At 42.8% G+C, this 72089-nt stretch overlaps 1 protein-coding gene across 1 annotated transcript; it reads right to left on the minus strand.

The window, feature by feature from the left end:
* Positions 1 to 28679: 28679 nt before the first annotated feature.
* Positions 28680 to 40564, minus strand: LOC309958857 (metabotropic glutamate receptor 7-like; the record flags this gene model as incomplete). The annotated part of the gene is made up of 3 exons (XM_082835000.1): positions 28680 to 28722; positions 30684 to 30765; positions 40154 to 40564. 2 exons carry the CDS (start codon positions 40562 to 40564, stop codon positions 30730 to 30732), a joined length of 447 nt encoding a protein of 148 aa, XP_082691126.1. The 3' UTR covers positions 28680 to 28722; positions 30684 to 30729.
* Positions 40565 to 72089: the final 31525 nt, after the last annotated feature.

A 72089-nucleotide genomic window follows, 5' to 3' on the forward strand; every position in this document is an offset into this window, starting at 1 on the left:
GTGGTTGAGAATCCGCCTGCCAATGGAGGGAACATGGGTTCAATCCCTGGTCCAGGAAGATCCCACATGCCACGGAGCAACTAAGCTGGTGCACCACAACTGCTGAGCCTGCACTCTAGAGCCCACGAGCCACAACTGCTGAAGCCCACGAGCCTGGAACCTGTGCTCCTCAACAAGGGAAGACACTGCAATGACAAGCCTGTGCACCACAACAAAGAGTAGCCTCCTGCCCCACCCCTCGCTGCAACTAGACAAAGCTCACATGCAGCAATGAAGACCCAATGCAGCCAAAAAAAAAGAAAAAAAAAAGAGCAGATTGCTCTATCTTCTATAAAAAAATTAAAATAAAATAAAATAAAATGTATCTGGAAGAATAAAGTTCTCCATACAGCTAAGGTAGTTTTGAAAAATAAGCTCAAAATGGAGAATGTGCCCTATACGTTAAGATATATTGGGAAGTCATGATAGATAAGAACTGTGTGATGCCCTTGGAAGAAATGGCAAACAAGAAAACAAATCAAACAGGTGGCCTAGAAATAGAGCTACATACAGATAGGAAGTTGGCACATGAAAGAGATGGAATCATAGTCCAATGGAGGAAGTTGAATTACAGCTTTTGGGGAAACAGTCTCATTTTCAAAAGAGATATGAGACTGGATCTTAACCTAGTGATATCACTTATGTTGTACCCAGTCCTATATAGCTCACCTAATCTTCATTAAAAAATCCACAAGGCATAAACTATTATCCTCATTTTACAGGTGGAAAAACTGAAGTATGAGAGATAAAATGACTAGCCTAAAAAGTACATGGTGGAGCTGGAACTTAAACCCCACAGAAATCATTCTATTAACCATTATGTTATATAATTCCACCTAATGTACAAAACTAAAATACAATAGTTTTAATATCTAAATGTGAAATATAAAATCTAGAGAGAATAAAAGAAATTGCAAGGTAATATATTTGTGATTTCAGGGTAAGAGATGAAATAGATCTTTGAAAAATAAAGAAGCATACATTGTATGAAGCAAAAGTGATGAATTTAACTATATATTAAAATTATAAATTTATTAATACAAAAAATCTGATTTAAAAAAATGGGCAGAAGAGCTGAATAGACATTTTTCCAAAGAAAACATACAGATGGCCAACAGGCACATGAAAAGATGCTCAACATCACCAGCCATCAGGGAAATGAAAATCAAAACCACAATGAGAGATCACCTCACACATGTCAGAATGGCTATCATAAAAAAGAACAAAAATAACAAGCCTTGGCGAGGATGTGGAGAAAAGGGAACCCTGGTACACTGTTGGTGGGAATGTTAACTGATGTAGCCACTAGAGGGGTGGCATAGGGAGAGTGGGAGGGAGACACAAGAGGAAGAAGATATGGGGACATATGTATATGTATAGCTGACTCATTTTGTTATAAAGCAGAAACTAACACACCATTGTAAAGCAACTATACTCCAATAAAGATGTTAATAAAAACAAAAACAAAACAGAACTACCATATAATCCAGTAATTCCACTCCTGGGTATATATCTGAAGAAAACAGAAACACTGATTTGAAAAGATGCATGCACCCACATCCAGTGTTTATAACAGCATTGTTTACAATAGCCAAGATATGGAAGCAACCTAAGTGTCCATCAACAGATAAATGAATAAAGAATACGTGCCATATATACACAATGGAACACTGCTCAGCCATAAAAAATGATTAAATTGTGTCATTTGCAACAACATAGATGGACCTGGAGGGTATTATGCTTAGTGAAATAAGTCAGACAAAGACAAATACTGTAATGATATCACTTATAAGCAGAATCAAAAAATAAGACAAATGAATGGATACAACAAAACAGAAAGAGATTCACAGATATAGAAAACAATCTAGTGGTTACCAGTGGGGAGAGGGAAGCGAAAGGGGCAAGATACAGGCTGGGAATTAGGAAGTGCAGACAACTATGTATAAAATAAATGAGATACAAGGATATATTGTAGGGCATGAGGAATATAGCCAATATTTTATAGTAACTTTCAATGGAGCATAATCTATAAAAATATTGAATCACCATGTTGTACACCTGAAATTAACATAATATTGTAAATCAATTATACTTTAATAAAAAATTAGAATTTTATGTACAATAAAGGATACCAAAGTCAGACTGAAAAACAGTTGATGGGTAGAAGACATATACATTATCTAAAACCCAACAAAGGACTCAACATCTGAATACAAAAACTTCTACATCTCTAAAGACACAGAATACTCAATAGAAAGATGAGCAAAGGTCATGATAGGCAATTCATAGAATGGAAAACATGAATAGCAAGAAAGCATATGAAGACCTAACTTTTCTAGAATCAGAGCAATGCAGAATTAAAACACCTTACTTCATATGAATCCACACATGCCAAATTTCCAGAAGTTAAAGTGCAAATTATGCTGTGGAGCAACTCCGCCTGCGCGCCACAACTACTGAGCCTGCGCTCTAGAGCCTGGGAGCCACAACTACTGAGCCCGCGCGCCTAGAGCCTGTGCTCCGCAACAAGAAAAGCCACTGCAATGAGAAGCCTGCGCACCGCAATGAAGAGTAGACCCAGCTCACTGCAACTAGAGAGAGCCTGAGTGTAGCAACGAAGACCCAATGCAGCCAAAAATAAATAAATTGATTAATTTTTAAAAATGCAGATTAACAGCATGTGGTGACAAAGGATATGGTAAGAGAGAAATTCCAAGTATTGCTGGTGAGGGGAAAATGGTACAGCTATTCCGGGGAGGAATCTGTGAAATAAGGCATATATATGACTTCTACCTCAGCCATTCCACGGCTGCACTGTTACTCTGCACTGTTACTCAAGGGGACATGTGGAAAGAGTGTATTAATGCTTTATGGTGGACATAAAGTGTTGAAAATAGCCTAAGTATGTATCACCAGGGTAATGGATAAGCAAAACATGGTATCAACATATGGTGGAATATTAGACAGTGGCCAGAAGCAATAATTTCTATGGAGCAACACAGACAAATTTTAAAACAATAATTTTGTGTAGAAAAAATAAAAGAATAGGATGTGATTTTTAGTCGATACTACTTTTGCAAAAATTAGAAAATACAAAACAATTCGGTATTTCAAATATATACATATGTTTAAAATAACTATGAAAGGTGAGTTGGGAAATTACATATTAAATGGCCCAAATGGTGCTATATAGGGGAAAATAAAGGAAATAAATCTGGCAGAGGAACGTCGGGGCCAAAACCAATCTTAAAAGTATTAGAAAATAGAGTGACCATACACACTGATGATAGAGTGACATGAACTGAGGCATATGGTCCCTTTTGAGTAAATGCCTTAAATACAAACTAAAAAAAAATGTCATAAGATTTACAAGCACTATAAAAATATTTAGCAGTATTGCAGTAGATAGTAGAAATATATAACCTTTCAACTTAAATAAAAACAAGACTGATGAAATATCATCTTTGTTCCCACGTCGTCCATGCTAAGGAAGAAATAATAAATCAGCTTTTAAGATAGAATTTTTTACAATGAGAGATAAAAAACAAACAAAAAGAAACCCTGTTTATCCCATGAAGGGAGAAAAAAACAATTTGAAAAGTCAGAGTAGAACTCTCTGAGGACAATATTTAACATCAATTTTTGTAAAACAGAATTTTAAGAAGCTGGTTTCGAATTGTTTAAAACGAGTTTCTAATTAGCATGCTGAGGAAATACAGGGTCCATCTTAATCCAGAAGCAAATAAAAAGTTCTGACTCTTAAAATTCTAGGCTCTAGAGTAGGTGCGTGCTGGTGTGCTGGTGTGTATGTGTGTGTGTGTGCACATTTGCTGTGTGTTTTCAATAAACTCAAGAGTACATAAGGGTATATGTTATTACATTGTAATTCTTGAGCAAGTCTATTTGAAGGTCAGTAGCAAAAAAGTAGATGCCGCTTGGGTGGCCCCCCAAACTCTCAGGTAATGTGCAGATCTGGCTTGGCAATCATGTTCTGCTTTTAGACATAATGCATTTTTATGTTCTTGTTAGCATTGAAAGACTAACTTGAATATTCTGCAACTGATGAAATGGACAACAGAGCAGTAACCTAGAGTTTACAAGTATTTGGGGCAGTAAAACTTTAGTTCTAGATTTAACTTGGATTTTAATCCTAATTTAACTTGGATTTTCTGCAATGCATTTTTTTACTATAAACTGGAGGTATATACCACCATAATCCTAAAAAACCTGTGACTCTGGGCTTCAGGGGTCTAAGTCTTCTAAGTGACTGAAAGGTACAACTGCATATTAGACCTGTCTAAAAATTGTCCTTTTCTGTCCTCACATACAAGGGTTCAGCTTGATTTCTGGATAGCTGTCATTAAAAAAAAAATATGTGCAAAGAGCTAATGCCTTTTGCTACAAGACAAAACAACTTCTCCTGGACATGCAGTAATAGGAGGCAATGCCATGTGTTGGAAGCATGCACATATTTTATGATAGATATTAATCTGGAGGTTAAGAGCTAGGTGCTCTGGTTGAAGTAGTTTATTTCAAACACACATATAATGTTAATCCACTTTGTAACAAAGCCTTCAAAATTTCATATGCAAATTTGTTTTTCTTTCTAGTTTAAGCCCAAGGAAATCCCTATAAATCTTGTCTCCAAAGAGAAAATATAAAGAATTCATAAGATTAAAGACTTCTTATCAATTGTATAAAAAACTAGAAATGGACGAACTAAACAAAAATGTAGATGTCTAAGAGAACGTCCAACAAATAGAAAAGTAGAGGACTGCACTGAGATTGTAATCCTGAGAGAAATACATTATTTCTAAATGAAGAAGTAAAAGGAGATAGTATAAATTAAAGCCAGAAGAAAATTTAAAACCTACAAAAATACGAGTCAATACAAAGTTAAAAACCCATGAATTTTACTATATACCCAAAGGCTTCACAAAAGATCTCATGAATATCACAAATTAAAATAAAACAAACAAAAGCCAGAAATATTGTTTTCCCCAAATTGTACTACTACCTGCTTACTGCTTCAGTGGTAAGAAGAAAAATTATCTTCAAATAGTTAAATTGTATACCTACTTATATTTTAACTCTTAGGTGGATCTTGTTATATAATATATATGATCTTTAAAGAAAACTTGTTGATTGTTTATTTTGGCATCTCTTAGGAAATTCCTATTTAATTAGATAAATCTCCTTAGATAACTCTTAAATAAAAATAGATGCAAATATAGTATGTTTCATATCATTCATTTTAGACCTCTAAGAGTTGGAAAAGCTCAACCTGGAGAAGAAACTAGTTTTATTGAGGGAAGAAACTACTTTCCAGTTTAGAAGAGGAGGGATTATCCCATTTTTGTAGAGGAAGCAATCAGGAAGATACAAAAAGAATGATCCTTGCCTAGTGCTAAGGCCAGAACTACTGTGCATATTGTACCAGATCTTGTAAAAACAGTCACTGTGCTGGCACTCACAGGCCTGGGTCATGGTGTGTTCAACAATAAAACTTTGTTCCAAAGGATGGAACTCCTTCGGGCCAAAAAGCTTTCACCTGCATTATTCCATTAACCTCACTGTTTTGTTATGGGAAATGTGTTTATTTTTTGAAATGACATTGAAATATATCCTTAAAAGAACACTTTAGGTCTCAACAAGATTCTCTTCTCTTTCAGCCAACACATTACCTTTTAGAAATCAACAGTCTACTTCTTTCTTTAAATCATCACATTTCAAAGCTGTAGCAGCTAATAAATGTTAATATGATTTTTCCAAAACTGCAATCTCCCTAAATTTCTATGCTGTCTTCTTTATCCTGTCTTTTCAAGGTAAAGGTATCTTTCCAGTTTTCTTAGCATTATCAGGATTATGGATTTTGTTCATTGTTAAAGTTCATTATTTACGGACATAAGTTAATGTAAATGCAAAAATATCTCATATTATTCACAAGCTGGCTGACTTAAATCACTCGCTCTTAAAGCAACTTTACTGCTCTCCAATCTGTTCAAATGCACGGAAATATAAATTCAAGATGATGTGGCTTTTCTGCAATGCTTTCTTTTCAGGCTGCAGTCTACATGACAGCGTTATACCTTATCCTTGCTGCTGTTGTTGTTCAATCTATAAAATCTCTCTTGAAGACCCCCAAAGCAGCCTGTAATTTAAACTTTTACTTTTGGTGACTCACTGTTTTCAAACTGCCATCTCTGACCATATCCCCCTTCCAGGGGAATTTATGCAGACTCTTAACCCATAATTGCTTTACTCTTTACCTCTATTTCTGGGTTCTTAAATTAACTGTTACATCAGTGTTCTTCATTACTCAAATTATTTTTTCTTAGGAACTTTTCCTGGAAGTAAGTTCATGCTATTTTTGACAAGCAAACATCTGACCTCTGAAAGAATTCTTATGGAAATGGGTTTATATCCCAAATGCACCACCAAAAATCTTTGTGACCTTGCATAAACGTCCCTTACCATTTCAGGTGCTATCTTTGCTTGACTCCAAACTGAACTGATTAAAACTATGAGCATCTAGCTGTTATGCACTTTTGTCTCAGTTTGGTCAATGAAACTCTCAAAAATCCATCAGATTTTCATTATTTTTATCATTAGCCTGTTTGTGTAAAATAAGTTACCATTTATGGAGCCAGTGTTCTCCTTTATTCCGGCATCCAATCATTGTAAATATTTCTCATGGACACATTCTTAGAAGGCCTATGAATAACCTGGCCTCTTACTGATTCTCCCTTTTGGAGTCTTACTAGCCAGACTTCCCCAATAACTTTCAGAGACAGTTTTGCCCCTTTCCGGGTCTTCTTTTTGACTTCTATACGCCATAGAACTTTCAAAAGTCATCACACCAATACTAATATTACCACATACCCTCCAAAAAGCTCCAAGCTGTTTATGCCTATTCATTAAGTTAATACTTTATCAAAACTTGTCCAATTGAGTAGTTTTAGCACAGATATTTTACACAGTTTAGCACAGACATGCTCTGTTTAAGGCTGACAGATCCATTAGGAATTAACTTTCTGGTACATTTTCCCTCTGACATTTTCCTCACAACTGCGTTTCCTCATAACTGAGCCATCAGTTATCTCTTGCCTATAGAAAGGCAGATAAGAGAAAAGAAAGCTAAGTGAGAAAAGATATGTAAATAGACTAGCACAATATTGGACACATAATAAGTATTCAATAAATCATAGCAAGTATTCTTACCCTTATCCTCACATTAGTTTATATGTATTAAAAACTGATTACTGGACTCAACTCTTACTTCCATTGCTCATTAGATCCTCACAGAAACCTTGGAGGAAGCGAGGTTTTATCCCCATTTTACAGGTTGGGAGACTGCAGCCTAGAGGGCTTAAGTACCTTAACTGAAGTCATATAGTCAAGAAATAAGCCTATATTTGTCACAATCACTTGCCCATGCTTTGACGTGACACCACCACCCATCATTTACCCAGCTTCACCAAGGTACTACTAAATTTTTTACTCTTATTCTCCTCTCTTTGCTTCATACTGCCATTGTCACCAGCCCAGTCAAATTCACTTTTAATTTTCCAATGTTAATGAAGGGAGTAGAAGGTGGAAATTGAGGTTAAAGGAGGAAACTTTAATGTTATTCAAGGATGACTTCATCTTAACTTCCAGCCTTCGTCTGCCCATTCTCTGCTCCAGTCACACGCAGAGTATTTGCTATCTCTTCCGTAAGTCTTGACTTTTCTTGTCTTTATGCCACTTTTCTTTTCTCCATTTGCAATGAATCTCCCTTTCCCTTGGTTCTTCACCATTTCTTACTCCATACTCTCCATTAAAATTCAAATCTACCTTTAAAGCCCAACTCATATACCAGTTCTGTCCTGCAGTCTCCTGGATCTGCCAAGTCAGAACTAACCACTTGCTCCTCCGTGCTCCTGCAATGGCAATGATGTTAGAAGGGCGAGTGATTTTACAGCTCGCTCACCACCTGCGGGAAATATGTCCTATTTGCCCTTCCACATCCTTTCTCCACCCAACTCTATATGGATGGCTTGCATGGCCTATCTTAGTAAGTGTCCTTGCTCTGGCTTCTGTTTGGCTCACCAATGAAGAGTACCAATAGAAGATTGTAGGGAATGAAGGAGGGGAGTGAAGTTAGGTATTTATTAATTCTTGCCAAATTGCTGGGAGTTTGGCTGCATCCCCCAACTAACGTATAGTGCTTCTCTGTGGGGCATCACAGCATCTTTGGGGAGGACTCTCTCTCCAGCAAGGCTTCCTTTCTCTTTCATCTCCTATAAAGTAGCCACACTTTTACTGAACCCAGGGCACTACACTATCTCTTGATTCTCTACATTGGGCTCAATTTATCTTTATTGATGTACCCCTGATTTCCTGCTGAGACCCTGTCTGATGAACTTCGTAATATGCTCTTCTAAGCTGTTAATTTTACAAACCACATTATTACACTTATTAGAAGAATGTCTTCAGGATGTGTCAGTAAGCTCTGATTGATGATAATGGTAAACAGCTAGAATTTATGGAACATAAAGTATGCTTTGGTTACTCTCTTGAGTACACCGTGTGCATTCTTCTAATTAATTAAAATCACTATTAGCTAAGCAAGGCACACAGATGCTAAGAGGTTCCCAGAAGTAACTTGCTCATGGTCACCCCAGTGTCTCAGTAGTGTTTAGGACTCAGATCTGTCCAAAGCCTAAACCTTAAGTTCTAGGTCTAAGCAGTGGCTCTCAAACTTGAGTATGCATCAGCATCACCAAGAGAGCTTGCTGAAACAGGCAGTGGGCCCCACCCCCAGAGTGTCTGAGTCTGTAGGTCTGGAGCAGGGCCCAAGACTTTCATTTCTAAAAATTCCTACGTGCAGCTGATGTGCTGGTCTGGGTACCAGACTTTGAGAACCACTAGTCCAAGCATTTTAGGTCCAGAATTTCAGGTGTTAGAATAATTTTCTGGTGATAAATGTCGAAAAAAAAAGCACTGCATTTTCCTGTTTGTAAGGAGGTAATACATTCAATCTTAAAGAGTCAATAATGGGGCTAAGTATTTAAGAAAGAAGAGTTATTCTCCAGGAAGATGGGAGGAGATGGACATTCTAAGGACAGGAATGCCCTTTCAGGAAACTTGCAAAGGGAACAGAAAAATAACATAGTAAGATTCTGCTATCCAGTGTTCACAGAACATGAGTGGGATACCCTTGACTGGAAAATGGGAAGCCAACTTTTGCTCACCATATACATACCGTATTCAGTACAAATGTTTATTAAGAATCTCCAAAAGCTAGACACTAGGCATCAGGGCTACACTGATAGAGCAGATAAAGTGCCTGGCCTCAGGGAGCTTGTGCTTCAGATGATGTACCTCAGCTAGATAGACTGAATGATGGATACTATATTGGGTTCACACTTTGTCTCAAGAAAAACATATATCCATAGACGTGATCCAGGAGTCAAATGGCAAAAGACCTAGCCTCAAAGTGAGTGTTAATTTCATTAAATGGTAGGTAAAAATTATTTTATATGCCGAGATAGGCTCTGCTTAAAAGACATTATTCCTCCAAACGTATTATTCAAGCCAGCTTATAAACCTGTGACTTTTTCTAGGAGAAATGTTGCCTTCTTTTCCAAGAAGGGAGCAGTAGGGGTCGGGGTGGAAATAGTTTCATCATCAGAGGCACAGTCTCACTACTACTGCTCAGCTCCAATTCGCAACCTTCTGAATGGTTTCCAGACTAAGTAATTTAGCAAAGTGATGAAGAAAAAATGGCCCATTAATCTTATGATGCGTGTTATAACTTCACTCTGGGTTCAGCATAGGAGAAATATTATTTGCATTGATTAGAAATATGCTTTATGGCTGCATATATTATTCACTCTGAACATTCTAAAATTATTAGCTGGGTTGACATGATGAACTGCACAGGAGTACTTCTAGATGACATCTCAATGTCATCTGTTACTCACATCATATAGGTCTAGAAATCAATATGTATTTTACTCAATATGAGATCTTATTCCAAACACCAAAATATGCCTGTTTTTATTCGATGGTTATCATCATGAAACTACCAGCTAAATATCATTTAGAAAATTCAAAGCAAGTAAATTACTGTATTAACTGTCCAACTATGATTATGACTTTCCTCCACTTATAGCTGAACCTAATATAATGATCTGGTCAGTCTGACTAGGAGGATTTATTCATTAATTTACTCAAATGTTCTGAGGTATATTTTGAAGGACTTAAATTATGGTCTGGTTTGTAGGATCCAACAGTAAGCCTGCAGGTTTATCTCCTACAAGCTCTGTGACCTTGCCCAAGTGACTTAGCATCTCTGAGCCTCACTTTCCTAATCTGCAAAATGGAAACAATAATAGAACCCAAGTTGTAAAGCTGAAGGAAAAAAAGTAATATGGTAATGTATTTTGGCACAAAAGAGCAGTTACGCTGATGGTCATTATTTGTGAATACTGTTGCTAAGATTATTGAAAACCTGTTGTGTGTTAGGTGCTGTTCAAGGACTAGAATTTTAAGACCGTTCTTCACCTTTATCCCAGTTTTACCTGCAAAGTTCTGCCATGCACTGGAAAAACACACTGGTATTTCTAGGGAAGGGGACCACTCAGGTGACATTTTTGTTTCACCAGGTATATAAAGTATACAAAGGTTATAGTGTATCTTTTAAGTCCTTTGGACGTCTAGTTACCTTTCACTAGAATGATTCTAGTAGATCCTGATAGATACCTGAGACAAGGTCAGGTCAGTGATGTTGGTACCTTTTCTGGCTTAAGAGCATAAGGCAGGGCTTCCCTGGTGGCGCAGTGGTTGAGAGTCCGCCTGCCGATGCAGGGGACACGGGTTCGTGCCCTGGCCCGGGAAGATCCCACATGCTGCGGAGCGGCTGGGCCTCTGAGTCATGGCCGCTGGGCCTGCGCGTCCGGAGCCTGTGCTCGGCAGCGGGGGAGGCCACAGCAGTGAGAGGCCTGCGTACAGCAACAACAAAAAAAAAGAGCATAGGGCAGAAACACAGGAAGAGAGGTCTTCCTTTTCCACTCCTGTTACTAAGAACCCTCTCGAATAATGACAATCTGAAACAGATCGCTACATTGTTCATGTTGTAGAATCAAAGCAGTGTACAAAGCAAAGAGCACTGGCCTCCATTATACGTGCATTTCACTTGAGATTCACTTTTCTAGACCGTGGAGAAAGCAGATGTTCCAACACTTTCCAGGTACTGGAATATTACAAGCTGGCAATCTCCACCACTGCATGTTTGATCACACCATTCCCTGCAAATGGAATGCTGTTCCATCAAGGTCAGATTGACCAGTGCAAATACCTGATTTTATCGTACGGTCAGAACCAAATTAACTTACTGAAATTCTGCCCAGCTCAGGGTCTACCTTCTCTGTGAAACCTCCTGTGAGATCCCAAGTTACAAACAACTCTATCATCTTCAGAAGACACTGTATACTATATAAATAGTAATTTACATATAAATATATGTATATGTGTCTGTATTTCTTTGTTACATTAAGTTACAGCTTCTGTGGTTTCTCTTCTTAACTAAACTGGACGCCCTTATCATCACAGAGGCCATGTACATCATTGTATCCTCCAAAAAATCCAGATAATAATATCATGGATTCAGTATATAGTTGTTTAATAGAAAACAATTAACTAACCACTGCAGAATACTAGTGTCTCTCAAGGTGTGTTCAGTGGATCATAAATCCTATGAGACAGTCCATGAAGGAAAAGATTTCAAATAAATTTGGGATCTGTTGTCCACTACATCTCCTTATCAGAGACTCATAATTCACAAGACTCGTGAAAAGCTCTGTAGCAAAGAAACTGTTGACTTAGTTTGACCCAGTATTTCTCTTACAAGAGTATCAGTTCTGGAGGTCAAGGACATTTTCCACCTCTAATACAACATCTCTACTGCCTAGTAGAGTGCCTGGCACTTAGTAGACACCTAATAAATATTTCAATAAGTTTCAACATACATTTCCCTTTTAAGCTATAGAAGAAAAACACACTATATAGTAGATTTTGATTTACTTGGGGAGAATAATAATAAAAAGAATAGATAAATGTACACAAATCATTTTGAAGTATATATATTTGACAATACTTTTTTCCACAAATCTACACAATTGCACATTTAGTGGTGATAGTAAACAAACTACATTTGCTTCTGAAAACTTGCTAAGAAGGATGGCTACTAAAAACTACAACTTGAACCCAAAACAATTGATTTAGTTCATTGGTCCCCACTCCTTAGCAGTTTTAATATAGAAGAAAATAGACGCATATATTTCTTTTCTGCCATAATACGACATCATATAAGGAATGCTATGTTATTAGCTAGAAATAAGATTTGCTTTTGTTATTTTAGTACATTTGATCCCATAAGAATAATTCTAGATTTTTTCCCCTCCTGTGACTCTCATAGCATCCGCATCTAAAACAGACTTTGGAGATTTAGATCAAATGTCATATCAATTGTCCTAGACTGCTTACTATGTGCTTTCACTATCGATTTTAATGTCAATAGAGAAAGGAGAAGGAAAAGTCAGAGGGAAATGAAACAGGTGTATGCAACACCCCTCTCTACTACCGACATTTCTCAGAATTCTGGGGGAAGTTGCATCTATAAGCGGAAAGTTTTTCACCATGGAACTCACGGTGGTTGAACTTCTCATGAAGAATTTTTTTTCACTACTGAAGAAAAATATGTTTGATTTTACCATAACTGAAAAGTTCTCCTGTTTCTACTTCTGAGGTTTGCCCTCAAGACTACTGTTTACCTAATGGAAGGGACTCCTATGCATGGAGGAAAAAGTGCACCATTTGAAGGAAAAGCTAAAGGAGTGATATTCAGGTAGCTCCTCATTCCACCAATGAAAACGTACACATAGATTTTCCACTTTACACCTCATTTTCCACCTTATTTTCATGATTTTGAAATGAATATGTAGGGTCTGATGAGTTTGTCAATAGTCTATAATTATTAGTGTTATTAAAATAGAATACAAATGATAAGCCATATGTAAAAATGCTGTGTGAATAAACTGCTATACCCCAAATAATACAAATGAGTGAATGGCAGTAAATGCTAAGAGGGATTAACAACATAAAGGATATTAAAAAAAATGATCACCATATTTCATACTTATGTGTCTTTTTCTCTCTCACTTTTTTTTTTTATTGCGGTACGCGGGCCTCTCACTGTTGTGGCCTCTCCCGTTGCGGAGCACAGGCTCCGGACGCGCAAGCTCAGTGACCATGGCTCACGGGCCAGCCGCTCCGCGGCATGTGGGATCTTCCCGGACCGAGGCACGAACCCGCGTCCCCTGCATCGGCAGGCAGAACACTCAACCACTGCGCCACCAGGGAAGCCCTTCTCTCTCACTCTTACTCAACTCCTAAATAACTAAGAGAATATGCTCACAAATGGTAAGCATGTTTTGGATGTTCGATGTGTGTTTGTGGGAAAGAACAAAAAAAAACCTGCCTCAATTAGGTCAAATATCATACAAGAGATGAATGAGATTAGAGATGGGATTGGGATTTGTGTTAGTTACTCAATAGCTAGCCAATCACAGATATGACAGTGTAGTGCAATATGCAAATATACTTTTTAACAACTTCTCTTAAGTTATCTACTGTCTGTAAAGACAATCACACTCAACTGCTCTGCACTTAACCCCAGAGCTTCTGAGTTAGAATCTGTTAGAAATAGGTACACGTTTCATTGCTTTGGCAACATTTACATGGCTCTGCATCAGGCAATACAACTGCTAAGATCACACTCTGGGAATTCAGGAAAGGCTAGTGTCCAGTTCTGGTCGTTCTACCACCCAACTGTGATCTAGGGTAAATTCCTGATTAAAAAAAAAAAAAAGAAAGAAAAACCCTGAAGATGCTGAAACAGTATTTCCTACTTCACAGGGTCGTCATGGGGATAAAAGGTCATTAGGATAAAGTGCCTCTCACCCAGGAAACACTGATAAATGCTACTGATGCTACCATCATCATCATCATGACTGATCAAGAACATATTGCCACATGGAAATTCAACATTCCCTGGGCCATTCACAACTCTCCTTTAAAGGACTCATATTCTATGTGGGGTCTTAACACCTTCAAATAACAGAAAATACAAGTCTTTACGCCTTTTTTTCTGTAGCTAATTTTGGCATCTTTCACCTCTGTCCACTTAAGTGTTGGTTTAGCATATTCTTGTCACACAAAGAAGCTACTTCCCAAAGAGAGGAACAATGTGTCAAGTGACAAAGACATTGAGTGAAGTCTTTCACATCCTAGATTGCCCATGGTACAGCTCAGCTGGTCTCTGGGTTGGAAGGCCTGGGTCTACTTTGCTCGTCTGTTACAGGGGAAGGGACATGGTCCTTAGCATGTGCTCTGTGAAACAGAGGCAGCTGCGGGTAGAATTATAACACAAGCAGAACTGGCTTCAATTCTTCCTTCTTAGGTCTTTTTCTTCTTGTTCAGCTGTTCAAGGAACTTGCCTGCCCTCTGTCCCTGCCAGGACGATGTTACATCTGCCTGGATAAGTAGGTCACCATTGTATATCAGGAAAGGTCTTATTTGTAATCATCAGGAACCAGATACGGCTAATTTGAGCAGAAAAGGAAACTTTTGGAAGTTTATGGTTAGGTCTCAGTAACTAGACTAAACAACCGAAAGCCAAGCCTATGCTATTGCAATTACAGGATCAGGCCAAAGTGATGTTATAAGTCCTAGCTGGCCTTGCTACCAAGCAGGAACAGGAAACAGGAGGTTGACCCAGCACTGCTGGCTTTGCTTCTTTACATCATTTATTTGTCATTCAAAATCCAAGAGAGGGGTGCAGTTGGCCAACCCGAGGTCGCCCGACTGTTTTCCATCTGTAAGGGAGACTGAGCATGTGAGTAAACAGTGTATCTGACGTGTTCAGCTTGTATAAGGAGAGGAAGGCTCTGTTTCTCACCAAGACCCACAAAGTGGAAAATTCCCCAGAGAAAGGAATTTCAGATCAGATGCTTGGAAAGTTAAAAACAACAACAACAAACAAATGCAGATGTGGAATTAAAGACATGGAGTCATTAAGAACCTATATGTGGAGTGATTCAGACCTGAGTTCACATCTGAACCAAGCTACTCAATCTTGCTGAGCTTCAATTTTCTTTAAAGGAAACAACGTGGAAAATGATATCCACATGTAACTTGTGGTACACATGAAGGAGGGTAGTACAGTATATGATGCCTGGCACATCCTATGCATTTGCTAAAACTACTAGTAGTACTATTATTATTGTTACTTATTATACAGTTTATTGTAGAAATTAACAGGGAGAGTATTAATAAATGTTAATACAATGCTAAGTGTCACATTTATGATCTCAACTAATTATTTGTTGATTCAACAAACATTCCACATATCAGAAAATAACCTGTTTGTGTATATATATATATATTTTTTTTTACAGAAGAAAAGAAACCCTGAGGCTTAGAAAGTGTAAACAATGTACCAAAAGTCACTCATTTAAGAGGTAATGGAATATTATTCAGCCTTAAAAAAATGAAGGAGATCCTTTCATTTGTGACATTATAGATGAAACAGGAGTGCATTATGCTGATGAAATAAGCCAGACAGGATAAATACGAATTCTATCATTTATATATGGAATCTAAAAAGAAAAAAAGCCACACTCATAGAAACAGAGTAGAAAACTGGTTGCCAGGAGTTGGGGTGTGGGTGGGGAAAAGAGGGGAAGACTGGTAAAAGGGTACAAACTTTCAGCTGCAGGATGAATAAGGTCTGAGGATCTACTGTATAACACAGTTACTACAGTCAATAATACTGTATTGTATAACTAACATTTTCTGAGAGAATAGAACTTAAGTGTTCTCACCAAAAAAAGAAAAAAAGGAAAAAGGTGTCATGAGCTGTTAGATGTATTAATTAACGTGATGGGAAGGATCCTTTTACAACGCATATGTATATTAAATCATCATGATACACTCTTTGACTATCTTACAATTTTGTCAATTATGCCTCAATAAAACAGAAAAAAAAGAGGTAATAAACAAGAGACTCCAATCCAGGATTATCCAGCTCAAAAAACTACACTCTTAACCATTACAATATAGTATCCATCCATATGTTGTAACTGTAAAATGCTTAACACAAAGGAAACATTAAATAAATGGTATTTATTCTAACTCTAATGCTTACTACATATTAGTTATGTGGTATGCTTTACTTCTAACTACAAGGGTATAAGGTGCAAATTCTTGCTACAGAACATAAAAGCCCCTGTGGTACCCTGTAGGATCTCTCATCTCTCAACCCAGAGTCTCCTCAAGTTGGAGGTCTTTACCCCCTTTATAATGTGGGAATAATGCCTTTCCCACATTTGCACTGGGCATGAAAATCCATACTTCCAGGTGTATACTGAACCTCCACTTAGCTCCTCGTCACCTTGGAATCACCAGACCAAAGATCATTTATTCCATTTATATAAATGATGTAGGGATAGAAGTACAGAATATACAGAGAGTGTTGGAGGAATCCAAACAACAAGTCCTCCACTCTCAAAACAAATTTTAGAGTTCCAAAAGTAAAGAGCAATGTTTGGAAATAAAACTAAAAATGAAACTAACATCTACAATTAGCCAAGTATTTATTATGGGCCAGGCTACTTACTAGGCACTTGATAAACATTACAGCTCATCTTCCTGCAGTCCTTCAAAGCATATAATAATGTTTCTATTTCATAGAGAAGAAAATTGTATCTAAGCAATTAGTTAGTGATTAGCCCAAGACCACAGGGTTAGGCTGTAAGAAAAGAAGGCCAAAATGGTGATGGATGTTATAACTAGAAGATTATGGCTAATCAAATAAAAATATTCAAAACGGTCCTAATGTATTATTAGGATTTCTTTAGAATAACTTGGGTACCTTAGTGAATACAGCAGTGGTAGGCACTATAGTCTCTTTAATTTGCTAATCATACAAATCTACTTTAATATTCTTGGTGACAAGGAGCTAACTACTGATAAGACAGCTTCTTCAGTTTTGGGGCTACTCCAGGGTGAAATGCCGGAACGTCTTACTGCCTGCAATTTTACCTAGTTCTACCAGGGGGAATAAAGCAGAACAAGTAGCCACTGTTCTTGACAAATGGATACAGTTTCAGTTTTTCAAACTATGAGTGTCAGATTCATTCATTGTATCAGATAGATCTGTCAAATGGCTTTGCCCATTGACTAATGGATGGCACACTGCAGACACACATTGGGTCAAAGGACTCAATGTCACCTCATTGATACTGTCATCAATATAATTTGTATTGGCATTTTGTCTCACCCTGACTTTAAGGACTATGTGGGGAGATCCAAGTCTCCAGACCATGGACTGATCACCTCTGCTTGACACAGTATTCTCTGCTCATTTCCAGAGGGGACCAAGGATGAGCTCTTGTACTTCTGAGTCTATTCACCCTACCTGGCAACACATACTAGCTGGGCTGATTGGATCAAGCAGGAGCCCCAGAGTTTAAATTTCCAGCTGCATTGGAGGAAACAGAGGCTATGCCCCAATCCCATAACCCCTCACTTCTTACTGCTAGCCTATCCTAGGCTGTTCTTGCTGATAGGAGTACTTCATGCTAAAAATTAATTTTGCTTACCTGATGGCAGTCACACAACCTCAAATGCCATTTTTATAAATAAGGCAACCACCAATGGAGTGTGATTTAGGGTTTTTTCTTCTGTAGACCCTGCCTACCCTATAAAATCTCCCATTACTGCATCATGGAGACTATAATCCCTTTCCGAGGGAACAGATTCTTTCCAACCATAAGATGAAATAAGAACCTACATTTCCATACTGCCCAAAAGGAAATACATTGATTACAAAATGCAGGAGAATGACTGATTTTCCACATTTGTTGTGTTCATTAAAGGGTTTTTGAATAGACTTGACAGTATTAAAGAAGTTCAACACACACAAAATAAAAATTAATAAATGAAGAGAAAAAAATTGCATTTACAACAAACAACAAAATAAACACATTGATATATAAAAGGTTGTTATACATCAATGAAAAATGGATGCCATAAAGTCACAAACTAAAAAGTATTAACAGCCAATAAAGATATGAAAATATGTTCAACCTTGCTATTATTAATCAAAGAAATACAAATAAAATAATTCAGGTGTCATATTTTACTGACTAGAATGACAAAGTTTTAAAAAACTTGATAATACTGGTATTGCTATTGATAATACTGGTATTGATATTGATAATACTGGTACTGATGAGTGTGTGTAAGAAATCACATTGGATGTTAAACTCTTGGTAGAAATAAAAAGCACGGTAACCTTTCTGGAAGACAATATGTCAGTATGTACCAGAACTGACAACCAGCCATTCAAGTTCTAGAAGTCCATTCTAAGGAAATAAACAAATGCTCAAAGACATATGAACAAGGATGCTTGTCTCATTGTTTAGCAAAGCAAAACAGGAATAATCTAAATGTTGAACAGTAGGGACTGGTTAAATAAATAATAGAATGCTGTTCAACCATTAAAAATGCTGCTGCAGATTTTTATTAGGTGATGAGTAGTCATACTTATATTACTAAATAAAAATGTTATAGAACTGTTTTGTAGTTTGATATAATAATTAAAGGTATTTTATACTTGCATTGTATTTATATGCACCCCGTCACAAAAAAGTTTCAAAAGATACCCTCAAAAATGTTACAGAGATGATTTATCAGAAATGGGATTTTGAGTTATTTTTCTTTTTTTCTTTAAATCCTTTCAATTTTGGAGTTTCTGCAATGAGCCTGTATTATTTTTACAATTAAAAATATTTAAATTTACAACAAAAGGATCTAAATTCCTCCAGTTTTCCATTTATTTTCCATCCTGGCTCAGGGTATTTGTGTAAGAAAAAAAAAATCAGCTTATTTTCTCTTTTGTATCAATCTAAATTTACTTTTCGTAAGTTAACTATTTTAGTCTGGCAAAAGTTTCACACAGGAAAATTGTTAAGGTCTGAGTATTCTATTACCTTTAAAAGCACTGGAAACTTTGAAATTATTTCTTTCAGAATTTTCATATAATACTGACAGGCGGCAGGGGGGGAGGTAGCAAAATGAAGGGAAATAGATAGTAGTAGTCAACTTCAATTAAGAAAAAGCAACAAGAGGCAGTTTGTACTCTTTTGATACGGCAGAAGCCCCATGTGTCAACTCATGCTAAAGAATGTATATATACACACACATATATATGTTTGTGTGTATTATATGTATATGTGACACACACACATCCAGTCTTAGGCTAATCACTCACTGTGGCAGAAACGAGCTGTTGACTACACTTTAATTAGCTCCTCCAGCCTGTAGAGGCATCACTAGGACCAAGATAGGAACAACATTCTCCATCTCCGCTTGCATCTGGGTATGGTTCTATCCCAAAGAATGTGACCAGAGGTGACCTGAAGAGTTTATGTCTGAAGCATAACGAGTTGATAATTGTAGCTTGCAGCTTCCTCTCTCCTTTCCTTTTTAGGACAAACGTAGAGCCACTTGATGAAGGTGGTGGGTCCCTGAATAACTGAGCAGAAAACTGACCCACAGACCACCAAAGTCCATACTACACTCCTGAGTGAGTGAGAAATGAACTGTCCATGTGTTGCTCCACTGAGGTTTAAGGTTTATTATTTAGTGTTTAACTAATGCATTTTTTCTTTAAACCTCAGTTGCCTTCTCTGTAAAATAAAGTCTTTGAAAAGGATCCACTGTAAGTTTTTTCCCTTGCTTATGTTTTTACCTTAGTTTTTAATTCTCAGAAACATTGCGCGCATTTTACCTTTTAAGTTAGTAAGTCTACTTTTTTTCCCACAAAGACGGGTTCTTCAAGTTATGGAGAAGTCATAGCAGACTGTTGCTTCAGTTTAAGATACGCATTCACATATGAGATAAGAAGGGTGAGGACCCAGAGAAACGCCTTTGACAGAGGGGAGTGAGAGCATACTGAAGAATGTTTAGTAATAAAGAATTCAGATGGGAGAAACGGATGGGTTACATCTAACAGATTTGCTCAAAGGAATTCTGGAAAGGCAAACATGTGAAAATGTATAGCAAAGACATGAAATGCCTTTTGGTCCCTAAATGGATTTCATTTCAAAGACGTGCATATTGCAAATACATGTACCATAACACTTCTCTGTCCACTTCTAGAATTTTCTAAAGCCTGACAGAACATCTGCAGAGAGAGGATGTCATTCCAAGATAATCGACTGCAAGTGACTAAATTAAGATAAAAATGTCCTTAACCTTGAGCAGTTTTTAAAGAGATTTTAGAAGAAAGGAGCCCTCCAGGGGGTTGTATAACTATATAATTGTACCCTTTCTAAAAGGCTATTTACAGATACATAATGTTTCCCCTCCATTCTTTAAAGTAAAATATAGGATAAAAAAAAATAGTTTGGGGATAATATTTGTTTGGGACAGCAGGCACTGCTAATCAGTACCACTCTCTCCTTATTCCTTACTATCAGAGCCCTGGTTTAGAAGACCCCATTATCCTTAAGGCTAAGGCGGCCAGTTTAAAATCCGAGCTGATGAGATCTAAGTGCAAGTCTGCTGACCATCTGTGGTAAAAAATTTGCTCTCTGAGTTAGACACTGCCTTTTTTTTCTTACTTAATTTCTTTTTTTTTTTCCTTTTCTTTCTTCCTGCCCAAATTGTTGGAACACTATTGGAGATTCTGGGGTCATTTTGAAGCTATGTGGACGTGCTAGAGATGTGGAAGCTGGAAGAGCGAAGCAACCCAGTCCCCTGGTGATGCCCTTTAGCAGCTGGACTAACGCTAGAGGGACTATCTCCAAACTTCCTGCTACCCGTGGAAAGTAAGGTAAATCACTCATTCACTTTCTGTTACCTACTAACTGATCCAGAACTCTAACCTCAGGGTTCTAGAACCCTTCTCAGTATCCCATAGTCATACTCATGTTCCGGACTCCTGATCATCAGACTTGCTTACAGCAGATGTATGGGGAGGGCGGGCTCTTCTGGAAGCCCTCATACTTCCTCCCCTACCCCCACCACACACAAATAATGATCTTTATGTCCACTCATCCTTCTATCTACACTCAGAGGCCAGGGCCCCCAGGAAGGCTTCACTGACAACCCTTTACTCCTCTCTACATGCAGAAAGGGTAGAGGTGTGGGCTCTGGAATCAGACTTCCTAGACTTGAATTCTTAATGTTACTTACCAGTTTAGGACGTGGGCAAAGTAGTTGCCTTCTCTGGACACCCCTGTAAAAGAGGAACACTAAGTAGCACCTACGTACCTTACTGAAAGGATTAAATGAGCAAATGTAGGTAAAGTTCTTATAATTTTTTCTTGGGTCAATCAATTCTAGCTGCTATTGTTACCTTTGGCTAATTTAGGGCAGAGTCCCTTTGCCCTCCTTTGGTTCTCTGGGCCCGTCTCATTCACAACACACACAACCGCATACTGCAGAGTTTTGAAAGGTGGTTCTCAAAATGTGGTCCCTGGGCCAGCAATATCAGCCACACCTGGGAACTGGTTAGAACTCTGGCACTGGAGCCCAGCAATCTGTGTTTTAACAATATTCTCAGGCAAATCTGATGCACACTAAAGGTTGACGACAACTGAGAACATCTGGCTCACACTCTCCTGGAGGCATTCACCAAAAATAGAGTTACAGGACCTTACACCTGTCCAGCTGGAGAAGGGGTCTAGTAATTGCCCTGGTTATCATGCTTGTCATGATTTTTCAGCACATAAATGTTTGAGAATCACTGCCATTTTGAATGTGTGTTTCACTTGTCTGTTTTTCCAGTGGACTTTACTTCCTTGCAAGGAAGGTTTGTGAAGATTTGTTGCTGTTGTTTGCATTATTAGTTTTATTATGCTAATTCTAGAATCTCTGGTGCATAGTGCAATCTCAGGCAGGAAGTAGTGGCTCATTAAAACAGGTATTCCAGAAGTCTTAGTAGAACTTCAAGATTAATTCCTTCAGGAAGAGGTAAAATTGTCATTAGATGCAGATGATATGATACTATACAGAGAAAACCCTAAAGACTCTACATGAAAACTACTACAACTGATAAACGAATTCAGCAAGGTAGCAGAATACAAGATTAACATACAGAAATTGGTTGCATTTCTTTATACCAACAATGAAATATCGGAAAGGGAATGTAAAAAAACAATGCCTTTTAAAATCACAACCCTCAAAATAAAATACTTAGGAATAAACCTCACCAAGAAGGCAAAAGACTTATACGCGGAGAACTGTAAGACATTAATAAAGGAAAGTGAAGATGATTCAAAGAAATGGAAAGACATCTCATGTTCTTGGATTGGAGGAATTAACATTGTTAAAATGCTCATACTACCCAAAGCAATCTACAGATTTAATGCGATCCCTATCAAATTATCCATGACATTTTTCACGCAATTAGAACAAAATCCTAAAATTCATACAGAACCATAAAAGACCCAGAATTGCCAAAGCAATCCTGAAGAAAAAGAACAACGTTGGCAGCATAGCCACCCCAGACTCAGACAGTACTCCAAAGTCACAGTAATCAAAACAGCGTGGTATTGGCACAAAAACAGACATATGGATCAATGGAACAGAATACAGAGCCCAGAAATAAACCCACACACCTCAGTTAATCTTTGACAATTAATCTTTGACAAAGGAGGCAAGAATATATAATGGGAAAGAGATAGTCTCTTCCGCGAGTGGTGTTGGTAAAGTTGGACAGCCTTATATAAACCAGTGAAGTTAGAACACATCCTTTCACCATACACGAAAATAAACTCAAAATGTCTTAAAGACTTAAACATAAGACATGACACCATAAAACTTCTAGAAGAGAACACAGGCAAAATATTCTCTGACATAAATCATACCAATGTTTTCTTAGGTCAGTCTCCCAAGACAATAGAAATAAAAATGAAAATAAACAAAGGGGACCGAATCAAACTTACACGCTTTTGCACAGCAAAGGAAACCATAAACAAAATGAAAAGACAACCTACAGAATGGGAGAAAATATTTGCAAATGATGCGACCAGCAAGGGCTTAATTTCCAAAATATACAAACAGCTCATACAACTTGATGACAATAAAAGCAAACAACCCAATCAAAAAAATAGGCAGAAGACTTAAAGAGACATTTCTCCAAAGAAGAAATACAGATGGCCAATAGGCACATGAAAAGATGCTCAACACTGCCAATTATTAAAGAAATGCAAATCAAAACTACCATGAGGTACCACCTCACACCAGTCAGAATGGCCATCATTAAAAAGTCTACAAATAACATATGCTGGAGAGGGTGTGGAGAAAAGGGAACCCTCCTACAACACTGTTGGTGGGAATGTAAGTTGGTGCAGCCACTGTGGAAAACAGTATGGAGGTTCCTCAGAAAACTAAAAATAGACCTACTATATGATCCAGCAATCCCACTCCTGGGCGTATATCCAGACCAAACTATAATTCAAAAAGACACATTCACCCTGATCTTCACAGCAGCAATATTCACAATAGCCAAGACATGGAAACAGCCTAAATGTCCATCAACAGATGAATGGATAAAGACGATGTGGTACATATATACAATGAAATACTACTCAGCCATTAAAAAAAAGAATGAAATAATGCCATTTGCAGCAGCAACATGGATGCAACTAGAGATTATCATACTAAGCAAAGTAAGTCAGAAAGAGAAAGACAGATACCATGATACCTCTTATATGTGGGATCTAAAATATGACACAAATGAACCTATCTATGAAACAGAAACAGAATCAGAGACATAGAGAATAGACTGGTGGCTGCCAAGGGGGAAGCAGGTGGGAAAGGGATGAACTGGGAGTTTGGGATTAGCAGATGCAAACTGGTATATATAGATTGGCTAAACAACAAGGTCCTACTATATAGCACAGGGAACTATATTCAATATCCTGTGATAAACCATAATGGAAAAGAATATGAAAAAGAATGTATATACATATGTATAACAGAGTCACTTTGCTGTACAGCAGTAATTAACACAACACTGTAAACCAAGTATACTTCAATAAAAAATAAGTTAATTAAATTTTTAAAAAGATTAATTCCTTCAGAAGAACAAGTACTACACATTCACAGAAAAAGCACCCTTTGAAAGTTTAAATTTTTGAATTTCTTTGCCACTTCCTTAGTTTTGATCATCTTGGACAATATATATTTTTTTTTTTTTTTTTTGCGGTACGCAGGCCTCTCACCGTCGTGGCCTCTCCCGTTGCGGAGCCGCGCAGGCTCAGCGGCCATGGCTCACGGGCCCAGCCGCTCCGCGGCATGTGGGATCTTCCCGGACCGGGGCACGAACCCGTGTCCCCTGCATCGGCAGGTGGACTCTCAACCACTGCGCCACCAGGGAAGCCCGACAATATATTTTTAATATTGACTTTTAAAAAGAATTGTGTTTCAGTGTTTGCTATCCTTAGAGAGACAGAAACAGATAAGTACAACTAAAAACTTATTTTTCAAAAGTCTCAAAAGTATAAGGGAAATGAAAGTAATTATATCTTCAAATGATTTTGGGGTATGATTCTAATTTCATACTTCTGATGCGATTCAAGATTAAAACTATATTAAGACAGTTGAGACATGCCGCATTGGTATTAAATGAATTTAATTTTGTGTAAAGTGGCAGAAATATTTTCTTCAGCAAACATACCTGCAGATATAAAATCACAACCATAAATCTACAAAAAAGCAAGCTATTGAATGAAATCTGATTGGTTATTTCCCTGCAGTATGGATCTGCTAATAATTTAATTTACTACTTGCTAACAGAAGCCAAAATTTAAATATACATATGTGTGTGTGTATATATCTATCTCTTCAATTTTAAAACATTCATATACATGAACAAGTATACATACACATATATAACAATTGTTCATATATATAAACAATTTAAATTAAAGAAAGTACATCTGGTGGCCTATTTTTTCCCCCCGATTTCTAAAGAACACCATATTCTATTCTCGGCAGTGGAATGTCAATCCACCTTAAGCGTTGTCCAATGAGCATATCTGAGAAACCACTGGTTTAGCCAATGATGTACTTATTGAGGGAGGCCCTAGTGCCACTGTCAAGAGCTTATCCACAGGAGAGATAAGAAGGTACTTCTTTGATTTGTGAAAAGAAGTAGTGAGGAATGGCAGGTAGCTGCAGGCTGATGACACGTGATGTCCATATATATGTAGAACCAACACGCCCATAATTGCACCCATTTTCCATACCCAAATCCAAAGCCTTTATATCATTAATCCCAGGCAAAAATGGTAAGATTCATATGTGTTACTATCCCACGGCTTCAAGATGCCTCTAAACTCATATGAGTAAGTCTTAGTTTTATCAGTGGAGGACAAACCAGGCTTCTATCACCAAGCCCCATTCCATAACAGGCAAACCAGTCCAAGACTTCTCTGAGTGCTGCAGGAGAGTCTATGGAAGGGGCGCTCACTCCACTGTGATGCCTAAAATGCCTTTGCACAGAGCAAACATTCAATACATGCTGAGTGAATGAATCAGTGAACTGGCTCATTTCAGGGAAATTCCATTCAACAGGCTGGCATTCCTTCCTACCCATCTTAACTGTTAAGCTTGCCATCAGACAAAAATTTAATTATAAAACATTAGAGCTGAGGAAATTTTAGAAACTGTCTACTCTCCAGAGGTATACAACTTTAATTCAGTGGTAAAAATCACTAGGAGTGATTTAGGAGTCTATCAGACCTCAGTCCAAATTCCACATCTACCATATTTTGGTGAGCAAATAACTACTTCTGAGGCTCTGTTCCATGTATGCATTATGGGATATCATAATAATACATACATTAATTGTATGACTATCAGGGGATGAAATGACACAACCCATTTGCCATGGTCGGCTAAGTAATTTGCACCAAGTAAGCACTCAAGACATTAGCCAATATTAATAGCGGAGAGATGAAAACAAAACTCTGGGACTGATGCCTACCCTAGTGGCCTCAGTGGTCATAATGACTGTCTTCCATTCAGCCTGCTCTCTTCTCACTAAGACTAAGGAAGAGAAGATGAACAAATTAGGAATAACAATTTGAAAATGGTTTTATACTCCCTGAATGAATAGAATTATAATAAAATGATTCATGAGTTCTGCAGAAATATGATGAGACTTTAGATCTTTCTGTCAGTTCTCTACAAAACCAATTGATGGCCCTAAGATGTACCTTCCCACCCAGCCCCATCCTTACCACGATCAAACATCATTGTAAATGGAAAAGTCAACTACACATATCAACAAGCTAAGTTACAAGCCAGTGAAGTCTCAGAGCTTTGATAGAGAAAATTCAGATTTATCATTATATGTAAAAATAAGATGATATGAAGAACTCAATCTAAAAAATATTACCTGGAGATCTATAATCTCTACAATAGTGCTATAAAAAGTAAAGAGCTAGAAATCTATTTAGATGGTTTTCCTTATAAGAAAGCACTTTCTGTATAACTTTTAATGTACTGTTGATGAGAACAATTCAACAAAATTCAAGTAAATACCTGCAGATGTCCTACAAGAAGAGAAGAACAGAGTTACATGCGACAGGGATAACTGGACTTCAGGATGAGTAAGACCCTATACTTGACCTCAATAAAGTAACATGAAATACAGTGGATGAGTCATGTACAGAATGTCAGAATTCTAAAAGGCCAAGCTAAGTACCAAAAGGAACACGTGGGGACTCTTAAGAAGGAAATAAAATATTGGTTAGTTGATTACGACAAGGCAGAAGGGAGTAGGTTCCCTTTGGCTGCTCTTTGAAGAGATCACTTCCTTTCCCACCTAGTCCTGAGGCTAGGGTGGCATGGGCAATAGAGGAATGTGGGGACTGAGAATCATTTCTACTCTCACCAGAGTGGCTGGAAGCAGATTTTCTTACCAGGATGTACTAGTATGCTAATATTTAAGGGTTCTTGAGGTCAGAGAGAAGGGTTTGAATACTCCGGCTCCATCTCTTGCTGTGGGTCAAGTTTCTTACCTTTCCAACACCTCGGCGTCTTTATCGGAAAATTGGGGATGATGATAACGTCTCCCACCTGAGTGTGAGAACTATATGATACAGTGCATACGCAGGGCTAAATTTGGTGCCTGGCAAACAGAAAGTGCTCAGTACGGCAGGCGAGTGTAGTGACAATAAAGGCAAAGATGACGGGGGTAGTGCCGGTGTTGCTTCTGCCCCCAGAACAGGCTCTGACTGGGAGAGAGTTAAAGCACCTTTGGGTTCATGGGGGTTTATATATAAGCAACGGTTGATCAATGTGAGCTGGTTGTCCAAATGATTATGTGCAATCTAAGAAAAAAATGGGCCTCGGATCTGCTCAGCTACTTAATAATATTAGCAGCGGTAGTAGTCAAAGAAGCTAAATTTTATTACGTGTTTATATGCCAAACAATGTGCTGAACGTTTTAAAAGGATTTACTCACTTATTACAAGGAGGCTATACGCTAGGTCCTGATAATGTTATTTGTCTCTTTCAGATGTTGACTGAGCCTCAGACGGGTTACAAAAGCACCTAAGATCCCGTTGTCAGTACATGACGGAAATGAGTTCAAATCCAGCCTGTCTGACTTGTTCTTAATCACTAAGGTATGAAATTAAGCATGTTGCCCTTTGCCTGATTCTCCTTCTGAGGCCTGAATATTTCACTTAGCTCTCTGAGTGCAGAAGAGAGAAAATTCTCTCTCCTTGACCCAACTTGGCATCAATATCCAACTCCCCTTCTCAAAATGGGTTGCTTCAACGAGCAGCAATGAATGCCAGGTCATGGATCAGTCACCTTGATGACTAAGAGTCAGACACTAGGGAAAGAAAATGCTCTGTGACAAACCTACCCTTGTACAGAAACAAGACAGAATGGGGGGACAGGGCAGAAGATAATGGAATAAGGCATAGGAAAATTAGCACCTGGCGTCGTGACAGTAATAATAATAATAGTATTAGTAGCAGTAGTAGTAGTAATAATAGACTTTACTATGCTCTAGGCATTGTATTAAGTGCTTGGTGTAAGTGACTTCATTTTAACATTGAAAACAAGTCTATGGGGATGAAATATTATTAACATCATTTTATAGGCAAGAGTATTAAGGTTCAGGTAATCAGGTAAATTGCCCAAGCTCATATGGTTAGCAAGTGGAAAGCAGAGATTTGAACCAGCACCTACACTCCTAACCATTATGCTATAACCATTATGCTGAAGACATAAGAATTCCAATGGTCTTTCCCCGTAACCCACTCCTGCACTCCAGACTTAAATAGTCCAAGATCAAGAGAGAGCAAGCTTGGAGTTGCCACTCTTCAGTGAGTGTCAATCATTTCAAAACAGTGTGTTTGCTAACAAGATGCAGTTCCTGTGATAATCTTCTCAACCAGCTATCAAGAAACAGGAAGCAAAGATTCAAGTAACAGTATGTTCCTACTTACGAGGAAGGTGGGACAGCACAGTGGACACTGGGCTTAACTGGTCTGGAAAACGTGGTCCCAGTAGGCATACACGCTGGTACATTTTCCCCACCTACCAAATACAAAAGAAGTATTTCATTTCCATGTTGCTCTTCAAAGTTCCACCTCATTCATGCCTGTCATTCATCCTCTGGCCTCTTCCTGTCTCCATTTCTGTACAGAAAGGTGCTGAGTCTCTGCTCTCGGATATGAAAAGGGTGTGTTAGGAGAGGGAGCCATGGTACCTCGATGTCTTTTTCTTTCATCTTGATTCTATTATGCCAACTCCACTGAACTTAATTAGAGTGAATACAGAATTACACAATTACCCTCTGTTCTATTCTTCAGATGTTATATTTTGATAAAATTTACGACATGCTGCTCTCCCCCTGAACACCAGATGAACACTAGAAATGGATGTGTGTTGACATAAAATCTGTTTTAATTACAATTAAAGTATAGCTTACATAATGATAGTGTTAACATAAAATTATAGATGTGTAGAGACAACGTGGTCATGCAGTTTTTAGTATAAGTATATGCTTAGACCAATATCTGTTAGCGGAATGAAGATGGAAGAGAATTTTGGTTAAGCCACAAAGGCTGTTTAAGGACTTGCAGATAGCTAAGGGGAACTCAAAGACCAGTAAGATAATATTTCCCCTGCCATGTTTGCAATTGCAAAGTGAAGGGAAGATGTGAAAGCAAGTACCCCTATGGAAATTACAAGACAAGTACATTTTTTTCCTTGAGTACCTGGGTAAATGCTTAAATTCTAATGTATATCAGTGATGCAAATTTTCAACTGAGTTTGATAAATCATAAAATAATAATTATACATATATGTATATAAAACTGCATGGAACTAGGCAGTTCAGAATTACTTCTAATTAAAGAGGTACCCTATGACAACTAACTTAAACCTTACAAAATATGGTTCCAAGTACCCTATCAGAGTGAAAAGCCGGAGACTGAAAGGTTTATTGTAAATGTTTGTAGTCATGGTGTCTTAACTAAAACTACTATGTCACAAATACTATTAAAATAATTGTGACATTTTATTCACTTTTACTGCAAACAACAAAAGAAACTATAGGTATTTTTTCATTTCAGGTAATTATTTTAGCTAACAGTTATTAAATGTTTTGAGAAGACAGAGTGCTAATTGCATTACTTCATTTTATCTTTAAAATAGCGCTTCCATGTAATTATTCTTAATATCTCCATTGTATTAAAGTGTATCTCTAGTTTAGACCTTTCTTCAGAACTGCAGACTTGTGTATCCAACTGTGTACTCAGCATCTCTACTTGGATGTCACGAAAACATCTCAAATCTTATACCTCCAAAACTGGTCTTTAATCCCCCAAACATGCTCTACCCCAAACTTTTTCCATCTTAGGTGACAGTAACCACACCTTTCCAGTTCCCCAGGCCCTAAATCTCGAATTCACCCTTGACCCCCTCTTCCTTTCCATTCTTGCATTCAATCTACCACGAAATGCTGTCACAACCTTTCCAATGTGCCACTTCTGAGAATTACCAGCCGCTAGCAGCCTGGTGCAGGCCAACAACATAGACCTCGAGGATCCTGTAGTCGCCTCCCGAGATTCTCCCTGACTCCACTCTCTCCCCACATCCTCAAGACCACAGATACAGCTATGCTTTTCAAAAAAGAGACAGTTCATGCCACACCTCGGCTAAAATCCTGCCCCTGGCTGCCTACATTTAGAGTAAAAGACACAATGCATGTGATGGCCTCCCAGGACTTACCCAATCCATCCCATCACATATCCGACCTCCAGCCCTCCTGCTGTCTCTTCCTCCCCACTGACTAAGTCAGTCAGGGTGGCCTCCTTGATATTCCTCCAAGCTGCCGGGCATATTTCTGCCTTAGAGTGTTGGGACTGGTTATTCTTGCTCCCAGGGAGTGGTCTCCCCCTCATACATTCTGACAACTCCCTCACTTCAAGTCTTTGCTCAAATGTCAACTTATAAAATCCACCCTGACTACCCTATTTAAAATCAGAACCTACCTGTACACTCCTCCAGCACTCCCAACCCAAGCCTCTTCAGTGAGCTTCACATCCTTTTCCTTCTCCCGTAGCGTCCATCAACCTGTGACAAAGCATAGAGTTTATTTATAACATCCGTTTCCACACGAGAGTGTAAGGAGGGAGAAAGCATGCAAGAAGGAGCACGCAGGCAAAGGCTCTTGTCTGATTTATTCATTGATACGTCCAACCATAGAGAACAGGAAGATGCTTGATAAATAGTCCTGAAAAAGATACAGAAGAGGAAACTAGTAGTAAAGCTCAGAAAGTTTAAGTAACTTCCTCAAGGTTCTAGAGCTAGAAGAGGGTCACAGTAGAATTCACACTTGGGGATGTCTAACTTCAAATCTCTTAGCCTCTCTGCTATCTTTTTTTTTTTTTTTTTCTTCTTTGCGGTACGCGGGCTTCTCACTGTTGCAGCCTCTCCCGTTGCGGAGCACAGGCTCCAGACGCGCAGGCTCAGCAGCCATGGCTCACAGGCCCAGCCGCTCCGCAGCATGTGGGATCTTCCCGGATCGGGTCACGAACTCTCAACCACTGCGCCACCAGGGAAGCCCCTCTCTGCTATCTTAAGTCCATGCAATTCAGGATTTGTTTTAATCAGTGCCATGGAAATTCTCACTCCACTGAATAGGATCACTAAAGTGTTCTCTGTCTAGATTTATATATATATTTTCCATTTAAACAAAGGAAACAGCAGAGGGGAATTCATCATGGGTTATTCCGGTAGTTTTACAGCAATGTTAGCAATAATGACATTTAAGTAATAGTGATATTTAGTGATAGCATAATAATAATAAAATAATAGCTCTTAAATGTATTGAAGACGAATCGCATGCTAAACTCGGTGCTAAAATATTTCCATGTATATTTTCTGCAAAATCCTTATGAATATTCTATCAGATGAGCTTGATGTGTAACTCCACCAGGCATACTTCTCTTATTCCGCTTTCAAAGATAAGGAAATTGATGAGAAGTGTGGTAACCGTTTGATCAAGATGAGACTGGTAATAAGTTGTGAGTATAAATTTAAATTCAGGTCTAACTCCAGAATTTGATTCTCAATCCATACATGAAAATTCTGATAATTCCTTTGATAAGAGTATGTTTTCTCCTGGAAAACATCCCCCATTATGTCTGCCTGTGCTCATACCTTCAGAACACAGTCAAGTTTAAAACATGATAAAAATGTTTAAATAGTGTGCTTTAATAAATGGAAATATCTTCATCTCAACAATAACACAAAAAGGCAGGCTGAGCCCTTTGAAGTGGCTCTCTTCCATCCAGAACAAGAGAAGGAATCAACAGCTGCAGAGTAAAGAAAGCATGAAACCCAGAGATGGAGGATTCTGTAAATGACCAATTACAAGACTATTAAGCCGCACTTTCACAGCAAGAGGCAAAATATTCCATTAAACTGAAAATTCTTCTACCCCTCACTCCAAGGCCCACACAAACATTAATGTTGCATTTATTAGGATGTATTTCCTGTGCTCTATCAACTTGACTTTCAGCAACTGTATTAATACAGTCCTTTCGCTTTGCACATATATCTGAATGATGGATTCCATTACTGGAGTTTTGTAGAAAGAGTGGAGTGAATGAAGTAAAGTTTGGGAAGAGCCATCATAATCCATAATGATGGGCACTGAATCAGGACAAGAAGAAACCTCTCTTCTCACTTATTTGAATGAAAATTCTAACTGATTCACTTTGTTATAAAGCAGAAACTAACACACCATTGTAAAGCAATTATACCCAAATAAAGATGTTAAAAAAAAAAAAAAGAAAATTCTACTATATATTTATTGCCGCTGTACAGGGCCATGTGTTGAATAATGGAAAACAAGCATCTTTCATTTGGAGGTAGGATTTGTGTGCTCAAGTTTCGATGGGCCTGCAGAATTAATCTTGTTTTAGAAATGAAATAAAATGTAATTTCTTACTGTAAGTAGATGTGGTTAAGCAACTGGCAACTTTGATGTCTTTAAATCACTGCAGTTTCAGGGTAGGCAAATCTATAATTATTTCAAGCACTTCTTTACTGGTGCAACAACTGAGCAGTGTACATAGTGGTCAACAACCTGGGCATTGTCAGACGACTCTAAGTTTGAATCTAGACTGCCACTCACCAGCTATGTGACTTTCAGCTATGAGAATCACTTTCTTCAGCTTTACAGTGTGGATTATTATATGCCCTTTGCAGAACTACTGTAAGAACTAAATGTATATGGGCACAGTGGCTCATAGTAAGGGCTCAAATTAGTATTGTGGTCACTACTAGTAGTACTGAAAAGAAATTAGAACTTCTATTCTCATAAAGTGGGATATGTGTCCCTGTATCATTGTAATTTCATATCATTTTACTTTTGACCTTATAATAGCTTGATCCAAGAAACATTTAGCAGTAAATATAACTGAAAGAAGATTACCTGTCAAACATGAAATACTGTAGTATCAAGTGTGCTGGCACAATACTCTTCTCAGATAATTAACCTGTAAAAATATGTTACTGTCTTCTTTTTAATTGAGCACATTGAACATATATATTTACTGTGCCAATTGGCGAAAGGTCCATTAATTAATCAGTCTAACTATACGTTGCATAAATGTCTTCTAAACATAATCATATATGTATTTTATTTGTTGGGAAAATGTGTTTGAGATTGTTCTTTTCTGCCTATTTAAAGTCAAAGAGGATGAGAAGTAGAGTTAGGCTTAATGTACTTTGTACTCCATTATGCCATGAAAATGCTTCTGTGCCCTGGAGACAACAACAAAAGATTTGCTTTAATGACAAGAATCAAGTATGTTCTAAAGCTTCCAGGTAGGAGGCGTATAGGTTGCAGTTTATATCAGAAGTCTTTGCTCTCTCTCTCAACTGCGTCTAGATGGGAAAGATGTGGTCATAAATGCTTCAAGGTGATATAGTAAATGTTGGAAAAGAGGGGGGTAGGAGGCAGAGTTTTGAATATCTCAAACCTGAGCTAGAAGGATTTTATTTAAAGAAAATAGCGGATATTATTTTTCACTTAAGGAAGCAAACCTGACATTAATGTAGGAAATTAGCTCTTTTAGCTATGATGCTTTCAAATGCACATGGCTGAAAACAAATTCAAAATAGTCAAAGGAAATTTAAAAACAAAAACCAAACAACAACCACCTCAACAAACAAGTACTAGAAATTCAGGGATGCAGCCATATTCAGATACAGTTGGATATGGAAGTTCCAGAGTATTAGCAGGGTTCCAGCTCTCTCTCCATCGCTCAGCCCTGCTTAACCTCTGCAAGACTTTATTTTACAGAAAGTCTCTTCTTGTGCTGGATGGTCACTGGGAGTCCCAGAGTCATATCTCCCCAGCTTAGAAATTCCAGAGAGAAAAGACAATTCTTCCATTTTGCTCTGAGAGAAAAGTCCTGGGGAGCAGTCTGATAGACTTAGCCGAGGTCAGATGCCTACCCATGAGCCAATCACCTGCTTTACTGGAGTTCAGTCCCTGGGCGACTCATCCCCGGGGCCCGTGAGGAGGCAGGATGGCATTATCTGGCAGTTCTCCAAGAAAAGCCTGCTGTTTTTGTAAGATGAAAGGGGAGAGGACATGGATAATGAAACCTGTATCTGCTTCTGTAAAATCCACAGAATCTTACTCCCTGCCCTGTGTCGATGACCATGCAGTAAGCTGACCCAGGAGGTCATTTTTCCACAACAGCCTTTATATATATGACTAAGGAACACACTGGTAAAAGAATATGGGAGAAAGTCTGAGTATGACAAGTCAGCTAGACTGATACTAACTAAAAAAGCTGTGTGAAAATATCCTTAAAAAGTTGCCCCCAACTCACTCAAAGTCCAAAGTTGGAGCTGGAAATACAATGTCATGGAGTTTGGATAAGAACAGGTTTTCTCCAAGCTGAACTATGACACAGAGATTAGCGACTTCTAGAAACTATACTTTTTCATAGAAAAAACATCACCTGAGAAAAATGAGACCTAGAAAAAATAAATGACTTAAGGTAACATAGCTAATTAATGGCAGGACTGAGACTAGAGTATATACTTTGTGTAATTGGCTATGGTTTGTTTGTTTGGTTGGTTGGTTGGTTATCAGTTCAAAACGAGACAAACTTAAAGAAAGGAAACACAACCAAAACTCAGTGGTTGGAAAAGAGATGGATGTGAACGCCCACTTGTTTCTTACGTATAAAGTTACCCCTCGCAGTGTTTTGCAGGAGAAAACGCTGGTTCTTCCCAACGTTGATTACATACACAAAGATTCCAAAGACAAGACAAGTGCTTTGCAAACAAAGTAACTAGAACCAGCTCAGGCTTCCCCGCGCCGGGTCCTACGTTCCACGGTCAGAACCACCAACTGTATCCCCCCGAGGAACACGGTGATTCAGAAAAGCTGGCGTTTTCAGAGAAGGGAGAACACTTAGCCGGGAAGAGAGGAGAAAACTTGCTCAGCTTCTTGCTGGGGTCTGAAACGATCCCAACAGAGTCCTTAAACCCCTCAGGTTTCCCCAATCAAGCACCCTCGCCTCCAACCTGGGCCACCCCAGATCTGATTATCAGACGACAGAAGTCTGCGGACGCACGAAGAGCTAACCACCCCACGAGAGGGACCTACGCGCGGCCGCGCCCACTCACCCGCCGCTCCCCGGGAGACGGGAGACCAGCCCGGGGTCCAAGGCCTGGGCGTGACAGACTCACCCCTCTCCGGGCCCGGCTCCAGCTCACCTCGGCGCGGCCCGCCTGGGCGCCGCCATCTTTACCACGAAGGGGGCCTCGCGCCGGAGGCCCCTGAGCGGGCGCCCGGAGCAGAGCCGGAGCGCCGGGGAGCCCCAGGTCGGCGCCCTACGTCCCCCGCGCGCTCGCGCAGCGTCCACGCGCGACGAGAGTCCCTCACGCAGCCCCCGACCCAGGCTTCCGCGGACCCGGCGCCCCGCGCAGCCCGCACCGCGGCTCAGGCGGCGCCGAGGGCGGCCCGGGCGGAAGAGTGGGCGCGGGGCACGCGCTCGGTAACCTGGCAACGCGGAGCAACCCGGCGTCTCCGGCGAACCCCAGCCCTCTCCCGCGAGGAAGCACGGACCCCCGCACCCGACGCCCAGCCCGCGCCGCCCTTCGGTCGCTCCGCCCGCCGCTGCCCGCTGGCTACGGTCTTTTAAATCCATGATACAACGTCTATATGTAACGAATCTGTTAAACCCTAAATGTTTATGATAGTCAAGTAATCCATTATCTGAATTATTCTTGAAGATAAAACATCCAAAGACTTCTTAATTGTATGGGTATACATACATAAAATACACGTGGAGGCAACTTCAAATATAGTATGTGCCTGTCTCTATTCCTTCCCTCTCCGCTCTTTTAAAAAATGCCCCTTTAAAAATTGCCCACTCACCATCTGTTAGGTAAATTTGCTGAAACACAGTAAATGTGGAGACAGAAATTGTTATAGAGACTATTCCAAATGGCACTGACACCTGTATTTATGAAATGTTTAAAAGGGTAAGTTAGAGTTGTTTTTTTTTAAAAAAAAAAAATCCCACTATAGTAACACCACATCATCCTAGGTGCCCAATTCTATTCAATTACATAAGATGGAGAGAGAGAGAGAGAGGAGGAAGAGAAAGAAGAAAGGAAGAAAACCAAGTACTTATGTATAAAATGTTGCTGCCAAAGTTTGAGATTATACTCAAGCATCAATGAACAGAAGGAAAACACTTACAAATTTACAAATGTATTTCATTTATGGTATGAGGGACACAGGTTTACATTTGCAACACGCTCCCACAAGGGTCAAATTGACCACTTTTTTCTATCTAGTTGCTCTTGAGAGAACAAAACAATTGAAACAGATGCCATTCAATTCCAAGTCTATAGCTTAGACCATGTCACTGCACATGAAATATTGTTCATTCAGAGTCAGCACATAGCAAGAGTAATTTATACTCTCAGAGTGTTTGCTCTCAAGTCAATAGCAGAGAAGCCTTGAATAAAAACGTTCCCATTACTTTCCATTGTGATAGATCTTACTTATAGCCCATGAAACAGTGGTCAGAGGAGATTTATTCTTTGGACACCATATTATATAATCTCTCCACTTTAAGCCATCCCCCACTCGGCGATTATTTTTTAAATATGTTACTCGTAGTCAATATTAATTTACATTTAATCTTTCTTAGCATTAGGAGAGTATTATTTTGTACAGGCTCCGAAACAAATCTCCCGAAATTCCTCCCTGATGCTCCCTTCAGGCTGAAAATGCATTGCAGGGTGGCTGCAGTGACTTACTTCTAGTTGGCAGAGCCCTGGCCTCACACTAATTTCATTAGCCTCAAACTCCTGGATTTGAAAGATCCACTGAATAGGATTCCTGTCCTCTGACATGTCACTTACTAACCAATTCAGTGTGCATACAGAGGAGACAGAAAGGACTTGCTCAGCTCTGGCCCACCGGCAGGCAGATGAGAATTCCCCGTCAGAGACACTGTTTACATCTGAGCGGTCATTCTTGCCCGGGTCCTCATTTTCAGGAAGGAAGTTCAATCCAGGCTTTGCTGGCAGCTGCAGCATTTGTTACATCCATTACTAGCTCCTTGTTCCTTCCTGCCCCCCAGTGCTTAGCATCCCCCATTTCAGTCACTAAGTCTTCCTTCCCCCAGCCTAGAAGCTTACCTCACCATAAATTTTTATCTCAAATGATAGGTTTGACACATTCCCCACAGCAACCCACAGGGACTGGGGAAAAGAAAACTCAAATCTCTGGAGAGCTAAGAATTCAACCATTTAGAGGAGTTTCTTTTATCCAGGACAGTCTTCATTGAGCTGAACCCTGCAATCCCAGAGAAGATTCACCTACCTGTTCTTTTCCTCTTTCCCTAAAGTGACTGTGTCTTTGAACAAGGGGTCTGTGTTCCACTATTCTCTCTATTCATTTTGCAGGTTTACAGAGGCTTGGAAACTGGGGGCTGGACTTACATGCCAGGAGCTTCTAAGATCACACGCAAAAATAAGGCTACTGGAAGAGACTGTTGGAATCTATCTCTGTATATTTGAACATGGGCAGTGGTTAACCAGGATGCTCACACCAAGCTTATATCCAGCTTGCAGCACAAGCCACAAGTTGGTGCATCCCTCCTACTACCAGCCTCTTCTCAATAAATGCAGGTGAAAACTGGGGGCTCTTTTCCCTCAGCTGTTCAATCCAACATGAATAGCTGCAATTTGCAAATTAGAGGAAAATGACAGTGTTTTCTCTGAATGGTTTTGGTCCCAACGCACACTGCTAATGCTGGCATTCAGTTCCTTTCCTTCCCAGCCCAGGGAACGGGGGAACTAAGCATAAGGCAAGCGTTCTCTTTTCTTGCAAGTGCCTCAGATCCACACACCAGAGAAGGAATCAGCTCCCCCTGGAATCTTTTTCAGCAAACACAATCCTTCACCTAGTCTGCAAGCTCTCTCTTGACTTTAAGATTTCACTCTTTTTTCGACAGGCAGGCCCATCTGCAAGCTCCCAAGCTCCAAGTGAAGGCACCAAAATAATTTTTAAAATGTCAAACAGCAAATGTGCCTTCAACCCCCAGAGCTCCAGTAAAAATACTGTGAGTTGCCCCTGTGATTCTCAGGTGACCTCTGGCCTCATCCTCCCTGCAGCGCTGCCTCCTCAGGTTCTCTAGTTTAAGCTCAGAGGTAAAGGAAGTGCTTCTGGGTTTTGCTTCCAACAACCCAGGCTCTTCCTGAAAGCATTACCTCAAAGTGAAGGCTGCCCAGAAGCACTTTTGGCCTTGCAAACATCTAGAGGTGGCATACTCAACAGGTGCTAGGGATGCTCAGAGGCTCAGAGGGGCCATACCAGGCTGCAGCTTTAGACAGGCACCCCTCCTTCTGGCACAAACACAGACTTCATACCCCTGGGTGCTGATGTAGTGACAGCTTGAATCTCACAAGGAGTCCCCTCCAGAAACCCAACATGCTTCAGGAAAGGCACTTGAGAGGGAGCCGACTTTTTAGCTACGGGGAGCATAAGGGTCAGCCAGAACATCTGGAGAAGGGACTAACGGAGCTTGGGTCCTACCAGGCAGGGAGAGAGCTGTGCATTAGGAAAGGATCACTTCAAGACAGAGATGAACAAAAAACTTGGAGATAGGGGTAGAGAAGGAAAAGAGAGGCAGAAATTGAAAGGGAGAACATAAAAACAGACAGACAAAAAAAAAAAAAAAGCAGGGAGAAAGAGACACAAGGAGAGAGACACACAGGAAGAAAGACAGAGAAACAAGAGAACCCATAGTCACGCAGACCCTGAAACTCAATTTCTTCATCCAGAAGCCATCCATCTATACCCAGGGCGGCACAGGAGCCTTGGGGCCGAGGCTGCGGGAGCAGGCGGTGAGAGAGCACTGCAGCACCGCCCACCGCTCAGCGGGCCCGATCCGCCGTCCTCGCATCTTCAGCCGTCCTCGCATTCTTCCGCCGTTGCCCGCCTGCACCCGGAGCTAGAGGACCGCCCGGCCTTGCTCAGCGCACCCTACTGCCTCCCTCCAGGCGCCTTCTTGTCTGGCTCTGAGAATCGTCCTCAAAACCCAGGACTGGGGTTGGGGGCTGCGTTAGAGAGGTCGTGGGAAAGGATGGGCACAGGGTGGGTGCAGACAAAGCGACTGTGTTTCGCAGTTAGCATGAGCTCACCTCCGGGCTCTGAGCTGGCAGGAGTAGAAAGCTGATCGCCCGGCTCCTGCCAGTGGCCGGATCGCAAAGGCAGTTTAGACGGTGCAAACAACTGCCCAGAGCAAATCACCTGGGGGCACGTCTGCGGGTGGCTTCTCCCCGCTTGAGGACAGTCCCCACGCCTTCCGCCCCATGCCCTCGCAGAGACAGGTTACAGGTCGGGAAATCCAACCCGAGCGAAATGGGCAATTCACGTCCAAATGTAGGTGAAGACCTAGCCTTCGGTTTAAGAACTGCCTCCCTAAGCTCTTCTGGAAATTTTCCAAGGGAGCTGCAGCTTGTCGGGCGGCTTGGGGCAGGGAAGCTGGGGAGTTGAGAAATGCCTAGTTTCTAGGCGTCTTCTCATCTTTCATATTCCTTGCGCCTAAGTGGCTCTCACAGGAGCCCGGCACTTTTACAAGCCTGTTTTGGAACCATATTTCACTCGAATGCAAACCCATTTAAATCATCGCCTTGTTTTTCGGAGACTGTTTCTTGTCAATGGGGCCATAAATCCAGAATGTCAAGCCGGATGGAGTGGAGCGCGGACAGGGTAGAGATGGAAGGGAAATGAATCAAGCAGGGAAAGTACCTCCTCCGGTGAGGTGGGAGGGATTCGGCAGGATCTCCAGGGTGGAAATGAGCGAAGGCTGACCAGACCCCGCACCCCTGGAGTCCAAGCCAGCCTTCAGGATAAAGAGCGCGGGGAGCTACGGCGCGCTCTGCCCCGGAGGGAGCGCCCCCCTACCTGGAAAAGCCTCAGGATGTTGGCTACCATGATGGAGACCGAACTCCCCGAAGCCCCAATCACTCCAACTACTTTCTCGGGCTTGACGAAAACCGGAGGCTCGCCGTTGGTGCAGCGCACTTCGGAGGTGTCCTTCTGGATGAGCGCCTGGACGAAAGTGAGCGACTGTTCGAGCGCATAAGTGTCCCTGGAACAAGTGTCCAGGATCCGCGCTCCCAGCGTCACGTTGGGCAGCAGGTTGGGATCGCTGTTGATCATGTCCAGGGCGTAGAGCATCGCTTCCAGCCCGTGGATCCCGTTCTTCCTCTTGATGTCGTCGCAGGGCACTCCGCTGGGACCCTTCGCGTACACCGGGAACAGCCCCCCGAGGGTGACGTCCCCCTCGATCCGAATGGAGTGCGGGGCGTACATCTCATGGCCGCGCGCCGCCGCCGCCGCCAGCGCGCACAGAAGCACCTCCAGCACGCAGCAGGGAAACTTCGCCAGAGTCAGGGCGCGGAGCAGCTTCCCCAGCTGGACCATGCTGCTCCCGCGGTTGCGGTGGTGGCGGCGGCACTCGAGGGGACGGTGGCGGGCTCGCCGGAGTCCTGGCCCCTTGGGGTGAGCTCCTCCGGGGAAGCCCAGGGTCTCCTGCGGGCGAGGAGGGTAGGGGCGCCCGGGGAAGGGCAGCCGGCGAGGGTGGGGGGTCCCGCGGCGCCTGCCATCTTGGGGCGCCGTGCGCTCTTGGGTTCCCCGGCCAGCGCGCCGCGCTCGAGCTCGCGCTCGGTGGCTTGCAGCTCGAGCTCTCCAACAGCCCAGCACTGGGGAGAGAGCGAGCATGGCTATCGCTTTAAATGCGCGTTCGGCTCCCTCTCCTCCTCCGCCCACTCCCTCCCACCCTCGCTCGCTCTCAGGCTCTCCCCACCCTTCCCAGCGCCCACCCTCCCCACGGTTTTGCATCATCACGCAGGGAGGGGCTACGTGCTGAGGTAAGGGGGGAGGGAATGGGTGGGCGGCTGTGGGGGGGAGTACCTCCGATTGGGAGTTTCGAGGTCCCCAGGGAATCTGGGGATTGCAGGTCGCAGGCGAAGGCTGAGCTCCTGCTTTGGTCTCAATGTAGAAGCCGCTCGCCCGCCTGCACCCACACGCGCATTCTAGGCACAGGGTGGCATCAGCCCCGGACAGGGCGGTTCTAGCTGGGGCTGACTGCTTCCAACCCTGAGGTCCGGAGCCGGGACTGTCAGCGCCGGGAGAATGCGAGGTAGTCGAAGGTGATGCCGCCAAGCATGAAGGGTAGTAGGGAGACCCCAGTCTGTACTGCTAATTCGTCTGTGCCAGTTTTTCCTAAGAAAAACACACATACACACAGGAGCCTGATTTATGACCTAAAGAACCTTTATGCAGAGACTTCTCTGGGGCCAGGCACTGGGCTAGCCTGTAGGGAAAGACGCCAACAAGAAATGCTGGGAATGGAAATGCATCTTTGGTCTTCAGGGGTTACTGTGGCCGGAGCCGGATGAAGTAACCCTGGTCTCCAGTAAATCTGTGGCGGATTCGCTCCTTTTCTTCCTTTCATCGCAAGAGATGGAACAACTGAGAACTCTACAGAGCGCCCTTTCTTCTCTGGCGCTGACAGGTGTAAGGCTCCCTCCTACCCATTTCCAGAGATGCTTTTGGGCTGATGTCAGGTTTCCTCGGGCAGGAAATAGCAAGAAAGAGGTGGCAGTAGGAGGAGCAGACAGAAATCTCCCCATCGATCCAGTGATCCATTCTTCTTTTTTTTTTTTTCTGGCTGAAGATTTGGGGGGTTTGGGGAGTGGAACCAGGATGCCAGAGCAGGTTGTAGTGCAGTTAGGAAGCTGTTTTTCAAAGGTGTCCCCTCCTGTAGGTCCAGCCCAAACTTGGCCCATTAAAGCAACAAGTGGCCCTAGTTCCTACACAAGGAAGGGCAATGTATCTGCCCTTGGTGCCCACGTGTACTGCTTATGGTGGTCTCTACTCTTGCTGAGCCTTTCTGTTGGAGGGCAGCGAAACTGTCTTATACAGAATTGAGGGCGCAGAGAAAACCAAAACAAGACTATACTTTCTGTTGTAATATTAGTGTACTAAAGAAAAATGTCCTTGCACATAAACAAAACAACACACACACACACACCTAAAAAGTCAGAAGTTGGGAAGTTGGTTGTCTCTTCCACCAACCACCTGTATGACCTTGGCACTTCTGTTCCTGTGCCTGAGTTTTACTTTGCCCATCTGTAAAATGATGAAATTGAATTGAATGTTTTACAGGTTAACTTTTAACTTTCAAATCCTCTGTTGAAATAGGTCATGCACCTTGGACCATGGTGTTCTTTTTAGACCAATATCCTTTGTTGCTTTATGTGTAGGGCACCCGTTTTTTGATACCCAAACAACACTCCAAACATTTCCTGGTACAGAGGATTTTATTTTTTTTCTTATTGACCACCCATTTATCTTCCTTCTAGGGAGAGTCCAGTCCATCATTTTCTTTTCAGACATGCCCCTCCTCCAGGTTTCAACACTTAAGGTTTGAGGAGGAAAACAACCTTCTTGCTACAGTGTTCAAGGAAGGGAATAGAGGCTAACAAGAGTTATGCAGGGCTAATCCCTGGACTTCTGCTGAAGTAACGAGGTTGATGACATAGGGTTACCACTGTCCAATAGACAATCCGTGCCGGAGTTAAAAGAAAAAGGAGCCTCCTTCCTCTAAATGCTTTATGTACATCTTTTGGACAATGTTACACTATTTGATTTTGTAAAAACATACCATTTTACTGCCATCTTCAAGAAAAGTGATGTAAAAACTATGCGAAGCTACCCCTGTGTACAATGTGATCATCAATCACTCATAGATGTGGTGCCCTGCTATATAAGTGCACACCTTGTGCAACCTTATGCTGTGATGCGCCCGCCCCTTCCAGCCAGCCCTGGAGCTGCGAGGGTATAAGCCTGCACCTGTGCCAGAAGCTCCCACATAAACAGGGAAATATTTGAATCCCATAATGAGAACTACCAGAGAGGAGAAAAGGCAGAGAGAAGAAGGGGTGGGGAAGAGAGAAAGGGACCTGGTTAGAACATGTGAACTCCTGGATCCACATGTGCCTGAAAGATTGCCTCTTTTTTTTCAATTATATAGTATTTTATTTCTGTTGTTTGAAGTCAAAATATGCTCTTGTAACTCACCTATTCTGCTATTCAATACATTGGATCAAAAAGGCTGGAACAAGTGAAATAGATATCCTGGTAAGGCAGCATTAGCTAATTTGGAAAGGGGGAAAGAAGCAAAGCAATAGAAAGGCATCCTTGGGAACACAAATACTGTGATCCTAGTATTTAGGCATCAGTACCTGAGGCTATATTTGATAGAGACTGTATCCTTATTTAGTTTTTAATTTAAGGCTATTTAGTAGGCACTTGGTGCCAAAAAATATATTTGAAGAGCTGTGTTACAAGTAATAACACTTGATTTTTCACCTGCCCATGTGAAGATCTATGTTCTCCTCTTCCATTTCCAGGTCACAGCTTGCAATTGCTCAACAAATAGTTCTTGGCTGACTGTTGAATGTTGCCTTATTCTGTGTTCTCTCTTTGCTCTACTCATTCTCCCCAAACGTCTGGCAGCAATCATTATCTTCTTTTTGTTGCAGTCATCTGTGTGCATGTTTTATTTCCCTTGCTAAGCTGGAAGATCCTTGAGGGTAAGGGGCTAGGTATTATTTATCTTTTTACCTCGGACAATGTTCAGAATGGTGTTTTGTACCTAAGAAGCACTCATGTGTTGAATGAATCAGAATTGGTTTGCCATTCCCCACTGCCTTTATCTCACAATAACAGAAACATAAAGTGGGCAGAGCAGAACCGACGGCAAATAAATTGTCCTCTTAGTCACAGAACGCAGTTTCTAGAACTTAAAGAATAATTAGTAGATTTTGAAATAATTTTGTTTTACAAAAATTTCATAAGATTGAAATACTCTAACCTTCAAGCTCTCGATCAACTGTAAAGGAGGGCTTTAATTGGCTCTTCCTGAGTCAAGTGTTTATTCCTGGGCCGATAACTGGGGCCATTGTCATAATAGAAAGTGTGATTTGTTACCAGAGAAAGAGGAAAGTGACGCTGGGCTTGCAAGATATTTCTATCTTCAGCCAGAGTGCATAGGATCTGGAACTTAATTGGTGACGCAGTATTTGTTTGAGATTATATGAATGAAAAATCTTTGTGTAAGAGTGATTAATCTAAAACTTGGCCAGTCATTGTCCTAGTGTCATATTAAATTGCAGGTGAATCTAGTTTTAGGCACAAAGATCATAAATATAAAATGTGTTCCCAGGCTTGGTTGTGTGTAGTCAGTAATCTATACTCACCCACTCATTAATAAAAATGAAAGTTAAGGACTCAGTCCTAACTTACATGCTTAGCATTGTATTTTGCTAACAATCTCAGTTTTATTTTCTTTGTTCTCCCCTGTCCATCATCTTCTGCAGAAAATAATGTCTCCACTTTCAATTCCCTGTCTATTTAAATCCAATTTGTAATTTATAAAGTTGTCCTCCTTAAGGGCTGCTGCTTCTGCCACAGTAATGTACTCTGGCCATTATTACACTCTTCCATCTTTCATGTAGGTCTCCATCCATAGGTTTTGTTTTCATAGCTTTTTTTTTTTGGCGGTACGCGGGCCTCTCACTGTTGTGGCCTCTCCCAATGCGGAGCACAGGCTCCGGACGCGCAGGCTCAGCGGCCATGGCTCACGGGCCCAGCCGCTCCGCGGCATGTGGCATCTTCCCGGACTGGGGCACGAACCCGTGTCCCCTGCATCGGCAGGGGGACTTTCAACCACTGCGCCACCGGGGAAGCCCTATACTTATGATTTTATATTTGCTTATTTACTTTTGTCTCCCCACTCAGCTCAAGAGAGACTATATTCATCTGTGTTAATCACTGCTGTGTTTCCTGAACATGCCTATAAATCATACTGAAGAATGGTGCCTGAAATTTGGTAAGGGATCAATCAATTTTCTTGGCTGGATGAAGAAATGTGTTCATAAATTAATGAACAGATCTTCGGGGCTTCTGACTTGAGGACTAATGGGAAGAGGATGGCAAATGGTTGGGACAGGGTACTGCAAGAAGTAGTATTTGGAGTACTCTGATAGCTATCCTAACAGATAAGATTGTGTTCATTTAAGTAGTTCTAATGAGAGAGCTGGGAACTAGGGACACACAGCATTAAGGTTTTTATAATGCATTCTGTAGAGTTCTTTTTAAGTCTGTACAAATATCATTGAAAATATATGCATACATATACACCTCTGTTACTTTAATTAGCGCCTTACGAGAGCCCCGCAAGGAAAGAGTAGTAGCAACTCTCAGTATCCTTCCTTTATGATGAACTTAATTTATTCAAAGTTACATCATAATTTATTTGTAACTGTGAAACTAGACTTAGTTATTGAATAGACCCTCCCTAGGAACATATGACATTAATAAAACCAACAAAACTTTGTTCAGTTTCCAATGATAGACACACTACAGACTCAATTATGGGCCATCCAGTTTAATGAAGGGAAGAAGTGATTGAACAAATATAGAGCAAACAGAATATGAAGTTTTATCCTCCATTAATATTAGTAACAGATAGTGTGGGCTCCAGTGCCTTCAAGATAGCTTGAGACCATCATCTCTGTGTCATGGGCAGGGGGATGTTCAGTCAGGGTGTCTTTCACTGTCACTGAGAAAAATTTCCATAATATATAATGATACCTACTGAAACTGATATGGGGCATTTGGGTAATAAGGAATCCATTAGCATATTTTTCCGGAAGCCTTGACTACAAAATGAAGACAGTAGATTTGCACACTTTCAGCCATGAAGAAGTTGTTTGGATATTCATCCTTATGCCTAATGAAATAAGCTTATTTCATCTCTGCAGCTTCCCATATACCATTTTCCCACCTCTGTTTTATGTTTGGAAAGACTTTTAGAAATTGAAAGTCAAGTTAAAAAGTGAATGACAACTTAAATGATATATGGAATATTTTGCTGACTTACAAGAGCATGCAGAATTAAATATGACCCAGTTCAAATGTTTATTTTAAACGTGTATGTTGAGGGGGCGTTTTCAAGGTGCCAGAAAATGAGAATTCACCTTCCAGTGTGTGTTACCAGTTCTGTTCATTGCACAGAATCATCATAAAATATACTGTTTTCTATGTACCTGGTATATATCTCAATTAGTTTGAAGAATTTCTCAGATACCTCTTAATATGTAGTGCTCCAATTCCAATCTTGCCATGTCCTGTACCAGTGACACAGCACACAGGAGTTTTATTTCTCTTTATTTCTCTGGGTTGTTCAGAACCCAATGAAAGAACAATGGAATGGGATCCAAGAGATCAGGGTTCTTGTCCCAGATTTACCATAAAATAATTGTGTCCTCTTGGGAAAATTATAGTCATTCTAGGTCCCTTTTCTTCACTTTGACAGAGCTGCACTAGATGACCCCAAATAATATAGCACTCTTTCATTAGTCGCTTAGATGTTATTGGTATTCTGAAACAAATGACGACAATGACACATGGAGCTGTGCAACATCTCTGTAACTCTGTTGTCTTAGAGTTGCCTCCATTTTACAGCGATAAGATGACTGTGCATAGAAGTAGATGTTTGGAACCAGCGGTTCCAAAGTAAGTGGAGGTAAACCGCAAATTTCCTTCCTTCCTGAAGCTCACTTAGCCAAAACATAGGCTTCTGAATATTAAGCTGTAAAGCATATTATCAGTACATTTTAAAAGAAGCTATTCTTCTAGGATTTCCAATTAATAGCAGGAGGTTTTGAAATTCTTGAAAGATCATCTGATTTTGTGAGATTTACAGCTCTATTTCCCTGTCAAGCAAGTTGTATTAGTGCCAGACAATCATCTGAGCTTCTGGATGCTTCTCTGAACCCCTTGAAGTTTTCTTCTTGCTATCTGAAATTCATGCCAGATAAGCCCTTTTCTAGAGCGTATGTACAGACTTGTGTATTTTTATATAGGAAAGCGATGCAGTGAGTCAAGTCGGGGGTTAAGCCCTCATTCTCAGAGTGGTATTGAGCTCCTGGTGAAATATAATCATCATTTCGTCAGAATCGAAAAGCAGTTATCTCAGGTGTATAATCCCATTAACTATTTATACATTTACATATGATACATGTATTTATTGTAACTACGAGGTGTGTTCTCTTTGGGAAGTACAAAGCTCTTTGAGACATAGTTGTTCATTTTTTTGTTTTCCCACAAATACTGTGACCCTTTGAGCAGGAAGGTCTATATTTTACTAACATCTAGAACCAGCAGTTAACACGGTGTCTAAGATGTAGTCAATAAATATGAAATAGATAAATGAACACATTTTTATGTAAGGGCCAGGACATGGACAAAAAGAAATTTTTCGTTTTCAGTCACAAAGCAATAACAGACATAAAAATGATACAACAAGTGCTACGGTCATTCAAAGAAGGCATAGAATAGATAGAAGGATCTCCTCTATGGCACAGGGAACTATACTCAATATTTTGTAGTAACATCTGTATGGGGCACCTGCTCCACACCAGGCCCTATGACAGGTGCTTACATACTTTCCCTCTCCCCCATCCTATGGGGAAAGTACCTCTGCTATAGATTTAACATTTGCCTCCCCCAAAATTCATATGTTGAAATCCTAACCCCCAAAGTGATGGTATCAGGAGGTGTGGCATTTGGGAGGTGATAAGGTCATGAGGGTAGAGCCCTCATGAACAAAATTAGTGCCCTCATAAAAGAGACCCCGCAGAGGTCCCTCGACCTTTCTGCCATGGGAGGTTACAGAGAAAACACGCCAACTGTGACCCAGGAAGAGGAGACTCACCGGACTGTGAATCTGTTCGCACCCTGATCTTAGACTTCCAACCTCCAGAACTATAAGAAATAAATTTCTGTTGTTCATAAGCTACCCAGGCTCTGGTATTTTGTTATAGCAGTCCAAATGGATTACGATAACCTCTGTCCTTAGGTTTCAGACCCAGAAACTCAACTTTGTAGAGGTTACGAGAACCCTAAAGCCACTCAACCAGACAGAGGCAGATTTGAAATTTAAGTCTCCAATTCCACATGTAAGTCTACCAGACCCTGCCTCCAGACATGATGTCACGAACAAGAGCTAATGCAACAAAGAGTTTACATGCAGCAAAACAATTAGCAAACAAAGTAAGAATATAGTAGACCGACTGTTTTGGTCACCCAATAGCCATTCACCACTCTTCCAGTTGAACAGAAGCCATGCCCCGTGGGCACATTCAGCCCTGCTGTTTTCACTTCCCAGATTTGAGGGGTAGGAAATTATTATCCCTCCTGGCCATCAGCACCCTGACCTCTACCACCCACCGGGCCAGCTTCAAGAACAGCTGGATCCACCTGTTCAAGTGAAACAGGTCTGCTCTCTGTGGTGTTGGCTTCTAGTTCAAGCAGCTCTCCCCATATGATAGCAAAGCTGGCTCCCAGCGGTTGCAAGCATGAATCCTACCAGCCTAGCAGTCCCAACAGATACCTTTTAAGTATTTTTTCCCCAAAGCTCCAGTTAAAAGTCCTAGGCTGATTCCAATTTGATCTGCTCTGGACAAACATTTTCTCTAGAACCTAGAAGGCTGCCAGACAAAATACAGGATGCCCGCCTCGTTAAAGCTGAACTTCAGATAAACAGTAATTTTTTTAGTAGAAGTATGTTGCATGCAATGTTGAAGACACCCTAAAAAGTCGTGGTTTTCACCTAAGGTTCAGCTTTAACTGAGCGCCCCGTGTGGGCTTTGCCGGCTGCGGTGGGCGCCGAGCGGGGTCGGCGGGGACGGGGACTGTGGCCCGAGCCGGGTTGCACACCCAGCCCACAGCGTGCAGGGAGAGAGGGGCAGCCTCGTCTCCGCTGCAGGAGCTGAGACGGGGAGAAGGGGAGCGCCCCAAAAGGAAACCAGCTGCTCCTCCCAGGAGAGAGGAGATGGCTGTTCAGCAGCCAGAGACAGCAGAGGAGCCCGAGCACAGAAGCGGCGGCCTCTGAAGACGCGGTGCACATATTTCTGGTGGGCGAGGGGCACGCGGGTCGGTCCGTGGGAAAGAGGGGAGCCCGCGCCGGCCCCTCCGCCTCCCGAGCCTGTGCGTTTCCCTAAAAGAGCAGCAGCTGTGCAAACTGACCGTTCACAGTTGTGATAAATCGCCTTAGGAAAGCACTTCGATTAAAGTCACATCTAAATAGAACGCAAGAAGTCACCCCTGAACAAATCAATTGCGAGAGGGGCAGCTCTGGGCGCGCACCCACCCCGCTGCTGTTTTGCTTTCCCCGCAGGACGAGGGCCGCTCACTGGGTCGCGGGGACAGCGCGCTGTCTCAGCTGGGGAAGAGGCGCTTCCTCAGGACACATGCAAAACCCAAAGTGTGAAAGGAGGCCTTTATTCCATTCCTTTGGGGGATTTCTTAATGACGTAAAGCCCAACTTGGTTTTAGATCTGCCTGTCGTTTCCATGACAGAACCTTCGTGGGGGGTCCACCAGCAGCGGGGTGGCCAGGCGCCACAGGGCTGTGCTCTCCTTCCCAAGCCAGTTCATCTCCATCTGTAGCATTTTCAGAGAAACTCTCGGCTAGGTTTTCTCCAACAGGTTCTTTTTCCTTCAGTTTATAAAGTCATTCTCCTGCACAAAATGAACGGCCTGAAGACATCACTGAGCCTCTTTTTCTCCCAGGGTCAGGGCCAGCACGGCCCCCAGACCACAGGGGCGCAGGACCTCACAATGGGCTTCAGGTCTTCCCCTCCCCTCCCGCCCCTCCCACCCTGCCCTACCCCTCCCCTCCTCCCCTGCAGAAATCACATCCCTTTCTCCAGACTCCCCACTTCAGCTTGAATTCCAGCAGATCTTTACCCTGCCAGTTAGTAATTCAGGACTAATTAGGTGATTACTTTCATTTATGGTAGCAGTTGGGGCGGGGGTGGGGGGGGTGGGATGAAATGGCTTTGCCCCTATTCTTGTTGGAAAAATAAATCACACCCACTGTCACTTGAGATCTTATTTTGGCCCCCAATCAAGCAAATTAGCAGCGTGGTTCATTTCCCCAGCATTCACTCCTGAACAGACGGCAGTGCCCTGGAACATGGCTTAGAGCTGAGTGGTCAGTGCAATTGTTTGGGGCTGTTTGTGCCGACAATGACAGGAGACGCCTGTCTCCCAAAAGAAGAGTAGCCCTTGTCTTGCTTAGGCCAACGAGCTGCCCGGAGCGCTGTCTGCCTGGCTTCTGAGGAAGATGTACACCGCTATCTAGTGGATATGGGGGCTCACTGCAGTGTGCTCGCTCTCCCGCCTTTCCTTCTGGCCGGTAAGGACAAGCAATAATGCTTCTTGTAAATTCCTAAAAATAGGGAGGTCTCATTATATCACCAGGAGTGAAATGTTTGCCTCGATGTCTGTAATGAAAGTGCAACCCCATGTTTGCACAACGTCTGTCTTGTCAGTAGCCCTCTTTCATCCCGATGTTTAGGTCCAAGACAGGATTGTCATTGTCTGAGCAATGGGTATCTCTGTGAAGCTGGGTAGTTCTCCCCTGTCCCAAGTAGTGTGGGAGGAGACAGTCAGCACCTTCAGAGGCGCCTTCATCTCTGCAGCCTCGCCATCACTCCTCATCTCGCCCACAGCAAGCCCTATTCCAAAGTGCACAGGGTAGAGGCGTTCGAAAGTTGGCTTGTTCAACCAGGGGAATTGCCACTTCCCAGCGGGAGCCACAAACACACCCACATCCTAAGACTCTTTTCAGTCTCGGTGTTGAGGGGGTTCCCACTCTGTCCCCTGCCTACACACAAGTCAGCGTCTTTTTCCTTTCCACTCATTCTACCCACATGAAGAGCACGTTGATCTCCCCAGTTTTAACACAGGAACCATGATTTTCTTGGGTTTTGTGTACTGGTGGGGGGGGAGATTGAGAGAGAGAGCAAGTCCATCCCAATATGGAAGGGCTTGGGGCCGTGGTTCTCAAACAGGGGCAATTTTGCACCCAGGAGACATTTGAAAGTGTCTTGGGACACTTTGGATGGTCACAGCTTACGCGAGGCTAAATGTCCTTCCATCACAGGACAGGCCCACAGCAAAGAAGCATCCAACCCCACCCAGCAGTCGTGCTGAGGCTGAGAAAGCCTGGTTTACGCTCTCAGATATCGCCCTCCAGCAAGCCGGTGAGAACACTGATTGTCCTCAAATGGGCCACACTGCAGAGGCTGTGGATAGATAATGCATCCTCTCCCAAGTCAGTACTGACCACCGTTTTTCTTCTTTTAGACTCTTCCATTTTAAACATAATTTAGCTGTCTCTTTCTTGTCCCTCTGCTCTGCTGGGAAGAGAAAGGATTGGAAAGGGGGAGGGGAAGGTGACAGAAAAGGAGGATTAGAGGCCTGACCTGTTTCTCCTGCAGAAGCTGGGCACATTCCTCTCTCACAAGCTTTGTGACCCAGCAGGGTACAATTAAAAGCACAACAATTTGCTTGTTATTCAAGTCAGGCATTAGTCCGGGTAATGGCATGCTTGCTAGAGAGATGGATTTCCTTGTTTGGAGCTAAGCACAGGGCTAGCTGAATTCTCCATGGAGAAATCTTGATTTGTTCAGGTCTTTCATGTTTTCTACAGAGAAGGGATTATGTCTTCCTAAAGAGGGGCCTTGCTTACAAAGCTACAAAAGTATAAGAAAAGGATTTAGGGCAGAGGGGCCTGTGGTTACGTAGCTGAGGGGTACAGGGAATTTCAGAGCCAAGGATTATTTAAAGCCATAAAGTTAAAAAAATAATTGGTTTAGGGACTCCCCTGGTGGTGCAGTGGTTAAGAATCCACCTGCCAGTGCAGGGGACATGGGTTCGAGCCCTGGTCCGGGAAGATCCCACATGCCACGGAGCAACTAAGCCCGTGCGCCACAACTACGGAGCCTGCACTCTAGAGCCCGCGAGCTACAACTACTGAGCCCAAGTGCCACAACTACTGAAACCCACGCGCCTAAAGCCCGTGCTCTGCAACAAGAGGAGCCACCCAATGCGAAGCCCGCGAACCGCAACGAAGAGTAGCCCCTGCTCACCGCAACTAGAGAAAGCCCGCGCGCAGCAACAAAGACCTAAGGCAGGCAAAAATAAAAATAAATAAATTTTTTAAGATTTATTTTAAAAATTAGTTTAGCACTACTGCATCCGTGCTGGCGAGTACGCTGTAAAGGCAATTAAGCATGAGCTAAAATTCATTTTACTTTGGCTAATTACTGTATGGATCCAGGAGAGGGAGGGGAAAGAAAACATGCCCCCTCCCTGGCAATCAGGGAGGACGTTGGTTTTGGTTTCTTTGCCTTATCGGCACGCTTATTAGTTGGGGTGCCCAGAATCCAGCCGTCACAACGGCCTTATTAGTTAAAACACAGGAAAATTGTTCTCTCAAGGCAGAGCAGTGAATGCTCTGCTGTCCCAGTGACCAAGCAGAAGCCACTATTAGTTTTAACTCCATCAATTATTGTTAGCCAGAGAGGACATGACATACACAGTCCTGACTTCACCCATGTGCCTGCTGAGCCTGGGTCAGGGGCTCTCAACCCAGAGCAACTCTGCCGCCCTCCCCCCAGCTCCCCGCCCCCGGGACAATTGACAAGTTCAGGAGGCATTTCTGCTGTCACAGCTGGGGAAGGACTGCTGGCGTCCGCTGGGCGGAGGCCAGGGATACTGTAGGAGTATCCCACAATGCCCAGGACAGCCCACAGCAAAGAATTATCGGACACAAAATGTCACCAGTGGCAAAAGTAAGAGGTCCTGGTCTAGACAGAGGCAATTTCCTCTCCTTGGGTAGGTGAAGGTCTTCAGAATCTCCGCTTCCTCAAATACATAATGGACAAGTCATCAGATGACCATATTTCATGTTAACTAACACGCTTTTCTTCCCACTTTTCTACACTGGGTATTCATTCTCCCACTTCAGGAAATCGAGTGACACTAAGAAAAACTTGCCCTGGAAGAATGGTCCGCGGGGGCGAACCGAGACCCAAGTCGGTGCCCGCCCTCTCCTTCCCCGATTCACACACACACGCACCCAAGAGAGAAGACAGCGAGCTTCTCCGCAATCCCCCGGTTCGGAGTTTTGAGAAGTTTTATTCCCTTCTCTGAGATTACCCACTCCTCCCTGCATGAAGCATGTTCAGTGAGTCATTTGTCCTGCAGCTTTATAGGAGTTAAGAGCCCGCAGCAGTGAGATATCCATTTCCTCCCTGGAGAATGAGGACTCCCCCTGAGGGAGGTTAATGCTCAGGACAGGAGCATCCCTGGAGCTGGTGCCAGCCAAGGGGCTGTGACTCAGGACTGTCCCAGGCAGGCCATCAACTCTCTGGGAGAGCCTCAAGGATGTACTTAGCCTCCGTTTACAGGAGGTGAGGAGGGCAGAGTGCTGCAGATGGGGAGCGGGGCGGCCACACCCAGACTAAACCCTACCCGGCACCCTGCCAGAGACAGAAAACCTCTCCCCTCAGGTCCCACCAGCCCTGCTCTCCCCTTCTGTGCACCCCTTTCAAATGCGTTTTTCTGCTTTGCCCCCTCCCATTCAATCCATTCTAGGTACAGTGGTCACGGTGATCCTGGTAAGTCCCAAGTCAGATCGTGTTGCTCAGAGCTCAAAACCCTTCAGAGGCTCCCATCTGGATTCGAATAAAAGCAGTCTTCTCCCTCTCTCCCCCTCCACATCCCCGCCCTCTGTCTCTGTCTCTGTCTGTCTGTCTGTCTGTCTGTCTCTCTCTCTCTCACACACACACACACACACACACACACATGCACGCACGCGTGCGCGCGCGCACACACACACACACACCGTCCCTCCCCTTCCCTCAAGCCCTTCCAGACACACTGGCACGCTGTCCCTGGCTGTTCCTAGCAGCTCCCTCCCCATAGCCTCCTGCACTTACTATTCTCTCTGCCTAGAATGTTCTTTCTCTCCGTATCTACAGGGGCTGCTCTCTCCGGTCTGTCCACATGTCCCCTTCTAATTAGGGTAGCCCTCTTTCCCTTTGATGCTTTATTGTTCCCGTAACCTGCATCATCTGGTAACATGCTATAAACTTCCATGCTTTCATTTGCGGGTCCTTCCCTACCCCACCTCTCACTCCCAGATTGCAAGGCTCTCTGTATAATTTTTTCACAGCTGTCTATCTCGAGGACCAAGTACAGTGACTGGCTCCAGCAAGCACTCAGATATTCGTTGAAGAAATTAGGAAATGGACCAGGCTACTTAGCTTCAGAAGCTCTTTCATGGAAGTTCCCACCCCCTCCGTACCAGTTCTCAGCTAGTTGACTGAAGACTAGCACCCTGACAATGAGGCAGCTCTGAACTGTGAATGGCAAAAATATTTACTGTGTCTCCGAGGGCCACTTGTGTTTGGTGTTTTATTTTTTTAATAATTTTTAAATTAATTTTTAAATTAATTAATTAATTTATTTTTGGCTGCTTTGGGTCTTTGTTGCTGTGCGCGGGCTTTCTCTAGTTGCGGCGAGCGGGGGCTACTCCTCGTTGCAGTGTGTGGGCTTCTCACTGTGGTGGCTTCTCTTGTTGCGGAGCACGGGCTCTAGGTGCATGCACTTCAGTAGTTGTGGCACACGGGCTTCAGTAGCTGTGGCTCGCAGGCTCTAGAGTGCAGGCTCAGTAGTTGTGGCATACGGGCTTAGTTGTTCCACGGCATGTGGGATCTTCCCGGACCAGGGCTCGAACCCGTGTCCCCTGCATTGGCAGGCGGATTCTTAACCACTGTGCCACCAGGGAAGTCCATGTTTGGTTTTTAATTGTAGTGAAATGCACATAAAATTGTATCATCGTATCACTTATGAGTGTAGAGTTTAGAAACGTTCAGGAGATTCACGTTGTGCGGCAGCCAATCTCCAGAACTCTTTTCTTCTGGAAAAACTGGAACTCTCTGCCCTCCAGCAGCTGCTACCCCCAGCCCCTGGCGCCCATCATACGACTTTCTGTCCGTATGAACTTGACCACTCTAGGTGCCTCATACAAGTGGAATCGAGAGCATTTGTCTTTCTGTGACTGGTAGGTTAGCATCATGTCCTCAAGATTCATCCATGTTGTAGCCTGTGTCAGAACTTCCTCTTTAAGGCTGAATAATATTCTGTTGTGTATACATCCCGTTTTGCTTATCTATTCATCTGTCAGTGGGCAGTTGGGTTCCTTCCACATTTTAGTTATTGTGAACAATGCTGCTATGAACATAGGTATACAAAGTATCTTGCAAAACCTGCTTTCAGTTATGTTGGGTATACACCCAGACGTGGAACTGGACCATATGGTAATCCTACTTTTAATTTTGAGGAACCACCATGATATTTTGCACAATGGCTGTACCATTTTACATTCTCACCAGTAGTGCACAGGGCTCCAATTTCCTACATCCTCATTAACCCTTGTTATTTTTTCTTTTCACAGTAGCCACCCTAATGTGTGTAAGCTGGTGTCTCACTGTAGTCTTGACTTGCATTTTCCTAATGATCGCTGATGCTGAGCGTCTTTTGAGGTGTTTATGGGCCATTTATGTATCTTCTTAGCAGAAATGTCTAATCAAGTCCTTTGCCCATTTTTTAGCCAGGTTGTTTGCTTTGTGGTTGAGTTTTAGGAGTTCTCTGTACACTCTAGATATTAATCCCTTATCAGATATGTGATTTCCAAGCATCTCTTCTCATTCTGCGATTGCCCTTTTCCTCTATTGATAGGGTCTGGATGCACAGAGTTTTAAACATTTTCATGAAGTCAATTTCTCTATTTTCCTTTTGTTGCCTGTGCCTTCGGTGTCATATTCAAGAAATCATTGCCAAAATCTAATGCCATTAAACTTTGGGGCACTTGTGCTTTTTAAAAGGGCCTTTTAATGACAAGTTCCCCAGTTTGGGGAGTTCAGAGCCCTGAAACCTAACTATAAGTGTTCCCAATGCAGAACGTACATAAGAACCAGAGTGCTTAATCAACATTTCTGTTGGCAAGCGAGGTCCCAAGGAGCGTGTGGAAGCACAGCAGAAGTAACATGGAGGACTTTTAGGAATGTTCTCTGCCACCTTAGTTTCCTCCCTCTTTCTCCATATATCCCTCCCATTTTCCCTTCTTTCCTTCCCTTCAGATAACATGTCTGGGGCAGGATATGGTGAGGAAAATGCTTTTACCTCACTCCCCTATAACAACACTGACCACCCCATGAGCCTTGGAGAAGCAATTTGCCTAATTTGGAGAGAAAAACTCCATTCAAGCCCTGCTGGGATGCAAGTTCAAATCTGCATGACCACAAAACCCACGTTCATGGACCCACTTGCCTCTATTGCTTTTTTAAGCTATAGGAATGCTGGATGAGGAATGTTGTCTGTTATTAACTAGCAAAACACGATCCCCCTTTGAGCCTTCATGTCATTATCTATACGATGAAAATGGACAAGCACAGAACATTTCCAGTGTTACTTTTGAAATTTTCAGTGCTATCTTACATGAAAATAACATGAAGACACAGAAGCAAACCTGCCTTATTCCCCCTTATGCCTTGACTTCTTGGCCTCCAGAGAGGCCTCCAAGACCCTCCTTGGACGATCCAGGGTTCAGCCCAGCACTGAGCTAGACGACCACGGGCTCCCCTTCCAGCCCAGTGAGTCTTTGCATGACTGTTTTGGGTTTTTTTTTTCTAGACTCCCATTTCTTAAAAGTTTGAGAGCCAGTCACAGATCTCCATTTCACCCAAGGGCTGGCATGTCACGAGGTCACCAATATTTGTTTTATGTACTGCTAAGAGATTAAGGGGCAGTATAATTTCAGAGAAAAGTTAGGTTCCCTGGAAGTCAGGAACCCCAGCATCCTGCCCTTAAACACTCGAATGACCTTGAGAAATGAAAGGTCTCCAGACCTTCATTTCTCATCTTCAAATGAGAAGACAAATTGGACAACATCACTGTTTCCTAAAGTGTGGTGTGTACACCGCTGTGGAAAGTAAGCAATAGGTAGAAAAAAGTTAGGTGCTTTTACCTTATGTATATATCTATAAATACTTAAATAGCCTCTCAGCTCTACAGTATCTTAGCTATTATTGCTACAGCAAGGCTGAAGTCGGTGACACACACACAAGCAAGACCCAATGCTAGTACATGCGGTGAAGGTATCGCACCTTCAGGAATTGTCCTTTCCACCCAAACTGTCCAGAAAGATTGACACCGATGAAATGGATCGCTATTGTGGATCCTCATATACCAAATTCCCGTGAGCTTTGCTGAGAAGACCTCAGCAGTGCATCAAAGCATCCCTTTGATGCAATGTGAATAAGGTTTAAAACAGTTATTAATGTGGCTAGTAACTGACTGCAGTTTGGGAAATCCTACACTTGATTTCTTGGTTTCTTCCACGTCTAGCTGTCTAGCTGAGGTGCTTAGACGAAAGTCAGTGTGCTCTCTTCAGGTCAGTCTTAATCTATAACCTGTGTTATACATGTGCCTCATTAAGGACAAATTGCTAGTTCCAGATGGGGAATTTGGAGCAGGCTCTTTTTTCTCTAAATGAATGGGGCTCTACTCCAAGAGCACAGACTTCACATATATGGGTATAAACACATACATACACCAAAGTCAAGTCACTTTCTATCCCTCTATTCACTGTTTAGGCCCTGAAGGTATTGTTTACAGCCGGACACTTGGCTTGCAGGGAAGAATCTCATCCACCTGAGATCTTAGGCACAGTGCCTCCAATCCCCTCCTCTCTTTCTGTTAAATTTCTGCAAAGGCAGGAAGTACCAGAGTGATGCAGAGGTTGGCTGGAAGGTTGAGAAGAGGCCCCAAAGATGTAAGGCTTAGGATGACCCTGAAGAAGAGATGGGGTTTGGGCAGTCGGCATGGAAGCTAGAGAAAATTCCAACTGGGCAAGGAAGGAGTGGGCACTATAAATGGGGGACAGGGAAAAGACTGGAACACAGGGTTTGGACTGGGAAGCAAAGAAGATGGTATAAGACAGGTTTGAGGGGTGGGTTAGAGAGAGCCTGATGGCCCACCAAATCTTTTAAGCTCCACTCTGTGCCACTCACATGCTACAAAAGGATTTATTTCAGTGTGAGGTAAGATGTAAGTGCTACTTTAAGAATTTAACTGAACCAAAATGGCCTGGGGACCAGGATGCTAGTCTACTGTTATAGGGGAAAAAAGCCAACATAAAATGGTGCATTAGTCTGTTTGGGCTGCCATAATAGAATACTAGAGACTGGAGGCTTAAACAACAGAAATTTCCTTTCTCGCAGTTCTGGAATTCTGCAGTCTAAAATCAAGATGCCAGCAGAGTTGCTTTCTTCTGAGGCCTCTCTTCCTGGCTTGCAGACAGCTGCCTTCTCACTGAGTCCTCACATGGTCTTACCTGTGTGTGTGCATGGACAGAGAGAGGCCGCTGATGTCTCTATCTTCTTATAAGGACACGAGTCCAGTCTGATTAGGGCTTCACCATTATGACTTTATTTAACCTTAATTTAAAGACCCTATTTCCTCATACAGTCACATTAGAGGTGAGTGCTTTAACTCAGGAATTGGCAGGGGCGGGGCGTTTCTGTCTTATGTGAGAGGGCTGGGAATGGCACAGAGCCCATCCTGCTGAAGGCTGTGCCTGTGCTGCCCTTCCCACCTTTTCCAGTGGTAAGATATAGGCAGAGAGGGAAGAGCGTTCTAGAACAGGCTTCATGACTTGCTTCAGTTCAAACCTATTCAAACCCAAGGACAAGCATTCACTCTTGTGGACCAGCACAGCTTACCAGATTTCCAGGGGTTGGGGGAGAGTTTAAAGCCCAAATAAAGTGTTAATTTCTCGTTGGCCGGGGGCACAAGCCGCCCACACAGTGTGGGCAGGTAGCTCCCTCAGCATCCAAACTCCCTCTGTGGGGAAATGAAACCCCCGGGGTCATTTGGAGGAAAGGTGCAGTTTCAATACACCCATACAAAGGGAGTAGAGTCATAAGATTTATTACTTTCAAAAATAGATAACTAATGAGAACCTACTGTATAGCACAGGGAACTCTACTCAATGCTCTGTGGTGACCTAAGTGAGAAAGAAATCTAAAAAGGAGGGGTATATGGATACGTGTAACTGATTCACTTTGCTGTACAGCAGAGACTAACACAACATTGTAAAGCAGCTATGCTCCAACAAAAATTAATTTAAAAAATAAAAAAAATGATTTATTACTTACAGATCCCAGAAGCAAGGGGACACAGTGAGCCGGGGGAAGGGCAGTCTTCCACCCCAGGTCACAAGCCAGCAGGCGCTAGAGCGGGGTAGCAAGCACCTAGTCCTTACAAGGTGATTGGGGCAGAGGCTACTAACTTTTCACAGGCTTAACTCTAAGTGGTTATTTTTTTTTAAACATCTTTATTGGAGTATAATTGCTTTACAATGGTGTGTTAGTTTCTGCTTAATAACAAAGTGAATCAGTTACACATATACATATGTTCCCATATCTCTTCTCTTTTGCGTCTCCCTCCCACCCTCCCTATCCCACCCCTCTAGATGGTCACAAAGCCCCGAGCTGATCTCCTTGTGCTATGCGGCTGCTTCCCACTAGCTATTTTACGTTTGGTAGTGTATATACGTCCATGCCACTCTCTCACTTTGTCACAGCTTACCCTTCCCCCTCCCCATATCCTCAAGTCCATTCTCTAGTAGGTTTGTGTCTTTATTCCTGTCTTACCCCTACGTTCTTCATGACCTTCTTTTTTTTTCCCCTTAGATTCCATATATATGTGTTAGCATACGGTATTTGTTTTTCTCTTTCTGACTTACTTCACTCTGTATGACAGACTCTAGGTCCATCCACCTCACTACAAATAACTCAATTTCGTTTCTTTTTATGGCTGAGTAATATTCCATTGTATATATGTGCCACATCTTCTTTATCCATTCGTCTGTTGATGGACACTTAGGTTGCTTCCATGTCTTGGCTATTGTAAATAGAGCTGCAATGAACATTTTGGTACATGACTCTTTTTGAATTATGGTTTTCTCAGGGTATATGCCCAGTAGTGGGATTGCTGGGTCGTATGGTAGTTCTATCTGTAGTTTTTTAAGGAACCTCCATACTGTTCTCCATAGTGGCTGTATCAATTTACATTAAAAAATTTTATTTAAAACCCGCTTAGTTCTAAATTTTTAAAAAATTTTATTTATTTATGTTTTTTGGCCACACAGTGTGGCATGCAGAACTTCCCTGACCAGGGGTCGAACCCATGCCCACTGCAGTGGAAGCTCAGAGTCTTAACCACTGGACCACCAGGGAAGCCCACTCAGTGGTTATATTAAAAGGTTCCACCGGGGAAGGCAAAGCAGGAACCTGTGGGGATACCCTAAACCTATCTAAAAGTCCAGACTCTGAACTTTTGGTGTTAGTAGGGTCACCATACTGTAAAATGCCTAGGCAGCCACTCAGAAAAACAAAATTTTTTCCTCAAAGTTGTTTTTCTCATCACACCTTTCTAGTTTTGACCCTCTTGCATTATTATCCTAACTAGGACAGGAGGTGACATGATGCAGCTGCAGGAAGGGCTTGGGGGAAAAAAGCTCAGTGAGGGCAGCCTGGAGTGGAGTAAGATAGATCCTGGGTGAAATCCCAGCTTCACCACTAGCTGTGTGACCTTGGGCAAGTGACCTCACCTCTCTGAGCTTCCATTAAAAAAAAATTTCCATTATCAAAAATTTTAAACAGAAAAACAGAAAGAGAATACAATGAACACTTACACATCCGCCCAGATTCAACAAGTCTAAACTCTGCCATATTTGCTTCAACTAAGCCACTTTAAAGTAAATTACAAACGCTAAGAACCATCGTCCCTAAATACTTTAGCATTTGTGTCCAACAAAAGAGAACATTTTCCCCCATAACCACAAAACTATTACGCCTCAAAAAGACAGTTCCCTGGGACTTCCCTGGTGGTCCGGTGGTAAAGAATCCACCTTCCAATGCAGGGAACTCGGGTTCGATCCCTGGTCAGGGAACGAAGATCCCACATGCTGCAGGGCAACTAAGCCCACGTGCCACAACTACTGAGCTCCCACGCCTCAACTAGAGAGCCCGTGTGCCGCAAACTACAAAGCCCACACACCCTGGAACCCACGCGCCACAACTAGGGAGAGAAAACCCGCACGCCACAGCTAGAGAGAAGCCCGAGCCCGCACGCTGCAACAAAAGATCCCACATTGCCACAACTAAGACCTGACGCAGCCAAGAAAATAAATAAATAAAATAAATAAATATTAAAAAAACAATTCCCTTATATATATATATTATTTAATATTCTGGCCATATTGAAATTTCTCCAATTGTTCCCAAATTATATTTTACAGATGGTCCATTCACACCAAGATCCAATCAGAGACCTTGCATTGCATTTGGTCATTATGGATCTTAAATCACTGAGTTTCCATTCTGCTCATCTGTAAAATGGGAAAAGAATAGTACATACCTCACAGGGTACACAAATTAGACATAATACATGTTAAGGGGTTAGGCTAGTGCATCCTAAAAAGTACACTATTATTATTAGGTTCCTTACTGGACTTGCTCTGCTCAAGGCAGCAGTGCATTGGGATGGAGTGTCTTGAGATGTCAGTAGCATGGGCTAGAGATAATGAGGCAACAGGTCCCAGCATCCTCAGGGATGTAGACCCACAAGCTGCATTTTGCCCAGCCCTGGCCTGGGGATGGAGGGAACCAGTCTCACCTTGACCACCTTCAGCACCCCCGATTCCTGGTCCAGCCCATGCTCCCCCTGGAAGCTCTGCTCCCTCAGGAACTGCTCCACGGTCTGCACAGTCTCCAACACCTCTTTTTTCCACTTCTGGCTGGGATGCAGGCAGTGAGCCACGAAGGAGTTCAGCCTGGAAGCTGGGGTGACAAAGAGCTCCGGGGGCACTGCCATCTCTGTCTTGAGAGTACCACTGGTGGCTAGATCTATACCCACACACCTACCCAGCTCCTGGCACACACACTCTTCTTTAAGGGGACTCCTCCTCAGCTGACCTCCAGCACCCTGTGGAACAAAGGACCAGAGTGGAGAGGAAACAAGAGGTGTCTGGCTGACCAGGGGATCCTCTTCCTGGAGGCCATTCACTGCAGCTGGGGTACCGAGGAACACTGGGTGAAACCACCTTAACAGGCGGGGCTTTTAGTCACCCTTTCTGCTGTAGGTTTCATTTCTCACCTCTTAGTTTCCCTTTTACAACTTGGAAACTGAAACTGGCTTGAGGATGGCCCTGGGAAAAGCAACTCCCCCAGGAGATGGGAGTTGGATGGTATCCACCAATCCCATCCCCACAACCTTGTCACCCAAAACAGGCTCAGTAAGAGCAGGCACTCGCTGGAGGTTGGACTGAACAGTGGGAATTCTAGGGTTCCGCAGAACAAACTCTGGAATTCCAGTCTGCCCTTTGCCAGACTCTTAACCTCTCTGACTCTCACAGAAATAATCCTTAAAATGGGTTTAAGAATAATACCTACCCCATAGGTTGTGTGGATTAAGCAAGAGAACATTTAGCAGAGAAAACATTAAGTAAATGCAAGTATTGTTATTCGTTCACTGTACATCTATTGAGTGCTGGCTGGGTGCCAGACATTGTGCGAAGAAGACAATGTAAGACGTGGTTCCTGCCCCAGGGGCTCCCAGAGCAGTGGGGGAGACAGAGGAGACACAGAGAGTCCAGTGTCCTGTGTACTAGGAGAAAAGAGGGCACAGAAACTTGGTGGAAATTCAGGCAGAAGAGTTTCTTTGGGGTCACCTGTGGTGTCAGTGAACACCTGCTTGAGATGAGTCTTAAAAGACTGGGAATGCGGCCACGAGACAGAGGGCACAAGACAGGATAAGGCTGAGAAGTGTGAATCATCCTGCCATGTGCCAGGACTCGGCTGTCAGATCCACGTTGGCATGGAGGGCAGGGAGGGGAGAGGGGAGAGCTGTGCCTGGACAGGTGGGCAGGGATTGAAACTCGGAATGCCATTCATTCATTCATTCAACAAACATTTGTTGAGTGCCCGCTATGTGCCAGGCAGGTGTCCTGGGGATACAGCAGTGAATAGGCAAAATTCTCGGACTGCAGAGAGCTAACACTCTAATGGTGGAGACAGATAATAAACAGGATAAATAAGTAACATTATAATAATTAAGACGGTGATAAGCGCTAATCAGGAAAATAAAGCAGGGAAAGAGGTTAAAAGGTACTGAGTACGTGTGTGTGGGGGGGTGAGAATTGGTAATGTTCAGGGGTTCAGTCTCAAGAAAGGTGGCTAGGGAAGGTCTGAAAAGGAGACATTTGAGCAAAGACATGAAGGAGGCGAAGAGTGAGTGGTATGTATGTGAGAGGGAAGAATGAGAGAAAGTGGGACTTCCCTGGTGGTCCAGTGGGTAAGACTCCACTCTCCCAATGCAGGGGACCCAGGTTCGATCCCCGATCGGGGAACTAAATTCCACATGCATGCCACAGCTAAGAGTCTGTATGTGGCAACTAAGAAGTCCACACGCCCCAACGAAAGATCCCGTGTGCCGCGACTGAGACCCGGCTCAGCCAAAAATTTAAAAAGAATAAAATAAATTTAAAAAAATTAAAGAAGAATGGGAGAAGGAACAGCAAGTGCAAAGGCCCTGTGGCGGCAGTATGCCTGGTGGGATTGAGGAATAGCAGTGTGACTGGAATGGAATGATCAAAGGGGGAGAGTGGGAGGGGATGAGGTTTGAGTACAAGGGTAGGGGGCAAATTGTGTAGGATCTTGAAGACTACTAAGACTTTGGCTTTTACTCTGATTGAAATGGGGAGCCACTGGGGAGTTCCAAGCAGAAGAGGGACATGGATGGACTTTCATTTTAACGGTATCACACTGGCTGTTCTTGGGAAGATTGAATTAAAAGCAGAGGGTGGGGAGTGGAGGTGAGAGCAGAAGCAGGAATTCAGTTAAGAAGCTACTACAACAGTCCAGGCAAGAGATATGGCGCCTTGGATCAGAATGGTAGCAGTGAAAGGTAGGGAGAAGTGGTATGATTCAATTTTCTTATTATGGAAAATTTCAAACCATGAACAAAAGTAGAATAATACAATGAACCTCCACGTACCATCCCCCATCTTCAACAATTATCAACCTGTAGACAGTTTTTTAAATGTTTATTCAGGTCTTCTGCCCATTTTAATTTTTATTGGCCACCCGGCATGCGGGGATCTTAGTTCCCCAACCAAGGATTGAACCCATGCCCCCTGCAGTAGAAGCACAGAGTCCTAACCACTGGACCACCAGGGAAGTCCCAACCTACAGACAATCTTGTTTCAATGATATCTCCATCCACATCTCCCCTCCTGTATTATTCGGAAGTGAATCCCAGACCTCATATCATTTCACTGGCTATATTTTGAGTATAAACAGGTCTTGCTAAAGGATAGAGTGTGATGTGAGAGAAAAATTAGAGTCAAGGACCACACTAAGGCTTTTGGCCTTAGCACTGGAAGGATAGAATTGTGCTTAACTGAGAAGGGAAAGACTGGGCCAGGGCACAGTGTAGGCATGAAGGTCGGGAGCTCGGCTTTGGAAGCAAACTTGAGTGTCTAGTGAGATCCGAGTTGGCTAGGGAGTTGCATATTTGAGTCTGGATTTCAGGGACGAAGTCTGAGGTTGAGATACAAATGACCAGCATAGATATATTTAAAGCCATGAGGCTGGGTGGGTTCACCAAGGGAGTGAGTATAGAGCAAGGCAAGAAAAGGACCAGTGACTGGGCCCTGAAACACTTAATAGTATTAAGTGATTGGGGAGAGGCAAGCATCCGGCAAACAAGAATGCGAAGGAGTAGCCAGGGAGGTGGAAGAAAAATCCGGAGTGTGCTTTGATAGCCAAGTGGAAACATTGTTCTAGGAAAGAGAAAGTGATCCACTGGGTCACATATCAGGTGAATCTGCACTGACTTTGTCCTGAGGGCAGTGGCAAATCAGAGGAGCGACCAGAGGTGAAATGACCATTCTGGAAAGATTGGTCTGGCTGCTTCTGTGGGGAGGATGGATTGCAGGGGGCAGGGGTAGATATATAGGGAGAGGTGTCAGGACACTGTACAGTGATCCAGGTGAGAGGGAAGGTGACCCGGACTTGGCTGGAGAAGGGATGGGATTCTAGGTCTACCTTGGGGGAAGGGTGAACAGGACTTGGTGACTACAGGTAGGAGGTGAGGGAAAAGACAGGATGGCTATCAGCTCTCTGGCTTGGGTACCTGGGTAATGGATGGAGGGTACTATTAACAAAGGGAGGAAGATACAAGGAGGAGTGGGAAGTGGGGAGGTCTACAAGGGTAGCTGTTTAAGCCAGAGAGCTTAAAATAGTTGTCCACATTGCCTAATGCTTCCGATAAGTTCAGGAATATAGGTCTGAGAAGCACCCAAGAGGCTACTGGTGACCATTGTGGGTGAAATGTAAGGGAGAGCTGAGAGCAGAAGCCAGATCTTAGGTGCGGGGTTGAAGAGTAAGTTGGGTGAGGAGGATGGAGACCAAGAGTGTAGATAACACTTTCAAGAACTTTGTCGTGAAAGGGAGGAGAAAGACCAGGTGTTAGCTGGAGGAAGTGGTGGGGTGGAGGGTGTTTGTTGTCTTAAATACCATTTGGGGGAAAAAAAAACCCTCAATCATGACACGTTTCAATTTAAACTCTCCAACTGGCTAACCCCAAATGGAAAGAATCATATTTTTAATTACATAAATTCTAAAAGTCTCCATATTTTCAAAGTTTGGTAGTGCCTGGTCCTTAAACAGTCCTATATTATAACTGTTTAAAGAGCAGTGGCAATTTCGCAAACCAAAGTCAACAATAAAGTGAGATTCCAAACATTTGTCCTATGTTTATAATGACAGATAATGAGCTTCAAGGCAATATAAAAGTTATTCAAACAAAAGTTATTCAAACATTCAGACCTTACATCTTAGTTTAAAACATTTTTTTGAAGTATAATTGATTTACAACACTATATCAGTTTCAGGTGTACAACATTGTTATTCAATATTTTTACAGGTTATACTCCATTTAAAGTTATTATAGGCACTTCCCTGGTGATCCAATGGTAAAGAATCTGCCTTCCAATTAAGGGGACACAGGTCTGATCCCTGGTCGGGGAACTAAGATCCTACAGGAGGCAGGGCAACTAAGCCCGCACGCCACAACTACTGAGCCCATGTGCCCTGGAGCATGCAGGCCACAACTAGAGAGAAACCTCCACACCACAACGAAGAGCCCATGTGCTACAATGAAAGATCCTGGACGCCTCAATGAAGATCCTGCGTCTCGCAACTAAGACCCAATGCAGCCAAAAATAAATTAAATAAATAATAAACCTTTGAAAAACTAAAGTTATTATAATATATTGGCTCTATTCCCTGTGCTGTACAATATGTCCTTGTAGCTTATCTATTTTATACACAGTAGTTTGTACCTCTTAATCCCGTCCTCCTATTTTACCTCTCCCTACTTCCTTCTCCCCACTGGTAGCCACCACTTTGCTCAATAGACCTTACATATTAGTTTTGATTCATTTCATTATTCATTTTCATGAGATATCTGGGAGTTCAGCAGCTTTCAAGATTTCAAAAGGGGGAATTCCCTGGCAGTCCAGCGGTTGGGACTCTGGGCTTTCACTGCCAGGGACCAGGGTTCAACCCCTGGTCTGGTATTTAGGAACCTGCAGGCCTCGCAGTGTGGCCAAAAAAGAAAAAAAAAACGATTTGAAAAGGGAACATGGGGCTTCCCTGGTGGCGCAGTGGTTGGGAGTCTGCCTGCCGATGCAGGGAACATGGGTTCATGCCCCAGTCCAGGAAGATCCCACACACCGCGGAGCGGCTAGGCCCATGAGCCATGGCTGCTGAGACTGCGCATCCGGAGCCTGTGCTCTGCAACAGGAGAGGCCACAACAGTGAGAGGCCCGCGTACCACAAAAAAAAAAGGGGGGGGGAACGTGCAGTCGATTGTGTATTGGTTTTATGGTTTGTAGAAATGCCACGCAGTTGGGCACATTTCTATGGCAGTGGGGGAAGAGCTAGTAGTTAGGAAGGGTGTGGGCTGGGTTTTAGGAAGGAGGATGATGCATAAAGATGGGTTTTCTCTTAGCTTGTGTTCCTCCAAATGCAGAGCCTGAGACAAGGATTTGCATGAGACTTGTTTTGGGAAATGATCCCAAAGGACAGGTGTGGGGGATTGAGAAGGAGGAAAACACAGTCCAAGAAATATCATGAAATTGATCACTACTGTGGGCAGCTGAGCTTTGATCCCACTGGGGACCCTCTAAGGAGCAATGCAGAACGTGCCTCAAAATTATCCACCTGAGAGGTGGAGGAGGGGAGTATGCACTCACTGCACTCGCTGGTTCCTGTCTTTCAATGGGCCAAGGCTTACCCCCTGGGGTGTTAACTCCCTGGAACTTCCATATTTGCTCAGAATTACTTGGAAGGCTTGTTAAGACACAGATTGCTGAGTCCCACTTCCAGAGAACTTAACTCAGGTAATTCTGGGCTAGCTGCTGAGAATTTTTATTTCAAAGAGGTTCCCAGATGATGTTGATTCTGCTGGTCTGGGGTCTTTACTTTTGAGAATCAATAACTTAGAGGTTTGAACTTTGAATGGTGACAACATGGGGGAGAAGGAAAGTTGACTCAAAGTCATGGAGTTGTGAGCCAGCATTCAGTGTTCTGGAATTGCAAGTGTTTGGCCACGTCTGGTATGTTTTGAGAGTGACAAGGAGAGACTGAGAGGTCAGCAAGAGCTAAATGGTCAAGAACCCTGAATGCCAAGCAAAGGAACTTGAACTTGATTCTGTAGGTAATAGGAGCCATTGGAGAATTTTAAGCAGGGGAGGATTCTGTTTCTATTTATGCTTCAGAAAGAGCACAGTGGTCTGGGTAGAAAGGGGTGAGCTAGGGGGACATGACCATAGAAGTCTACAAAATGAACAGCCTGATCTTGGCACTCGTGGGGATGTGGGGCCTCTCTTAACGAGCATGATGGTGTCACAATCCTTGATGTGCAATCTGAGAAGCTATTGATTCCACAGTTACTGGCCCCGGGACCCTCCATGTAAGGTCCTCCAGCCTCTTCAACCTTCTCTTTCAAGTCGTGGATGGAGTCATCAGGGTCAATGGCATAAGGCTTGCCCTGGCCACTGGAGTCCTTCATGAAGACCTGGATCTCAGGAGGGAAGGTCTCCAGCACCTGGAGGCTCCTGAAAGGAGAGACAGTGGTGTCCACTGGGGCCACATGTCCTCTTGTTTTCATAGTTTTGCCATTCCCAGAATGTCATATGGTTGGAATCATCCAGTGTGTAGTCTTTTCAGACCGGTTTCTTTCAACTAGCAATATGCATTTAAGATTCTTCCATGGCTTTTCATACATCACCACTCACAGTAACAAATTATTTTTTTCTTGTGATGAGAGCTTTTAAGATCTACTCTCTTAGCAACTTTCAAATACACAACAATATTGTTAGCTATAGTCACTACACTATACATGACATCCCCAGGACTTATTTATCTTATAACTTGAAGTTTGTACCTTTGGACCACTTTCAGCTATTTCACCCACCTCCCACCTCTGGCAACCAGTCTATTCTATGTATCTGTGAGTTGTTTCTTCTTTTTTTTTAAAGATTCCACATATAAGTGATCTCATACAGTATTTATGTTTCGCCCTCTGACTTAATGCACTTAGCATAATGCCCTCAAGGTCTATCTATGTTGTCACAAATGGCAGATTTCCTTCTTTTCATGTGGTTGAATAAAATTCCATTATCTATCTATCTATCTATCTATCTATATCTATCTATCTATCTATCTATCTATCTATCTATCTATATCTATCTATCTATATATCTATCTATCTATATCTATCTATATCTATCTATCTATCTATCTATCTATCTATCTATATCTATATGTCACATTTTCTTTATCCATTCACCTGTTGGACACTTAGTTGTTTCCTAGTCTTGCTTTGCCTATTTTATTTTATTTTTTTACACACACTGCATGACATGCAGGCCTTAATTCCCTGACCAGGGATCAAACCCATGCCCCCTGCAGTGGAAGTGTGGAGTCTTAACCACTGAACCACCAGGGAAGTCCCCTGCTTTGCCTATTTTAGAATCAGATTATTTGTTTTCGTTTGTTTGTTTTTTGCTATGGAGTTGTTTGAATTCCTTATAGATTTTGGATATTAACCTCTTATCATACATGTGGTTTGCAAATATTTTTTCTCATTCCTAGGTTGCCTTTTCATTTTGTTGATTGTTTCTTTTGCTCTCCAGGAGCTTTTTAGTTTGATGTAGTCCCATTGGTTGCTTTTTGTTTTTGTTGCTTGTGGTTTTGTTATCAAACCCAAAAAATCATCACCAAGACCAATGTTAAGGAGCTTTCTCTTTATGTTCTCTTCTAGGAGTTTTACAGTTTCAGGTCTTACATTTAAGTCTTTAATCCATTTCAAGTTAATTTTTACAAATGGTGTAAGATAGGGGTCCACTTTCTTTGTTTTGCATGTGGGTATCCAGTTTTGCCAACACCATTTACTGAAGAGACTATCTTTTCCCTGTTGAGTATTCTTGGATCCCTGTCAATTAGTTGCCTGTATGTGTGTGGATTTATTTCTCGGCTCTTGATTCTGTTGCATTGGTGTATGTGTCTGTTTTCATGCCAGTACCATACTATTTTGATTACTCTAGCTTTGTAGTATAATTTGAAATCAGGAAAAGTGTTGCCTCCAGCTTTGTTCTTCTTTCTCAGGATTGCTGTGGCTTTTGAAGTCTATTGCAGTTCCATACGAATTTTAGGATTGTTTTTCCTATTTATGTAAAAAATGTCATGGGAATTTTGATAGGGATTGCACTGGATCTGTAGATTGCTTTAGGTTGTATGGACATATACTCTCCGAGTGAGATGTGCATGTAAATGATTTGCCTAAGACCTATTAAAGCAAAACAAAAAAAGTCAAAGAAACTGCTACATTAGAAAATACTAAACGTGTTGAATATGGGCGGCTGGTGTGTGCTCGGGATGACCCAGCCCCCTCCAGGCCAGAGAGGTGGGTGGGAAGTAGCAATTACAACAGACAAGGATGACCCTCCCTGTTTACCCCTCCCTCTGGGCCCATTTTATTCCAGGCTGCATCGTTTAAACTCAAAACACACTTTTAATATAGGGCCCTTGTAGCCATCTTGTTGTGCTACTCTTCACAACCCATGAGCAGGGTCACAGGAAACTGTAAACAGGTCTGGCTTTCCATGTTACCACTCATACAAGCCAGTGCTTTTCCACACTTGATCTACAGATCACAGACACGTGAGGATTATGCAAAAGAACAAGAACAAAGCTTTATTATAAGTTTCACATCGAAACAGGGTCCACACGAGGCCCAGCCTGGGAGGAGGTGGACACTGATGGCCTCGCCCCAAAGTTATTGGCTCAGGCCAACTTCCTCCTCTTAAACCCCAAGGTAATGAATCGAGACCTGGAGGAGAATGACTTGGTCGATGGCCCAGTGGTTTTTTGTCCAGCCAAGCCCTGGGCAGGTGATGAGGGGGCCCTAAGAGCAAGGCTGCACCTTGCTGTGCCCACTGCGGAGCTGAGGCTGATAGGAGTAGAGGCCGGAACCGACACACCCCTAAAGTCAGCCTTGGCTGGGCATGGGCTGCGCCCTCCGCTGGAAGTAGGGGGGCCCTGCCTGGGTGCGCCCCCAGGGATGTGATGTAAGATGGGGACAGTAGTGCCTCCAAACCTAGGCTTCTTCTTAGGGCTGGGTCCCATGGTCACCATGGGGTGGCTCTGGTGAGGCGGGCCCCAGGAGTTCAGGCCCACGCTGCCCCCATTGCTGTGTGTGGTGCTCGGGGGCCCCCTCTTTCTTGATGTCACTCTGAGAGCTGCAAACATGCAGCTCAGATCATCTAGGGCAGCCGCTCTGCTCCCAAAACCCAGCTGTGTGCTGGCATGGGTGCCCACGGTGGAATTTCTGGATGATGAACACCCAGAAGATGCTTGTGCGGGGCCGCCCGAAGCTGGGGGGCCTGGAGCAGAGGCAAATGCTGGGGCTTTCTGTTTCCTCTGCTGGGGAGAGCTGCCACAGGCGGTGGTTCCTCGCTGCTGCCAATCAGGGCCCCCAGGGATGTGCATTAAGATGGGGGCAGTAGTGCCTCCAAACCCAGGCTTCTTCGTAGGTCTGGGTCCCGTGGTCACCATGGGGTGGCTCTGGTGAGGAGGGTCCCAGGAGTTCAGGCCCACGCTGCCCCCATTGCTGTGTGTGGTGCTCGGGGGCCCCCTCTTTCTTGATGTCACGCTGAGAGCTGCAAACATGCAGCTCAGATCTAGGGCAGCCGCTCTGCTCCCAAAACCCAGCTGTGTGCTGGCATGGGTGCCCACGGTGGAATTTCTGGATGAACCACCCCCAGAAGATGCTTGTGCGGGGCCGCCCGAAGCTGGAGGGCCTGGAGCAGAGGCAAAGGCTGGGGCTTTCCGTTGCCTATGCTGGGGAGAGCTGCCGAGGTCCCAGATGGCATAGGTCTCACCCCGCAGCGCTCTGTTGATGCGCCGGAACACTGCTTCCTTCTCTGAGTCTAAGTCTTCGGCGGTGACCGGGAAACCCGGCTCAGGGGCTGGAGGCAGCCTCAGAGGCTCCCCTCGCCTGTGCGGCAGCAGAGGAATCCTGCGTTTTCGGGGCCTGGGACTGTCAGATGTGCAGGAGCCCTTCCTCCAGGGCCCTTTCTGCCCTCTTGCTGCCTCTGCATTTTTGTCAGGCTGGCTTTTCCTCTGGTAAACCACCAGAGCTGCAGAGGGCGATGGAGGGCCCTCCTCGCCCCCTGTCTTTGCAGACTTCTGGGGCAGCCCTTGCGGTATGGC

This window comes from Leucopleurus acutus, assembly GCF_964270905.1.
Source record: "Leucopleurus acutus genome assembly, chromosome: 3".
Classification (NCBI taxonomy): Eukaryota; Metazoa; Chordata; class Mammalia; order Artiodactyla; family Delphinidae; genus Leucopleurus; species Leucopleurus acutus.